This window comes from Dromaius novaehollandiae, chromosome 2 (genome assembly GCF_036370855.1).
Source record: "Dromaius novaehollandiae isolate bDroNov1 chromosome 2, bDroNov1.hap1, whole genome shotgun sequence".
NCBI classification, from domain to species: Eukaryota; Metazoa; Chordata; class Aves; order Casuariiformes; family Dromaiidae; genus Dromaius; species Dromaius novaehollandiae.
Window position 1 is genome coordinate 14,384,496 of NC_088099.1, and position 72,089 is coordinate 14,456,584.

The window sequence follows — 72,089 nt, forward strand, 5'->3', positions numbered from 1 at the left end:
CAGAGAACAGACCTCACTTTGTTACCCTCTAAATAGGAAAGATTACACTGATGTATGCTGGTCTTTTGTTGGACTGTTCATAAATGAAATTAAAAAAAACCCAACCCCCAATATGTGTAACCTGTGTTTCATGATCATTTGTTTAAATCTCTTCCTCTGGACCATCACACTAACAATCCTGATATATTACTAAAATTAAATATTAGATTTATTTTCATGCATTTTTATTCTCTTTGAAATGCGTATTCCTTTTAATAATGTATTATGTGCTTAGGCCCTATTTGTGCAGTGATATTCGTGAAAATGACACCTTTGGAGCATATACAGGTGCAAATGCATTTCACTGCCACCTTTAAAATAAATATAACTCAGACTTCTTCTGAAGAAACCCTTTAATTATGCATTACTTTTTATCTCATTATTTGTTTAAACATTCACAGTTTTTGCAGAGCTGACATTGAACCAGTGGTTTGTGTTTCTGTGTTCTGAAGGCACTGGTAATTCCAAAACACAGGGAGATTTATGAACTGCAGCAGACAAGTTTTCTGAGTAACCTTCGAAGATCACACCAATTTATTAGCATGCCATTTTGACTTTTTAAAAATTAAGGAGAAAATAATAACTTTTCTCATCCATCTACTAAGACAGAAATTGCATTTTCATCTTCTCTTGTAATATTTTTATGTCATATTCTTTTTATTGATCATAGACTAGAATTGCATGGGAGCTTTCTTAGCAGGATTTATGAAATATTCAAATTGGATATCATAATCTGTTAAAAAATCTGTTCCCTGGCTTTTTTTTTTTTTTTTTTTTTTGATTTAGTGTTTTTTATGTATGCTTGCTACTGTTCCTGGGCCCAATCCTCTGATGAGTCAATCAGCCAGTGTGGTGCAGTAAAGAGAAAATAACAACATTTTTTATACACTGATGAACCTATTCCATTTTCCACCATCTGAGAATTTTGTCTCATCTGCATATCTATTCCACCTGCTAGCTAAGGCCAAGCATCTTCTCCATCAGTTTCTTTAACACGGAGCTCTGAAGCTTTGTCCCCATTATTTATGAGCTATGTTGCACAGAGATAGTCTTATGGATGCCAAAACAATTGATTATCTCAATAATACTCAAAGATGATTTTGGGGATTCTGTGGCTATACCATGCCCTGGCCATGGCTCTGGCCATGAACATGCCTAAGTGACATTTAAATTAGTTGGGTCAAGCATGTGCTTGATTACCTTTTTTAATGAAGGACCAGGTAACATATGTATAGAATCAAGTCCAGGTTCTGTCAGATTCTTTATTTTAGTATTGTCCTTAATAGGACAATAACAAGGTGAATCCTGGTCCTTTGAGGCAGTGAGTTTTTCCACTTAGCTAAGATTCGGCAAAAAAACTATGAGAGCCCTAGCTGCTGGATTTTGCTAGGATTCTGGTGTCCAAATTACTCTGGATCTTTGGAATTTCCTATCCTTATTTACTTCTGATTGCTGTTGTTATTGTCAAGCGCATGCTTACACTAAGCATCTGTTCTCCTCGTTAACTGTGTGTGGACTTTGCCTTTGACCCTGCAGTAAAACCCAAGTACTAGACTGTGGCTTGCTTAAGAACGAGTTTATCATCTAATGAATTTATTATAAGATTGAGCAGAACAGGAAAAGCTTGTCAAATACGTGAAATAACTGCTAAAAAAATGCAAGAAATTAGTACACACTACATTGCCTTTTATAGCAAAATTTGCAGCAGAGTGCAAACTCTTTTGAGGATTGGTTATAAGAATACTTTCAAAGGCAAGAACAGTTAGTTATCCAGTTCTCATGAAAAGTTAATGGGGCTTAGGTATATAAGTCTAATTTGCACCGTCAGGAACTTCTTCAACAGTAGCACAATCTGCAGTTTTCCATGTGTCTGTCAGTTATGATTCTCAGTTACTGCATTGCACTTTGTTTTCCCACCAGAGTAGCTTCTAAAGTAATTTTATTTGTGAACTTCTAATTTTTGATTCAAAAGCTCCTTTTTATTATTTGTCCACTATATCCATCTCCTCAAGGCAAGAGGAAATAAATAAATAAATAAATAAAGTGAATTCTCATACCCCACCATAATGATTCTTTCTTTTTTTTTTTTTTTTTTTTAAGAAAAAATATAGTCAAAGCCATTTTAATTTGCATGCAGCGCCAAGAGGACAAAAGCAAGATTATCTGAGCAGATGCTGCACAAGTAGAACACTCTCATACAGATCAGCACAAACTGTTGTCCCTGCTAATCTGGCTGGTCAGCCTTGCACACCTTTGGGATGTTTGGAAGGATGCTTTTATGTTTATTTCTTCCGATACAGTAGTTTATGCTGGGTATCTGTCATGCTATCTCTTTCGACTGTCTTGTGACACCGGTAATAGAGATCAGTGTATTCATTTTATTGCTTTTGACAGTCTTTATTCTTTTAAATTACTTTATTGGTCTTCTAACTCATCCCTAGCATGTCTGTTTTCCTGTTTTCTGTCAGCATGCCATGTCAAAATATCTATCAGATCTATCACTACTAAGACAGAAAAGCATAGGAAATGTAAAAATCCACACCTGCTGCTTATGCAACTTGACTTTACAACATCACACAAAACAATCTACTTAATAGAAATTCTCTCAGGTTGAAATTCAGTGCCTGAATGGAGGAGCTGCGTGCACCATTGTTCAATACTTCTCCTCCCAGATATGATCAGTGATCTCCACTTACTTTTGGAATACTCTTAATACATTTTTGACAATTGTAAGCGGTATCACTGGTTATCATATTTTCTCTTACTGTAAGCCATTTTGTACAACTAAATAAATATTAATCAGAACAAAATACTGAATGTTACTCTTCCATATCTTGTATAAATAGCTATATGCTCTGTCATTCTCACTATACTAATGATTTTTAAGTGCAGAATAATTTCAGTGGAAAGCATAAACAGAGATCCAAGAAAGAATATCTAGATGCTGTGGATTTATCCTCTTAGTGTTTGTATTGTCTGTCATTTCATAGTCAAAATGCTTGGAGCACTAACAAGGAAAGCAGATAATTTTTTTCAAATGTCAACTTCAAATGTCAGTGTTTGAGCCCAGGCATACTTAAACCCCAAGCATCCCACATATTAGTTAATTATCCTAACTGAACATGACAATAGTAGTGATACTTCTCTGAGATGCAAGGGAGACCCAGGAGGAATGCAGGGCACTGAGGATTTGAATAAGGATTTCAAGAAACCTTGTTGAGCAATGCCAGGGTGTATATTGGTTTATAGTATCTGGGAGGTGACTAACCTAGTTTCCCTAGGCTCCCTTTCCAATTAACAGAGAGAAATAGGTACTTTTAGGGCATGATCCACCTGACCTATTTTATTTGCCTACTTAGAATGAAATAAATAGCACCCTAGACTTTAATGACTGTTGACGTCACATTGACAAGATCTCTACTGGCTGTAAAGGCACAGGGTGAAGAGCCCAGAAGTAAATGTAAATGAACTGACATTCAGTCAAATGTTTGAATTCAGGTGTGTTCTAGGTTGCTACACTAAACAGAAGGCAGGAAGACTTAGATCAGCAGACAGATACATTCTTCTCACTAATTTTAGCCAACTGAAAGTTGGCTTCAGAATGTGATTCATCCCAACAGCTCAGACACCTACTTTATGGTGTTGTGTGTGGCATTTTGGAGGTGAGTATTCTTTTCCACTCACTACAGAGGAAGCGACGTGATTAATTTAAACTTAGACAGCTAACCTTTAGGTGGCTAAAATAAAAAGAGAGGAATATCCCTCAGATATTAACTTTGTGGTTCTGAATTGGTTTTGAAAATACTGTTATGAAGATTTGATCTATGTTGCTCAGTTAAAGATGTTTGCTTTGCAGAGGTGACGTACCACTTCAGGGGCAGACTGAATATTCTTTGATGGCAGTGTGTTGGTGATTTTAAGCTTAAAATGCTAGAATGGAAGGTTAGGATGTTTACATCTTTGATTTATAGATGTCAGTCAAGTATCGAGATCAGTGGAAACATGTCATGATATAGTACAAGTGGAATTAAGTGACAAAGTAACTTGTATGTGACATTAGAATTGCAGCAATGTGTTTTAGCATGGAAGATCTGCCCTTCTTTTTTCTTTGGCTGCTTCCACACAATTTTTTCCAGATATCACTATGAGTTTCCAGCCTCTGTTCTTGGCCAGCAGTAATGCTAGGCTGGCATACTCATGTGTAGGCCCCCAAATTTGGAATGAGCTTTTCACCTTCGCCACCATTCTGCATGAGGGACAACTGCTCAACAACGGACATTTCAAAACCACTGGCTGCTCTGTTACTTATTGGCAACAGCTGCTTGGTAATGATGAGAGGAAAACATTCCGGTGCGTTTAGATGCTTCTGTTAAGTAATTGCATCCTCTATATGGTAATTTCCAGGCTAAAAAGTTGTCATAAGAAACCATTTCCATATGAAATTAATAAAGAGCGTCTTCCTTTTGTAGATTTCTTTAGACATGCATGTCTTATATTAGGAAATTCCAGTTTAATCTGAGCACACATGCTCAAAATTAACTGCAGACTCAGTTGAGGAAATCTGTGCAATAATTGTTAGGATTTTCAAATCATGGTGTTTTGATCCCTTGCAAGTTCATAAGCTAGAAATTACTACAATTTAATTAGGAAATTCTTGTAGTGTTACAAATACTGTATTCTGTCAAGTAAATAACAATGACTCAAATTATATTTTCTTCCTATTCAAAGCGAGGAAAGCTAGACCCAATGTGAACATATATTTTCAGACCAGAGAGTAACTAAATGGAAAGAAAATGGATTGCTTGTATCAGCTTGTGCTACTTCTCACAAGAAACTGAATATTCAGAAGAGATTTAATTTGATTTAGATTTCTTAGCTGATTTTAATATTATTTCTTAGCTATATGAAAACGTCGCATTTCTTGGAGTAATCTTCATGGTCATATTCAATTTCGTAGAAGGACAGGAAAATACTTTTACTGGTAAATATAAAATAAAAACATATATTTTACTAAATTCTCTAAATAATATTCATCTCATACCAAACATAAAACTTTCCTAAATCAGAGTCAGATAGCTCATATTCACTTTCAGGTATCTGAAGAAATAGGACTAGGACATTTTTTTGTACAATATTTTGATGGAAATAAGAACATATATGTGCCACATTTTCCCATAAATCTGTTGGCTTTTTACAGACAAACTCCAAATACACAATGCTTTGGGTAAGCCACACCCCTTTTCTAGTAGTAAACCTAAGTTTTCCATTCAGAACTTTTGCTGCAGTATCTTAGTGTGCATGTGTGTGCTAAGAAAGTCATAGTGCATGTGCCTCATGCTCCCATTCTTCTTTGGGGACAGGACCACATCTCCTGGTGTAGCTGGTCCCTTGCTGCAGTACGTGCTGGAAGTGTAGTCCTGTCCTGGAGAAGGTTCATGCTGAAGGAGGTAAGAGTGAGCTGGGCAATGAAATCTTCAGTCATGTTGTACTACATCATATCAGAATTCATGTTTCGGTTGTTTAGGGTGTCAGTATTATTTGCTTTAATTTTATTTTGCTTTGTTTCTTCAAAAAGATTTGTTTTATTTTTAGAATTTTTAATTAAAAAAGAAATATTGAGCTGATACTAATGAAAACTGACAGAACTTGGGCCCTTGATCCATACCTATTGAGGCAATGACAGTCTTTTGAATGACTTAAGAAGGGCTTTAAGTCAGATTACACATGTTATTTCAGATGAGATTCTACTAGATTATATCTTTCCTCTTTTAAAGCATGTCATTACTTCTCAAACTCTATTAATAAATGAGAAGCTAGGCACCTCACAAAAGAATTCTGGTCTGCCGTCCATATCAATATCTATTTTAAGTTGCCTTAATTATTCTGTCTTTAAACTTTGCAGACAATTGTAATCTTTTTGTTGTTATAGTTTATTATGAAAAATTCTATACCTAAATATAAAGTATACTACTAAGAAAAAATCCCTTTTTGCTTGCTTTAGCAAACACATTCAGAAAGCAATTATAGTTTGATCCTTTGTCTAAAACTCCTCTTGAGCATGGTACCTACATGGAAACGTAGGTATCTGGGTATAGATCCCCAGAGGGACTTAAGCAAAAAGTGCCTTTCTAAATGACTAATGCCATGCAATCCCACTTGAATTTAAATTAGTATGAATAAACAAATAATCTTTGGCTGGTAAAATCAGAAGAGAGGGAAAGAACAGTAGCCAGAAGAGGCAGAAAGTATGTGACTATATAATGTATTAGGTAAGATATTAGGAAGATGAAATGTTCAAGTTGTTGTAACAGTGAATATTTAATCTGGTTTATCATGTGGAAGAAACACAACAGGAAACATTTCAGGAGTCTCAAATAATTTGTATTCTGTGGATTATACTACTAGCCTAGGACATTTGAAACTTGGATTCAGATTCCTGTTCCAAGGCAGGTGGAATGAGGATTTGAAGTGCAGGACAATTTTAAATACCTCCTAAATGATTTCTTTGCCTCTTATTAACAATTAGAGCACACTGAAGTAGAAAATAGGGAGGTGTTTGTTTTTGTTTTCTTCTGTGAGAAATATCACCCAACTTAAGTTTCCAACAGAAGGAAAAGCTCATAACTGATAGTCCTAATTAAAGAAAGTTGCCACCATTGATCAGGAGCTTCCCTTCACCTCTGAGGGGGAAAAGCCTGGGAATGCCCAGGTGGCTATCAAATGGCATGCTGGAAAGCCCTCTGTGACCTGTAAGAGGCTCCTGTTGCTGGAGAGAGCCCTTGAATTCAATTTTGCTTCAAGGTGCTGAGGGACTAGTTGTTCAAACACCTCCTCTGAATTTAGCAGTCTTCATTTCAGCAATGCTGAGCATTCACTTCTCATAATGCTCCTATAGATACTGTAAGTGCTCAGCACTCCTGAAAAGTGAACTACTTCCATTTAAGTGTCTTGATTTAGACCCTGTACTTTCAAAACGTTGGTTTATGTCACTATGGGATATTTTAATTAATAGGGCAATACTAAAAAAGAGCATAAAAGCTATGCATTTTTGTATTAGTTTAGTTAATCTCTAATCTCATATATTGCCAGTTTTAAAACTGGGTCCTGGGAAAAAAGAATTTTACCTTTGTAAGAAATAATCCTCTTCATGAATTATTGACTAATGTTACCATATAAAAGCAAGATTCTAAAGGCTTTTGTGGGGATATTACTCATAAATTAGGAACATTTCCAACTATTGGGATAAACTAAAGAATGCGACTATAAATCTTTAGGGTCAGGTACAAGGAGTGTTTTATTTTGTACATGATTCAGATGATCTCTTAGTGTGCTTCTTTGTTCTTCAGCTCTTTAAAGCCCAAGCTATCAGTAATTCAAAGTATGTGTCTAATGTGTACTTACACCCTCTATATTTGGAAGGTGTAACAGAGCACATTTTCTTAGCTGCTTAAACTGTTGATACTCTAAAGCAAACAATAAAAGTTCACATTCTTGCTGTTGTGTAGAACAACTGTTAGGTGTAAAATAACCCCCAGACATTTTTGCTTTAGCAGTACAATTAATAGTTCATTTTCCATCCCCCTACCAAAATAAGTTCTTTACTCTGCAGAAATATAGGCAGAGAAGTTGCCTATAGTTCTCCCCTGACATAATGTGCATTCTGTTGATAATGAAGAAAATTAAGTCAAGAGTACAGAAGAAAGACCACTTGTAAAGATACTAATGCTTCCTTCTTCAAAGAAAAGTGGTGGGAGCTATAGGCCTGGGAGTCTCTTTTTCGCTCCCGATAGGGCAAGTGACACACGTTGAACTTCATGATAAGCTGCTGCAGTGCACATTCCCAGTCCCTTGAAAGGGGAAATCAAGAGCTCATTGTAAAATGGTTCCTGCCTGCACCACTGGCAACTTTGTTGTTAGCATCAACAGACGCAGGGTGAGGTGTAAGTCAAAATCCACTGAAACAGTCTAAATATTCTATTTTATTTCCAAGACCTCCTACAAAGTCGGGTTTCTTGAATTTAACTAGTTTCATATTACGGCAATAATAAGAAGAAGAAGAGTAAGAGAGGTGAAAATCTGCATTTTTGCAAGTAAAACTGATTCAGACTCAATATTTGTTTACACACGTGCACTAAAGTACAGACAGAATTTGATCTACTGAATATTTCATTGAAGTGTTGACAGCTAAGCGCCTGAGATACAATTGCTGAGATTATATATGAAACAGTTATGCCAACAGAGAGTAAATAAATAACAGAGTACTCAATCTTTTTCTCTATTTTCAGTCTCTCTCCCTCTCTCCTTCCCTTCTCTCTCTCTCTCTCTCTCCCTTCTAACTACACACTATAAAAGCTGGCTCACACGTGTTTTTGCAAAGAAAATGCAAGAGTTGAGGTTCTGATTACTCTGTGAGATTGTAAAGGTCATTATTCATACAGAACCACCTGTGTAGCTGAGAAAAAGGTCCTGAATCATAAACTCAAATAAAGTCAAGCCATGTGAACACTAACTCCAATAGTCTTTACCAGACTTAATGGGTATTTCCTAGCTTTAGAAAGACTCACATAGAGACAACAATCCATAGGGTGAAACAAAATCCAGAGTGAAAGTCAATGACTGCACCAACTTGCAAGTAGTGTTATTAAACAGTTTGCAAACAACTGATAAGTCCAATAAACATTATTTGGAAAATTCTAATGATCAAAAGACATTCTTTTCCTGTAAATAACTCTGTTATACTATGCTACCACAAAAATATTACTCTATTGCAGTACATCAGCCTGCAGATAGTATAACAAAATAGGGAATTAGGCCAAGTTCATATATTTTACAAATTAGGACTACTATGATTAATTAAATACAGAAAGGGCTATATTTGCAACTAAATATTTTGACAATGAATAATTTATCCAGGTTTACTTTTAGCATATTGGTAAAGCAAGCTTCATTTCACATACTGCACAATAAATTCTCTCTAAAGGAATTCATGAGACCAAAATATTGCAAACATAAAAATCAATTGCTCATTTCCATATAAAATTTGAAGGCTTATATACAATAGATTTGGGATGTACTCCTAAAATACATGATTGTCTAGGAAGGATATAGGTTCTATTATTCCCAGGAAGAAAAAATTGCTAATTTTCCTAGAAGCAAGTTCTTCATGTTAATTTATTCCTTCACATAATCCTCATCCCCATGAAAATGGTTCTTTGTGAAAACAGAGAAAAATATTCAGTAAATTAAACTTGGACCAGTGATTTAAAGAAGCAGATATCCTGTAAAAGGGTCAAAAGATAAGTTATCTTAATTTATGAGCTTTACAGTCATGAGTCATGTCCTGCTATGGTTATTATATTTATGAGGGCTAAATGACTGCTAAAATAAATAACAGAACTATGACAATTCAAAATGCATGGTGAGAATGCTACATAAAACCTTCAAAACATACTGAAACCACAACAAAATATTTAATTTTGCTTAGTTCACAGCAATTTTCAATAGCAACACTGATTTGTAAAAATATGCGATATTGATTTCAGTAGAAACGTTAATTATGACCAGCAGAGTCTAGAGTTTAGATTTATACTTCCCTGGAGTTCAAATAATTGGTGGTAATGTGTTCTCTCTCGAAACAAATAGAACTGAGATGCTGATGAGAAGAGAGGCAGAAGGACTGACTTGTCACAGACTATTCATGGATGAGACATTATCACAAAAAGAGGCAAGAGAATGGAACCCTTTGTGAATCTGGTTGGCTATGTGACACTGAATATCAATCAGTGATGAAAAAATTGTACCAAATTTCAAAGCAAAACTCTTTATTGTATATTAGCTATAGAAACAATAGTAGAAAATTATTTTCCATCCAAAGTTAGCAAAGCTCTTTTCACTCTAATGGCCTAATGTGAATTGACAGTGAAATATATCCCCAGAGAACCAAAGCACTATGCTGTAAGTGAAGTAAAGACAGCACAAATCCATTATTACTGACATAAATGCCAGTTTATAGATTTCAATAAGAAACAGGAATTTTTTTTAGACTTCTGTAAGGGTTTTAACTAGTGTAGACTTAGATCTGGATAATGGCCTCTTCTCTCTTTTTATTTTGCCTCTAATAAAAACACTGATAACATAATTGCCATGTCACATGTTTCATCACCTGAAAAGAAAGAAAATAGAGGACTCTGGTTTGAATTTACTGGTGATGTACATTACTCAAGCTGTGTACATGCTTGAGCCTCTGACAGAAACAATACTTGTTCATCCTTTCCAACCACATAGTGGCAGAATCTTTAAACCATGCCAGGACTGCTACTTTGGTTTATCTCCGCCCTTGAAAATCTGCTGATCAGATGTACAACTCTGACTTTGTTGTATATTTGTGTCATTCCCTTTGTGTCTGTTGCACCATATATTTGTAGATTGAAATGTTCATGTTTCCACGCATTGGTAAACAAATGAGTTTTTACATGACTGCACAGTAAACTACATATGTGACTGCTGTGATGACGTACCCGTTCCACAGTTCAACACATGAGTGAGACATGTGGGATGATCCGTTGGGGCTAGTAGGGGTTTTAGCACCATGACCAGTCTTCCTCTCCTAGAATCCCTGTACTAGGGAATTGTGAAGGTGGATGACCCTAACCTGCCTTTTGGCATGCAAGCTGGAAAAGAGCTTTTGACCCCTGAAGAGCTAGGTAGTTGCTTTTTGCTGAAAGACACTCACCAAAATTCTTTTCACGCTCCTTGACAGTTTTCACTGTTCCTTTCCTCACGTATGACCTACCCAAGAGAATTTGTTTTCGTGCTTAAGTCTCACACCCAGGGAAAATTAAAATCAGAATGATTCAGTGTTGTGATAGTGCTAGACAAGCACGGACTTCATTGAGGCAGAGGTATACACTACATTACTTAAAGTAATTTATATATCTGTTTCAATGAGCCATTTACAACCCCTCCCTTATAAATGCAATATCTTAACAATATAGAAAGCTCCTAGGCTTGTTGCAAAGGAGGAGATTCACTACCATTTTCTCAAAAGAGAGGAAGCTGAACAGGCCCTTGGACTCAGCTCAGCTCAATATGTAAATTGGCATATTTGCAGTGAGATCACTGTAGTCATACTGATTTACATCATCTGGCCTTGCTAATACACTTGTGCTTTTATTTATACCCACTGAGGTACTCAGCATGAGAATTTCAGTAATTTAAAACTTTATTATTCAATTATGTATGCCTCTAAGTTGTTATTTTTTTCTAGCTAGCAAAAGTGCCATTTTATTTAGCACAGGATACCTTTTTCAAAAGGGAGCCATTTCTGATGGATGTAAAACAAAGAAGTACACACAGATGAGTGTTTTCTTCCAGCTTCACATTTCTTAAAATCAACTGAAAAGATTTTTCCTTCTTTTTAACCTTGCATAAAGAATGTATTTGAGGTCAACAAAGTAAGGAAACTTTAAGCCGCAAAGGGCACATTTTCATAAAATTATGAACAAATGAAAATGGAAGGCTAGGTAAAATTGTTATAGGCATAAGGTTTGTATAACTACCAATGGCATAAAAGCCATTATACTTTCACTAAATATGATTTCAAACATTAGCTACTGGCCCGCTGGGTCAAATATTTATTTTCTAGGAGTCCCATCTGTTTCAAGCTACCAGCCAAAAGAACTGAATAATAAAATGTACAGTATACACAGTCACAAGGTACAGAACAATATTTTTCAGGATGTTTGCACTTCTGTTAACAAGAGCAGACAAATAGACCCACCACTGGCCAATGTGTTTTTTACTGGTGGAATTTTTATCCAATAATCTGCTATCTGCTTGCTGTGTTAAAGAACTCTATAAAAGCTGTGTTTACATGCTGTCTGCCATTGCCAACTTCTAAATGGCCATATCCTTGTGGATTTCAACAATCTCTGTCTTGTGACTAAGGTGCTGCAGTAAATAATACATGAAAACATTGAGGGGAAAAAAAATCGAGCCAGTATAGCCTGTAAAACAAAGATACATTGCTATCTCTTCCATAATAAAATAGCGTTTTTTCAGATCATGCACCACACAGCAGAATTGCCTCAGTAAAAGGAGTTTACAGTGAATCCAATAACCTCTTGTATAAGGAACATTCCTCTGTTTACTCTGACTTTTTTTTTTTTTTTTTTTGGTCTCAGATGATAGTATAGAAATTATCATTTCTGGCAATCTGTATGTGGTGTACTCTAGCTGTTTCAGAGGAGAATCGTTCTGCAATTATGCATGTAAAACTTAATCCAGTGACTGCATGAGATTAAGTTATGGCTATAGAGTATATGGGGTACAATTTGGTGGCTGCAGACATGCAGTTAGTATCCTGATAATGTTAACAGTTTGGAAGATGGGAGCAAGAGAAAAAGCAGAACTCTGAAAGAAATTTCATTGCATTTGCATGTGCACACATGTGATGTCCATTTCCACTGTGTTAAAATTTCAAGGTATCACAGAGTAGAAAAAGCCTCATGAAATAGAATCTTTAAATAGGTACTTTAGAACTTTAAATAGACTTTAGAACTTCTCTACGAAGCACATTTCTTTCTAGTTTCTGTGACCTCAATGCACCGCAAGCATGGAATAAACTATAGTTATATTTCTCAGTGATGTAAAAAGGGAGTATTGTATTTCGGTAGAGCATTATTTAAAAGTACGTTTCTCCCTTCTTTATATTTTCCTGCTTTATTGAGATCATTTGAAGACCTCTGCTTTAGTCATTTTGAGTCATAATCACAAACTGTACTGTCTTCTGTACTTTGGCAGTGAGAATGTATCTGGGTTTCCGTAGTGATCTACCAAACAGATTTTTTTTCCTCCTCCCATACCCAGTACACACTTCCGAAGGAATTCCTGCGGTGTGGGAGGGCAGCTACGCGCCATTCACACACTCGCAGGCACAGATGTGGCCTCTTGGGTCCACGCCTGTCTCGCTTCCCAACCGCCGAGCAGTCGTAGCCTCAAGGCCACTCTCCAGCCTTCTAGTAAGTAGTCAGAGCACCACAGCACGGGCTTTGTTTATTTTTTCTTTCAGTGCAGCTGAGAATTTTTCAAAGGAAGGAGGAAAGGAAGGGGAAGGGGAAGGGAAAAAAGGGAAAGGGGAAGGAGAAGAGAATAAAGAAAAGGAAAGAAGTAAAGGAAGACAAACAGGCCTTAGCAAAAGAACCAAATTGTCCCACTGGAGTTTTCTAAAAGCACCAAGCAGAAAAGCCCTGTTCTGTTCATAACTGGTATTGTCTGAAAATTTTCAGTTACAAGGCTATGAAGTAACATGGAATTTTTGAGCCTTTGGAACAAAACCTTACTTGAAGCTACTGATTTGATCAAGAAATGCTGCAGAATGAATTGTAATCTGATCCCTCCTCAGGCAGTTAGTGGCGTACATGAATGACAGAAGAGAATATACTTAAATCATCTTATTTCTTTGAGAAATGTTACCATGGCAAGCATTTAATCATAACAGCTGTAGCTTCTGCTTCTGCCAACATGATATTCATATAACCATACAGATCAGCACAAGCCATTTCCATAACCGAACCAGAAAGAAAACCACCCAGAGCACAGTTGAAGGATGTAGGGGCTGCATTATTTTGAACCAAATTTTACCCCATAGTATACTTCTTACGAGCTTGTTAATGGAACTTTCTCGTATATTGTAACATAACACAGGAAATCCAGTGGTTTCATGAAGGGAAAATGCAACTATATAGCTGAACATATGGGGGTTAGGGAACTGATAGCCCTGGTACTACACTCGTACTACAAAAGAGAAGATGAAGTCATTGTTTCTTCATGAAAAGCAATATGCCAGACACAAGTAAAAAGTGAACCCGATTCTCCCAATGCATCTTAACGTATTCTCTCTGTCTACAGAAGACAAAGAGAGGTTCAGTACAGAACAAGGGTATTTCCATTTTCAGCTTGACAGTATTCGTATAATGAAGAGCTGGCAAGAGGGAGAAGTGAGAGGATTTCTCTGCATTCGATTGTGATCATACTCTCTCTACTAATAAATCCTCCTTGGTTCATAAAGATTCTTCTAAAGAGCAATTTGATTCGTCTTTGAAAAGCACTGGAGTGCATCAAATGTCATTAGTTCTTTAAAAGTGTCCATGGACTATCACAGGCCTGAAGCTGTATGCAAAGACTCTAGTCTCCTGGAACCCACTTTGCCTTTGCAAGCTTCAAACTACGATATTCCCATGTCCTTTTACAGCAGCACACAGGGAATTAAGGCCTTTAACCTATTCTTTATAGGAGTAGCAAGGCACAGGGGTTAGGCTCTAGGATCATTATACCTCATCATTAGAATTTAATGGTTTCTTCTAGAGAAGGCAAATCTTGAAGCAGTGGCTTTAAACTACATAACTAAGCAGAATTAGCCATAATAAATCAGTTGTATCATATTACCATTGGACTCTTTTTGTGTGTGCTTATTTAACTAAATCTGCCTGTTTCATTCATACCTACTTGCTAAAGTCTTCATGAAATATCTGATCCTCTCTAACCTTAGCTAGCACATTTTCATCTCCCCTCATTCTATTTACCTACTTTTCTTCCTTCACTCCTACTCCCATCTCACTCCTTCAGGCTCTCCAGTAATCCTCTCAAGTATCTCCTACATTTTCACCTTCCTTCTTACATTACTTGAGCAGTGTCAGCTATTCTGTACTGAATAATTCAAGCTCTGCAACTCCCTCTTTAAATTTATCTACCTATCCATTTCTCTATGTATCTACTCCATATCACTCAATATTCTTTCTATATCCCATCCTTCTAGTACTTCCTTTCTCCTAGTTGCTCCATTAGGAAGTGATTGCCCTGATCTTACAAAGGAGTTATTTATTCAGGACTGCCCTTTTTCAGCATGCCCTTTTAGAAATGGTACAACTTTTAAAGACGTGCAAGAGGAAATCTGGCAACTAGATTCAGTGCCAATCTGCACTGCTTGGGAAATGGCATGCCCATCTTGAATGGGACGACCCTAAATCACAGTCTGATAGAGACGATTCAGGCAGTATGTATGTATGTTTGATATCGGACACTTTTGTAGAAAAGCCTGCCAATCATATTGATTTGTTTCAAATTAAGTGCAATGGGATTCTTTTTTTCCACACAGACAGCTTAGAGTCAGGAAATCAAACAAACCTTTTTTCAATAATCATCTTGGCTGAAAGTAAATTGTGGTCTTAATAATCGGAAAGGGACAATCATGTTTTAAAAAGCCATCCCTCAGGTAAGGAAGGTTTGCCAAAATTAAACTCTCATAACAGCAACAGTAAGAGAAGCAACTTAACAGGCATGTTCTTGATTTTACAAATAATACTCTAAAATTAGGGGACAATTCCACTGACTCACTAGGTTCCTATAACCTTTCTGATCATCTTACATTATAAATATTGTTTTAAATGAGAGCAGAGACAACATTAATGCTGTGCATACTTGGCAAAAGATTGTCAGTGACTTAAGTCAGGAAGCTACATATATACGCCTGCAATAGAGAACTTTGGGGACTCAGCCTTGCACCCCCTGCAAAGGTGAACACAAAGGCATTTCAACTTTAAAATACGTTACCGTCAGGATTATTACTGAGAAGCGTTATGGATGGCTATGTTTCTCCTCTCCCTCTTCTGTAGTATCCAATTCAGATTTTGACTGCTGTATGACTGATGGTGGTTTTTGATACCCAGAGCAGATAGCAGTACATCATTTATAGGAGGCTCTAAGGACTGACAGAATTCTCACCTGTAGTGATTTTAGAGCACTTTGAAGAATCTTGTCACATCAAACTTGCTAGCACTTAGAACAGCAACACTTCTCACAGCCTCTGTTATTAAGGTGACAGAAGAGGGAAAGAAAATCCCCACAAAGAAAGTGTGTTCCAGTAAGCAATACTAATAAACTCTCCTGTCTATCTCACCTCTCAAGGAAAGAATTTAACTCACAGAACTTTGCATATTTTCTTGACAAATAAAAATGGCCCGTGTCCAGCTTTTACTTAATATCAAATCCAAGAGAGGAGCTAATAGCCCGAGAAGCTGATCACACAAATAATCATTTTCTGAAGACACAAAGTGAAGGGATCAAAAGATACTTCAAAACTTGCTGCCAAGAACAATTCTTTTCACCTAGCTTCACACATTTAAATGCAGTTGACTACACTGTAAGTTGGTTTTATAGTCAATTCACTTGTAAGGCATGATTAACCTAATACGTTGTAGGCATTTACTTTAAGATAGATGAATTATGTCTTAAATGGGACTTATTATCCTGACCTGATGTTCAATAGCTGCAAAGAGAGCCTAGGGTGACTACATTGTAGATGTCTACATTTAGTCAGATAAATCCTACCTCTGCTTACTGCAGAAGTCATCATGTATCCAGGTTACACATATCTCTAAGGTATGTTAGTGAGAAGATGTGTTCTTCTGTCATTTGCTGTACACGGACCCATTGCCTATGGCTCCTCAGTTCATAGTGAAAGTTAAAAGCAGGAGCAGCCTCCAGCATTTGCGTGTGGCATCTGGCATTTCCTGCTTTTCACAGTTGAATTTTGGCTTTCAACTCAGAGAAACAAGTAATGTATGAGAGTTTACGTGGCCCCACCTCCACCACCAGTGTACTGAAACTGTGAATAAATAAAAGTTCCAGAGGGACAAAGATACTTCCAAATGTTCCTTTCATATATGACATGAACTTCTTTGGCTATTATTTCAGTCTCTGCTGTCACCAAGGAGCTTGTCATTATTTTAATTCAAAAAGACACTGAGACAACTTCAATTTAATTGTGCATATTGCTTGCAAGTGCCTGTTCTTTTTTAATAATATGTGTTTTGATGGGCTTTTTTGTGTATTGCACAGAGGTATAAATGACCTATTTGTGCGTGCGTGCATGTGTGCGTGTGTGTGTGTGGCTTTCTCTGACAGTGAAGGACTGTTTTCTATTGCATTCTCGAGAATTTTGCCAGATACAGTTTCAACAATATGGTTTTCTTGGTTCATTCCAAGGATACACTAGACATAGTGTTGTTTCATTTGTTCTCATTTAACCTTTTTGAAGTCTTGTTTAGATGGGTACAATTAAAGGCTCTTCTGCGACCTTGGAAACGTTATTGCTCTGGATCTGAGTTCTTCTTTGATTAGCAGATAGGGTTGCCTCTGGAACAAGATTAAGTACTTCTCCAGTTTAGTATTTAGTATGGTTTAGTATTCGGGATTCAGGATCTAGTTCAAGTAATTCCTTCCTCCACTTGAACCTTCAGGTACCACTGTATTAGAAATTATGATTTCTGTCCCAGGGTACCATATGCAAAGCCCACACTCTTCTAGAGGAAAACTCATGAGCCTTATTGGATAATAAGAAGCATGTAATATTCTGCGAGATGACTGCCGTTTTTCTTCCTGTCACTCTAGTTCACATGAGCTGTCCTATGGCGTCACGACTCTCTGTTGTCTATGAACATGGATTAGTGACTATTGTACTAATTTTTATTAGTATTATATGAGGAAGAGATATACAGAATAAGGAATTTTTTGAATGGCTCCCCAGGAAGTGGTAAGGGAGACAAACAATGTCTCTAATTTGAAAATGCAGTAGGAGTACACAATATTTTTGTCTGTGATATCTGAGGCCTATACTTAATAATTTAAAGGTTCTCTTCTAGGCTTATGCCTTATGCCTCCATTTGTCTCTCCTGAAGGGTGAAAAAAAAATCTGATACAGTAGGTGTCATAATACTAAAGGATCATGGGCGTTCCAGACTGAGACCATCACAATTTGTTATTTAGTCTGCCTTCATGTCAATACATCTAGATTATACAATTTGTCTCTCTCCAACAAATACCTATACTATGTATTTTCTAATAATTCAAAAACTTCTCTTGGGATGCTGCTCCCCAAGTTATACACATTTTCTTTTCCTGAAATTGTTTTTGATCTGATTCTCTCAGAAAAGTGATTTTCTCTCTACTGATTTCATTTAGCATCTCAGCTGATACAGGAAAAGAAAACAGATTTCCTCTGGCTCCAGACTTTTGTGATATACATAAAGACCACTAGTCTTGAATCCTCCTGATGATGATCTGAAATACAGTACTTTACAAAGAGGAGATAATTGTGCCACAAGCTAATGATATCTGCTAGCAACGTGCTAAGGAACTTTGCCCGGTATTACATTCTCAGGAGGAAGATAGTCGCCTGGCTTTCCTAATGCTCTATAAATAGACTATTATGATCATTGTGGGTTTTTTGGTTTTGATCTTTTTTTTTCATTTTATAGTAGTATCCTGAGTTTGAAATGGAGTTCAGTGACCCTTGTGCTTGGCACTTCATAAGCAGAGATAGTGACAACAGATGGGCAAACTAGAAGGTGTGTAGCTCTTTCAGAAAACCTATGGCAGATCTGAACACAGGCAGTCTCTATGCCATGCTTGTGCTAGATGGCTGTGCACCTTGCTTTACACAAACTAGGTTGAACACAGAAACCATTTAATGCTGCAGCATGGTGCCAGGTGGGTTCATTTAGTGTTTCATATTGCCTGTAGCTAGGCTATACCTGTTTGCTCTTTTGCTGGGCTCTTCTACATAATACTGCAGAAATGCTCCAAGTTCTTCCAAATCCTGTCCCAGTGCCCAGTGCCTTACCAAAGCTTCTTGGCTCCTGTTAAAGCACAACCTGCCTGATGTGTGGAGGAAAAGCCTTCCTGCCACTCCTCAGCCACACCAAGTACAACAGAGAGGAGGATTTTCCCATGAGATCATCTTGTTCTGCAGTCAAGAGCCTAACTTTTCATCTTCATAGGCTTCTTGATAAAATAATCCTATCAAATATTTTCCTTAGAAATAAAGGCTACTTTAAATTCTGTATACAAATAAATTTTAAATCTTTTACTGTCTCCTTTAACTTTCTTAAAGTTCTTGTCTCTTTTTTTCATATACATCGCTGATAGCTTCTCTGTACTCATCTTCTAATATTTTTGCATATGTTTCAATAGAAAAGCTTTTGTTTTTAATGTATAACCTCATCCATTTTTGTACTACCACTTTTAAAATAATAAGGTCAGGTCTATCCAAATGACTCATATTTCTAGCCTAGCTACTGATTCTTTTGTTTACAAAATCTAAAATATCAAAAAATAAAAACAAAAGTTTTGGTAGTAAGTATATGTGAGTCTATTTTTAGTATCTGTAATTTTAAACCTGAAAATTTGACTTACCAAAGAGCCTTAGAGACTACTCAGAAATTTGGTATTACCAGATCTTCTGCTTTTACTACAAGCTTAGCAGCACTTTCAGTAAAATCTAAACATTCATGTTGACTTCCATAGAGCCCAACACTTTTTTTGTACTGCTGATGTTTTTGTAAAGCCACAGATTCTGGCATTAGGAAGTTATAAACGAAAATCAGCTTTTATATTTTAAGAACAATTTTTTTTACAAATCAAATGGTTACAAAGAAATACAAGACACGAAAATAGCCAAAAAAACCCAAATGAAAATATCTCAAGACCAAAACAACAAACCCATTCCTCAATAAAGAAATACAGTGCATTGAGGGGGAGAGGGGGGAGAAGGTTGCATTAATTTTAGTCAATCTCATTTTTGAAATCTGATAGAAAATTTTGGAATGCTTATGGTTCTCAAATCCATATTCTGAAACATGTCTTTCATCTTCGATTTTATTTCATTTTCACTCTTATTTTGAAGTATACATTTCACTTTATTAATGTGCATAAGGTATTTACTGTATCTCTCCAGCCTTTCCTTTCCTAAGCAATTCTGTTTTTTATTGCCTTCTTACTTTTTTATTGATTTCCCTGTTCCTCTTTTCATATTTTTTTTCAGTTTATAGATGACTCTTTGTTCAAGTGACATTGGTTTATAGAGTAAAAAAGATGAGAGGTGATAACAGGGCTTTTCAGTGGTCATCTCATCTAAGCTGGTTTGTTATCCGCACAAATAGATCACTAGCAACATATTGACTGAAGTGTTTAAGCTTCAGGAGTTTCATCTTGCAATACTGACATTAATCCAAGTTTGCAACTGATGTAGCAGGTGGAGAATCAGAGTTTGGATTGTTACCATATTCCACAAATCTACAGTGCATTTAAATTTCTGCTCTGTTTCATATATTTATAATTTACTTTATTATTTTTCTGCAATAATTTCAGTAAATTTTAGTTTTTAGCTCTTTAGTGATCTCTCCAGCAAGTAAATAAAGCTTTTATACCATATATATTTTTTAAGAGATGCAAGAACCCCATTCACACTAATCTGTATTCATCTGCTTGTTGATATTTCCATAAATAATTGCTAGTGTGCCATCTGATTTTTGACTATGTTGTCCAAATACTGAAATATCTATAATAGCTTTTCCATGAGAACCTACTTGATAAGCATGTTCAATTTGAACATTGTGTGTGTACTCATGGGAATAAGATCTGAGATAAGCTTTGAAGTACCTGATCATGCATGTCTTTAGGTTCTGGTTCTTAGACTCTGAGCTAAACTTAAGGTGGGTCTCTTAAAAACATACCATTTTTTTTAGGTAACATTTCAATAAATGAAGAACATTACTGGAGCATCTGCAGAAATTCAGGGTGCTCATACTGTAGCATAAAGTATATCTCCAGAAGTCTTTATATATTAAGATAATCTATCTTGGGACCACTATAGCACTTCTAGGGTCAAATTTCCCCCACAAGACCTTATCTTTATGCCTGCTTCAGCCCCTGTATCTTTTTTTTTCCCTACAAAACTCTAGCATCTGAATAATCACACAGTGGAATTTACTTAAGAAAAACTCCTTTGGCATTTGCAAAAAAGCTTTTTCCTTTTTTAATACTACCTACCAACAAGATATACACAATGTTTATAATATGCACAGAATTCAATTCTTAAAAGAATGAGAAAATTTGTGGAGCCAAAATATACACAGCTAATTAGAACTGCCAATTTGTTTTGGATACATGGGAGCAAAGCTCTGTTTGTAGCTAAGGAGCATTAAAGTCTGATGTACTTTATAAACCTTCATAAGGTTTTCCAAGCTGCTGCCTTCAAGAGGACCCTCATGCAGTCATGCATCTTCTTGTCCGTGTTTGGTAATAGCTGTATTCTTGTCTCTTTCCCATCTTATAGTTTTCTGAAAAGACATTATTGACCTGGAGAACAATCATTCTAACAACATGCATATTTCTTAACTCTGCCATATCTTTTCTCGCTTTGACAATAACGTGTTGGCATGTGGTATCATCTCTTCATCTTCCTTGTAAACAACAAGGAAAATGATTAATTTTGGTCGCTACTAAATGTTCTCTTTAATAAATAATCTTTGCTGTCTCTTAGAAGCCCTGGTTTCTCATTCTGTGACTTCTTGTTCTTTATATACATTAATTATGTCCTATTATTTATCTTAACCTCTTATGTAATCATCCTGTTCTCCTATTTTTGCTTTTCTTATCATGTATTAACTTCTCTTGCCTTGTTTCAGTGTCCTCTTAATCCTCCTCCAACAAATGTGATGTTTTATAGCTCATGTTCATTGCCTCCTTAATTTCTTGCCTTTTTGTGTGTGTGTGTGAATCATGTTTTTATTATGAAATGTATTTGTCTTATATGTGTGTACTCCAATTCTTCAACTGGGGTATACAGATACTATTTTCTCTGGTATGTACAACCTTGAGAAATAAGGGAATAGGGATCTTAAAAGTTGATGTGTTGTAATACATATCATTAATTTTACTTTCCAGATTAAAAAAGCATATTCCTCTAAATGGTGAACTACCTATACACACATATAAATATATAAAAATATACTTTACACGTTTTTTTGGCATATAGTAGGAGAAGGTGAACAGAGTCCGGTACCTGATGACTTAGATGCACCAAACCCAATATTTCGGGAGCTTCCTGAAGACTCAGAGAGAAAAGCTTGCCGAGGTATTTAAGTCTATGGACAGGAAAGCCAGTACTGATTTTTTAGATACTACTCATGCCACTGCGATTCTTCTCCTGTCCTCTGGGAGTAAGACAACAGCTGTGGTCACAGATGGGATGTGCTTGTCAGTAGTAGGACTCTCAAACTCACAAACCTAGAATCAATCGCTTCTGCTAGGGCAGTCTGGGACAGTTGGTTATGTTGATGTTTATTCTTGAAACTATTGTAGAAATATGCAAAGGGCAGAAAATGTCTTCTCTTGACCTGAAGACAGGCAGTTTTCAATAGTGTATGTGCATTCTTCTAATGGACTTTGGGATCGTTGCTATGAGGCCTACAATGTGCCTCTGAATCAAGTGTATCAATCTGTTAGAGGCCACAGGTTTCCGTTAACATACTGGTATTCAGTCTAAAGCTTATTTGTGTAGAACATTGAGAATGATATATTTCAATGGTTCTGGACAATCAGAAGACTGTTTAACAAAATGACAAATGTTTAATGCTTATTTAGATCCAAGTTTGTAGGAAAATCAGTTTTCAGTTAGGAAGGCATTTAAGCACCTGCTTTAAATTAGGTAAATATGCTCTTGAATGGGACCTTGTTCCAAATCAAGTCTTTCAACTCTGGTTCTGATCTACTTATTCCAATGATATTAGTCCTAATCCTGAATATGAATCAACATGATATAAATTAACCAACAGGATTAAAGGCTGAAAACATGCAACAGTGTTTGAAAGGTTTGGATTATCATTCTTTTCTGAAGCCATCACATGTGAGCATCTCCTCATGAATTTATTCTTCTGCTTCCTCAAGCTTCCTTCCTTTGCTTTGTCATGTCCATTCTCACCTAAGAGCATAACAACTTCCACAGCAAAAGCAAAGCTAAATCAAAACATACACAGAAGTGAACAAATAATATATCACTTCAATACATCCTTATTCTCAAAAACAGTTGTAAATATACAGTAAGATTGTCCTGGAGAGGAAGAGAGTGAAAGACTGTCTTGTACTAGCCATTTATTTAGCCATATCTAAAATTTTTGTTGGTCAAGGGATTAAATATATTACTAATTAATTGTTTTGAAATATCTGGATTTATGTGCATTTCTTCATTTCTGTTTCCAATTTTATTAGAAATGTGCAAGGATACAGATCCCTTCTGCTTTGGGAATTTTGTTGAATGTAAGGGAAAAGGTCAGCAAGACATCATGAAAAAATCTGCTGATCTGGATGGCTCTTGCAGCTGGTCACATCTTTTATAAAGAAGCACAGGAGAGATTTCTATTTTTAGAGGCTCAAAATAACTTTTTTCCTGTCCTTCAGCAGTTTACTTTTCCTATGCCTCTATTTTTCTTTCAGGTGAAAATGGCCCAGACTCTACTACAGTTGTTATATATTGACCTAAAAAGACATTCTTGCCTACTTTTTATTTGATTCATGAATCACACATGATGTAGTTCAGCTGATTGTGATTTTACTTTTTTTTTTCCTGAATATGCTTGATGTAAAAGTTTCAAATTATGAGTCGTTGAGAGTTCACATAGTAAATGTTAAATATTGTAGGAATAAGAACAGCATTGGCTCCAGAAGTTGTTCATACAAGTCTGTTTTAGTAATTTGTGATTGTATACCTGGCTTCCTATCCCCTGATACAGTAGTACATTATTCCTGCGTCTCTCATTCATAAAAGCACCCTCAGCTCAATATTTCTGTTGCTTGTCCACCAAATCAAAGTACTGAGAGAACTCTACCTTGAACAGAAGGTAGAAGATGCATTTTTTTTAACTAAAGAAAATGGAGATAAAATATAATCACATATCTCCATCATTACAGACAGAAGATGGTATGTGTAGTGTCTGCTGTTTATCCTGAATTTTGAAATTTTCCCTGCTTTGATGTGGTTTGATACATTTTAGCCCATGTCCTTTTTTTTTTAGAAAGGGTATTAGTAGATAAGTTGAACTTCCATTGTTTTGTTGTTCTGCTCCTTCTTCACTCCCCTTCCTGTTGTTTGTTTTTTCTACACATGACACCATTTCTTCAGAGGAAGATAACTGGAGGATATGTTTGCCTTTTAATCTGCCGTTGCCATATAATTAGAGGGTGTGTAGAGGCTAGGCAAGGAAAAACCAAAAAGATATTGTACCTGTAGGAAAGTCTTACTCAGATTCCTAAAGGCACTGAGAGATTACGGCCAAGATTTTGCTAACATTTTCCATCACTTTTTATTGACCTCAGTTTTGAACGAGAAAACACCACCTGGATGTACCGTGTGTTATGTATCCCAAAATAAACAATGCCAGTTATCACACACTCAGGGGATTCCCTTACCTTTGTAATAGGAAGCAAAGGAATAGCAAGCGCAGAAGAATGTATGTGGTGCTGTAAATCTTCCGTTCTGAAAGGCTATGACGTTACAGCCATGGTAACTGATTATCCAGTCTTCTGCTGCTGGTGTTATGATAAGCCCCTAGGCAGAGCTGCATTCGTTCTGTCTGATTCTTATTTACGTTGACATTTTCTAACCCAATAGATAAAGTCATTTCTGACTAGATGCTATCTTTACACCAAAGTCCTCAGTAGGAAGTGCTGTACATCTACACAGCCCCAGGAGAAGAAGGGCAGTTTCTTCAGGAGTTGGCTGATACAGCACTGAACTTCAGTTTGGGAAGGCTTCTAGCCAAAGGTCTAGCACAGGCCTTAAGCAATAGAAGTGCAATTGTGGTGGAATTCAGGAGCCCACATTCAGAAGACCTAGCCAAAGAAAGCCCAACCCATTCCTGACTTCTTTAGCATCTGAAATGGAGTAATAAACAAATATATTAGTAAATATTCCTGGAAATAAAGTTCTACATTACATTTGAGCTGGTCATCTAGATATCCTCCTCGTGTTTTATTTCCATGGATAGAGATATGTTCCTCGTGTTTTATTTCTCTTACATAAAGCCTTGAAGGGCCTAGGTTGTTAGGAATGCTCTGAATGCACCTAACTGCATGATGATGGCTACCTTTGGCGTAATAGCCTCTTGCTTAGAGAGCTCATATGACAAATTAGAAATCTGATTCAAATGGGAAATCTGAGCTTTTTTCTTAGGTTACGAAGGATGGAAAATGTATCTGTGTCTTCTGAGAACATACTATAAAACGTGGTTTAAGACAAATTTCAGTCCTTTTTTTGAGGCTTGTGTAGCTTCAACTTGCATAGCAAGGCTGAGAGTACAACAATACCAGTTTCCAGAAACTGTCAGCACACCACTATAGTTCCTGAATTCAGAAACAGTTCCTGGAGCTGATCAGACACTACCCTGGGACTTGTGAATCTAATCACGTCACAGCGGAGCCTCAATCCAGGTGGACTTGGGAGGCAGGCCAACAGAAACCACAGGCAATCCAATAAAAAGAAGTACAAAGTTCTGCACCCTGAATAACCCTACAGAATAGCAGAGCCTGGGAAGAGACCACTGAGGAACAATCCTGTGGAAAAGGTTTCCATCATGTTCTTTATGCAGAAGGCTCTCCTAAGCACCAGAATGGCCACCTTACCTGTCTCACCCCAGTCAGCTCCAGAGTGTGCAGTGTGATGGTATATTGCATGTGCACGTCATGGCTGTTGCTTCTCAGCAAGGATGGGCAGGACACAGCACAGCACATCACTGTCCTGTTGTTTGTATATTCTGCTTTGTACTTTGCAGGCTTGCCTTCATGCACTGTTTAAGCATTTTATTCTAAGTGAAATAACTCCAGTAGAGGACAGTGATGGAAATTTCCCCCAAATCACACTCCCATCATCTGGCTGTTACAATCTTCTTCTAAGACCTTGAGAGACTTTGATTTAAACATCTCTAAATGCACAGAAATGTGTATACTCAGTATACTCTTGTATACATGGGTGGGTGTCTCTTGGTTTCTCGTTCTAGATATATTTCATTTTGCATGGGATATATACTTATTCAGGGAACAAGTACAAATGACCCTCTCAGCCCAATCATTTTCGTGTCTGGGATGAAAAGCTGTGGTTCTTGTTTCTGCTCTCCCAAGAGTCATTCCAAGAAAAGTAGACCATCCTTTGAAGGACATACCAAGATACCCCCCCCCCCCCCAAATAGTCTACAGAACAGCAAAAAAAACCCCACTTTTGGGGGAGAAAAGGGAGAATTAAGCCTTCAATAAGAAAAACAACTGAATTTTAGCTGTCCTGCACCTGAATGTATTCCTTCGCTTCTGGACTGGTGCATAAAAGAATGACACCACCCACTGCCTCTTGCATGTTTGCAAGTGTAACTTTAAAAAATACAGAAACTTTTCCTGAAATTCTGTCAATCTGTTTAAAGTTTTTTCAGTCAACTCTAATTACATTTCACTAAAGAAAAAAAGAAAAAAGAAAGAAAAAAAGGAATGTCCCAGTTTGCTACTTTGGCAACTTCATTTGACACAGGAAACAGGTTTAGCCCTCATGCTCAGCGACTCTGGGAACAAGAATGCACAAGGAAGGCAATTTCTGTGCTGCCCTCCCTGTGCATGCTGTATACTGAAGACCGCCAAACTCATTCAACACATAATATAAACATGTGGCAAACTCAGATTCATAAGCAGCAGTATTTAGCACTCCTGCTAATATTTTAAATAGGCAGGGAAAAGGTTAAAAGAACCCCGGGACAAGCATTCCTTCTTCACCCATAATAGTGGCATCACTGGCTCAGAGATGATATACTCTTGCAGATACTAAAGGTTCCTTGCGTTTTTTCTTTCTATTCATGTTTTTACAGTACAGAGGTTATTTTCACCTCCAAAGATGTTGGTCCAACACTTTTCTCACACATTATATTAATCTACGTATTGCTGTAGAAGAAATGCTTACTTCCATTAATAACACTTTTTACCAATACACTAGGGCTTTTAGTAGGGTATTACAAAACACATATTTAATATTTGTTCTCTTAGCTAACTTACTGAATGAAAGGCAACACTTCTATTTTTTCCCCCCTTGCTGGGTGTTGCATATTACACTGACTTTGAACAAAGGTGTAATAGTAAATATTACAGTTTCATCGAACATTTCAACTATGAAAATAAACTGCATAAAATGGAGTTCACATAACAGATAGCGGGGTCAAAGCCCGTTGGAGTAGGCATTCTGCATCTATTAAAATACACTACCCATAGACAGTCATTATTTATTGGAATATGTTATGAGTCATGGCAATTCATAACACTACAGTCTCTGGAAAATTCCATTTTCCACTCTGAGTCTACATTAGACTTACAGTATATACATTCTGATTAACTGTGACATAAAAGTATCCCACCAGTTACAGGAGAATTGTTTCTTATCCCTCCTGAATGTGAGAGATACTTATTATTTCCAGGAAAATAAATAAGGTCATGTGGAATGAAGCATTTACAATTCTTTGCAGGGTAGTTAAAATGAATAAGGCTGTATAGGAAAGCTTGTTTGACTGTCTATTTAGTTTCATTTTAAAGATTTTAGTCTTATCATTCATGATTTATGCACAACATGTACTGCCACTTGCTGGTCTATTCTATAAATACCTTCATAATTTGAATTAAGATAATGCGTTATCTGTGCTTGGTAGATGTATTACAGTTCCGTACTCACTTAAAGTTCCACCAAACCATAACGTCTTTTTGCATTTCAGATTTAGCTAAAAATATTCTTCCATTAAAATAGCAATCATCATTAAAATTAGCTCCCTGATTCTGCTGATTAATTTTTCAATAACAAGCAAGTTTTCTGAAAAGTTACAATTAAACATATTTTTAGACAAAAACTGACAATTTTTTAAGAATATAGAGAAGCAATTACCTGGCATAAAAATCTACAGTACAAAATTAGAGGGAGGAGGAAGTAATTTGAAATAAAGAATATATATTAATATATACACATACATAAGAATATTGCCAGAGGCAACACAGTGGTTTGCCAAAAAAGTTTTAAATGAGTAGATTTGAGATCTCTCCACTACTTCCCATATAAATTTTCATGCTGCTATAAATATAGCAGATTGTTTATTTCCGAATGCGGTTTCTGGTTAATCAGGTTTCAGACCTTTCCACCTTCTTTTGCTTCTGTATTCCCACTAAGGTAAATGAGAGTACTATGTTTATGAGATGCAAAATGAAGAGTTGTAATGTACATTCTGTAACATCCATGTAATGCACAGATGGACAGTTTTAGCCATATGCGTAACTTGAGTCTTGTTTTGGCTGTTGCGAAAGGGGAAGGGAATAACTTGTTCTCCATGTCCATGAGATATAGCACTAAAAAATAATGGGCTCAAGTTGCAGTGAGAGGTGTAGGTTGTAGCTATTAGGAAGCAGTGAATCCCTGGCAGAGAATGCTGAGGGAATGCTTCGAGAATGTGTGGAAGTGCCATCACTGGAGGCATCTTCGGGAAGAGCCCAGATGGGAATGACTATCAGGAATGACACAGGTATTTACAGGTCAATAAGGGGTGGTAGCTTTGTGCCTTCATTCAGTCAATCTAAGTGTCCCATAAACTTTCTAAGTTCATCTAAGGACTATGTAACATTTTTAAAAATCAAGCCATACAACATCTTGTATATGTTTTTTTCCATATTAATTTTACTTACAACCAAAAAAATAACTATGCTGAGAATGGAATCTTCATTTTTTACTTTTACTTTTCCTATTTTCTGTATTTGATTACTTGGGTGTATCAGGAGGGCTCTGATTTTTTTTTAATTGTTTTGTGGACCATTTCTCATGTCCTGGAGTTCATCTATTGGTAGCCACCAGACCAGAGAATGTCCTGAAGGTCTCTGGTTTCCATATCCTATTTAAACTCTGTTTAAAACTCAACAGTAAAAATACAAACTCTAATTTTAAGCCTGAAAAGAAGCCAATGACTGTAACTGCCAAGTATTGTCAGAGTTTAGGAAATATTAACATAGGCACAACCTTTTAAACTTTTAGGACCATTTTTAACTGTGGGCTGATACTCAAAGAAAACTGTAATGGCATATATTTTTAAATTTAGGTATGCCATCATCCTTAGAACTGTAGAAGCAGGGGAAAAAGCCTGCATAGGCCATCAGCAGGTTTTTTTGAATACAAAAGAACATGAAGTCTCTTTAAGGGAAAATGAAACCCATTGCTTTCTCTTAAATAATCTATATACTAGCCAAGAATTTCTTCTGGTTATCACTTTTTTAACACTTCTTTTATGACTTTATTGCTTATGAACATTGAACATATTACAGCAAACTGTTCTTTCCATCACCAGAACAAATAAAAAAAGAGCAAGGAAACTGCAGACATCACTGAAAAGATATAATGGGGCCTGAGGACATGTATTTGTTGACAATACAGAGCTTATGTGTCAAGCAATTAAATATTGTTCAGCTGACAGTAACTGCAGATGCAGTCATAAAATATTGGTGATGGACTTAAATTGCAAATAATAGCAGGCTACAGGCTGTCATAGATGACCACTGGATAGTAATCACCGTTGAAATACCATCCTTGAGCCCTTTAAATAAAGAGCAGCGGTAGATTTTTAAAAGGCTGGGAGAAGGGGAAGGAGGAACTTGTAACAGACTGTTCTGGTGTGTCAGGCAAGACAGAAATAATTAACTCCAAACTACCTGTCTGCTCTGAACAAGGATTGTGTTGTTCAGCACACACAACTCCCTCTTTGCCCTTCTGAATGTTGCAGAAATATAGGGGTACGACTCTAAGAACCAGCCCCAAAGCCTTCTGAAGGCAACTGACTCATAATCAGCTCAGCGATTCGGCTCAGATCCTTCATGTATTAAAGGCTAGACTGGACTTTCAGATAAAGCCGAAGGTAAGGGCCTGTCAGATAACTGCCTCAGCTCGCAACACCCTGAATAACAAACTTTTGCTCCCCTTTTGTTCCATACTTTGCAACAAAGGCAAGCATATATATTTCATTTGCTAACCAGGATACAAAGAGGGGTCTGCTCATTCCTCACTCTTCACTATTCCCCTGTCCATGTTCACCTGATCCACATATTTATCCACACATCTTCATATTTAGTGGATAAAGGAGATCAATATGGCTGAGACTTTTTTTAGCTCATCAGTCAAGAAGATGGAAGGGCCTCATGGGCTACGTTGCTGTTTCAATTTATGGAGGGGAGAAGAAACTCTGCGCTTCCCTCTCTGCTGTTCACAATAGACTGCCATGTTGTTTCTATGCAAGGCAGCTGAAGGTGACTTTATCCTCACTTGCATGGCCATGTACAGTGATGTGTTATTTTTAATATATTTCAATTAGCCTCTGAATTGAGATATCTGTGAAACAATTCCCGATAAAGTGTCGCTTCTCACTCCAGCCACTTAATACATACTCCCAGCCATTTGAATCAGAAAAAGATAACAGTGAGGCCCAGATTCAGGTTCCATCAGACTTCAGTCATCTAAAAGTAAAGTCACCGGTTTAGACTACTGCCTCTATTCCCTTTACAACTGAAGGAAAAAAATATATATTTTTTTTTCTGTCATATAGTATCTCCCTTAATACTAGCTAAATTACTTTCTAGAGCTGTCTGCTTCTCTCCAAAGACCACATGGGCTCCCAGATCACAAGCCTGGAGGAGGAGCACATCTTTTAGCCCTTGCAAGTTAGGTGAAACAAATTCCACCAACAGACTGCTGGAACTATAAATCAGAGCACTAGTGGCCAGTCCCAGACTGACACTGCTTTCAGAAAGCAGCTGTAAGAAGTGACAGCTGTCTGGTGAGATATAAGATTTATATGCAAGCAGCTAAAAAGGGAGATGGAATGATTTGGGAGTTGGAAGAAAAAGTAGGAAAATAAGAATCATCCATTTTATACAGAATACTAAATCGTTTCTGGTTCAAAGCAACATTTGTGTGATCCTCTCTCCAAGAGGGTAAATTTCAAATGGATTGTCTAAAGGTGCTATTCAGAGATGTGGCAAAAATATTCTCATACTTATCTAATACTACTGTCCCTCTCTTTTACGTCCTTAAAAAAAAAAAAGGAAAACTTCATAAAGAGATAGTTTATTGCAAGATTTTGATTGCTTCCAAATTCAGCATGTATCAGAATAGTGCAAAAATTTTACTTTGTTAAGATTTCAGTGTTATCTGCTTTATATCCTACACAAAACAAAAGAAAAACAGGGTGGGGGAAGAAGTTCCTAACTGATTTAGGATGTCAATTTGTGTGGAACATCTTGGTTTATTGTAGGTTTTGTGGCTGGCCATGTTTGTTCAACATTAAAAATTCCTTTTTATAAGAAGGTATTCTTCTAAAATATCTCAAAAGTGAACTGTCACGTTAGCCATTTCTATCATCAGTGACTGTTATCCATTTCCTTCATGAAGCCAGTTTGGCAGTATTAATCTTTGTAAAACAAAGGAAAAGCAGACCAAACTCAGACAAATGCTCAAGCGCTAATAATGGCTAAAAGCAATGTAAAGGCAACATTATCGACAACCAAAAAGGACTAATGACGGGTTTTGTGATTGAGATGTAAATGACTGGGTTTTTTTCTTCCTTCTGTTGTTCAGTATTTTGTGAACAGAATTAATTAGGAATATTTTGAGAAACCTGGGTGAGAGGATGGTTAGTTCTTTTGCCTTCCATGTTTGTCATACTTTAACATTCATGCTTTAGTTTGCAGGAAGAGTGGTGGTTGACCTGTGTAAGGATTAATAGAGTAATGCTATTAATTATAAAAATGTTTATTACATTTTAAAAGAACTGGTAGTAAGACATTGATGGCGACGGGTATATTTCCAGTAGTTTCAGCAGGTACTGATTAAGTCCTGCAGAGTTTATGCAAGGAGGAAGAGATAAAAAAAACCCAGCAAGCTGTAAATAGCAGCTGGTCAAGTCTATGCAACATTTCTACACTGATATTCTACATCCAAATTGAGGTCACATTAAATACATTGAGTTAAGTGAAATCTCTATATCATATTTTGTAACTCATATAAAAAGCCATTTATATTTTTCTTTTATATGCAAAATGAATCCTCTCTAGGAACTGATCCACCAAATATTTCTGTCCTTTTCTCTTCTAATGAACCACAGAAGGAGGAAGCTTGGTTCAGAAAGGCTGTAACAGGGGAGATGGAATATCACCTCCTGGACATCCCGTCCCGTGAGAACTGCCTGTCTGCACTGAGTTCATACACGCAGCTGAAAGGGCAGCTGAAAGGGGAAACCTGAGACACCTCATCATATCCGGCAATGCAGCAAAGCTTCCAAGGTGTTGCTTCTGGGGGAGTCAAGCGACGGTGTTTGCAGTATAGATGATCAGTCATGAGGAGATTTAACACAACTTCCAGACCAGACAGACCTAGCCTTAATTAGGAGATAATCAGAAACAGTGGTAAGCAAAACCGAAAGTGCAGGCTAACTAGAAACAAGATTCCTGCTTTCTGAAATGGTCTGAGTTGTCAGAATTTGTTTTATTTTCACTCTAGCATGAAGCAAACACTTTAAAAACAGACAAACAAACAAAGAAGAAAGCGCATCAGTCCAGAACAGCCAACAGCCAAGTTTGAAGATATCCCTGTGAATTTAAGAGACTTAGGCTCTGCCTGATTGCCATTTCACCTACAGCCCAAGTATGCTATCAATATTTAAAGAGTTTGGGACCATAATTTGGGACTCTTTTTCTACTAAAAAATACATGCAGAATCAAAAAAAATCTCCTTTCCACTGAGCATTACTGAATTATCCTCTGTTTTGTGTAAAATATTTTGATGCACTTATGACTTTTCAGAATTCACAGTTATGTAAGTGGTCAAGTGTATTGGAATCCATGTGTCATTGATTGCAAAGTTTGGATGAGACCATTGACTCCTAGGCATACAAATAACTCATACTCACATGAACAATTCTTTTGAAAGAAACACAAATGAAATAAACAACCAAAGTAAAAAAAAATGAGAATTAACTCCTTCTGCTGTCAGAAGTGTTCTAGGAAAGTTTACTCTCTTATCAATGTCTTTATGGCTCTAAAATTTGTCTATATGTCTGAGAGAAATTTTAGTTCTATTTCTATATAATCCCTTGGTAAATGACTGCCCACAGTGATTGCACCTGGCCAACACCTGAACTTTTTAAAAAACATTACTTTTAGGCAGCATTTTTCAGCTCTCAACATGAAAACATTTCCTCTCATTTCTCCTTAACAATCTTACAACTCAAAAGACATCTTTATCACAAAACTCATTTCCACCAAAAAAGGAACAAGTTCTTCATTCCAGTCTGTTCTTATCATTGAAGTTTGGTGATAGTGGTAGTGTTTTGAGACTTACTGCCAGTGGACTTTCATAAATTAGTGGCTGATAATACCTCTCCTCCTTTATTATTTAGCTGCACCAAATGCTGTGCTCTGCAGCACAATAGGCATGCATTACAGTGAAAATCTCTTATAAAATATTCCATCAAATTTTGTCTTCTGAGAAAGATTTTCAACTTGGCTCCATTCATTTTAAAGTTTTTAGAGGTGAAATTACACAAAAAGTACATGCTGGCTAGTCAACATGCAAGAAATAGTCTTCTTGAAATTAATATATGAAGAAAAACCATGCAGTGAGAGGCAATGTTTAAATAAGGTCACATTACTGAAGCAATGAAAAGATTTGCTGTTTATCTCTAGGAATTTTGAAATGAACGTCCACTCCTTACATTATTTCTTCTAATAGTCTTCTTTCTCTGTATAGAAATATTTCCAGATAATGTTCATAATTGACCAGTCTTCTTAATAGCAATATAAAATGCTTAATAGATGCTCTTATTGCAGGGGTACAAGTCTAGCATGGAAGAATCTCTTTTCGTAGCCCAAGATACATATGCTGCCAAATATATTTTGCAGTGGGAACAGAAAAGCTTACCAAATATCAGGTTACTACTCTAAGAAAATAAGAGGATGGGCTGGGAGAAACTCTGGGAGTTGAGAGAAACTCTGCTAATGATAGTCTAATTGCCTTTAGAGCATTCAGAAATAGTGCAAGTGTACCCAGAAGTGCCTCTGGGTGAATTTTCACTTGAGAACAAGTAAGGAATATCACCAGCTGAACAAGCTGCAGGTAAGCAAAATACTGACTTTCTGAGGACACAAAGGTAGGTGCATATGAGAGCACCAGTGTAGCAGAAGAAAAGGTTTTCTCTTAACTTGATGCACATTCTGAATCTCTTCTAAATTCACCCCTTTCCTTGGATTGGCCTTTTATTCTGTTTTAAAAATAAAAAAGCAACTGTAAAGCACAGCATCAACTTTCTTTTTTGTTGTTGCCTCTGCCTTTACTTCCATTTGCCTCTGAGACAATCAAATTCTCTTAAACCTTTGGATCCATCTGTCTGATAGGAGGGTGAGTCAGCATGAAAGCTCTATATCTTTATGAAAGACCCTTAGAAACAGGCATGAACAAATGGATCATATTTTCAGATTTTATTAGATTTCATTATTACAGCAAAGGAAAATGTCTGTGTTTCTTTCAAACCATTATGCTGATAATTTGTGTTTTTATATATCTATCAGCACTTTTGCAATGAATTCTGCCACTCCACATATAACTTGAAGTTTATGGCATTTTCCTTGAAAACCTATACGGATGTAGCTTGGAGGTACTGATATTTAGGTTGGGTCTGTTTTGCATTTAAAAAGTCTTACTGAACCCTGGAAAACATACAAGTTCTTCCTCTGCTTGTGATGGAGCTTGAAACTGTTGGCAAGCGCAGTTCCTCCAGTACTCCTTGAACAAAGTATCACAACCTCAAAAACTGACAGGGAGAATGGACATAACTTTCACAGTCACTCATAGCGATGCACTCTAAAAGATTTTAAGTTAACCCAAAGACAACCTTACTGGGTGAAGACACTGGGAGAGTTGTGGTGCCAAAAATATCTGCCTTCTTTTTGGCAGGTGAATACCACCTGTGATTTAACAGCAGCAGGTGCCTCAGCTGTATCCACTTCATTTCACAGTGGGGACAAATTAAATTAACATTAGCTGAGAACAACCAGCCCTGACATATGCAATTCTATGTAAAGCATGTAGTTGATTATTTTGCACCTTTAGAATTTGGCTGGAGTAACTTCCTAGCTCTTTATCTCTGTATTTCTACTATTTATATTTAGCTATGATCTGTCCTAGTTTTTAAAGGAAGTTGATTTTGGCTTTTGGGTGTAAAGATGGATGCCAGACCATGAATTTTCTGTTAACTGATATGCCACTGTGGTTGATACATATAGGCATCTCCACATTAAGTTGAGTTTCTTAAAGATGCACGCATGTTGCCGTCCAGTCACTTAGCTGAATTCATCTATTCTACTTCAATTCCAAACACTCGTGATAGGAAGCAACTTATCTGTGAGTGGACTAGTTTACAATCGTTTTGTTTCCTGCACCTTTCTAAATAATCTTGCACTTGCCCCGCCAGAAATGGAGAGCTGGATTAGAAGGACCACAGATCTGATCCAGCGCATGGAAATTGCCAGGTTTATTTATATCTGTAGTCAAATGTTTAGGCTTTAAATAATTTACCTCGGCACAGATACAGCTACTTCCAGAAACTGTGATGTGTTTCTGGCAGGCACTGGCTCCCTGCACAAGGACTGCTGCAGCCCCCCATCCCTCTCTGCTCAGCATGTGCACTGCTCACCAAACACGCATTTCTTTTAAGCATTGAGTGGAAAAGGACAGAAATCACTGAGAAGAAACAGTGCTGAAATCGATTTGTCAAACCAGAAGACAGCTCTAAGAAGGAGCCATGTATCTAAATCATTTTTTTCATTTGATCTACATTAGATGACTGATGTACTTTATAAGCTCTAGCCAGATACTGTAAAACTCATTTGGTTACGTTCTTAGTTGGAAATGTCTGATTTAATGCCATTTAGGGTGATTTTCAATCTTCTGTTCACCAGGGCAGTGGTTATCTGCCAGTACCTTTCCAAAGCGACAGTACTCACAGATTGTGGGCACAATGTTAGAGAGAAAACAGACCAGTCCCAATTGCTGGGTCTCCATGTAATCTCAGGAGCAAACCAGAACCCCTTTATTATCAATACAGTTAAAATAAAAGGCAAAATTACAATAGGCACGGAAGAGGATGCAGGATTTTGGATGAGTAGAACATCAGCATGCTAACAGCCATACACCAGAGAGAGTTACTTGTGGATGTCAAATCGTGAACAAATGAAACAATTCCTAGAAAAACCTTAGCCCTTTCCCCCTACAAACTTACAAACAATGAATGCGCGCAACATCTGTACTTTCAAATACTTACCTTTCAAGATGCAGCATGCATCTTTTTCACACTTTCAAATGTACAACCTGCTCCTTCGTACACTGCTGTCACGGTGTGATTTGCTCTAGGTTTATGCCTCAAGCTTTGTCTCTCTGGTCATGCGTGCAAAGCCTCACTACGGGTTTTAAAGCTAATATTACTTCTTTTCCCTCTCTCCCCTTCCCTGCCCTCTATGAACACCATCATTTAGTTGTAATGCCAAGCTTTGATTTTCCCTCCTTTAAACAGTTTTCTAGTCAGGATTACTTTGTTTTTCTTGGCGGCAAAATGATGAAAATTGCAATCAATATATATGTGTATGTGCATATAGGTATAGGTGTATAAATATAAATATATATATACATCTGCACAAACGTGTGTATATACACACACATATATAAACATATATATATATATAAACATATATAAACACTTATGTCCAAAGGTCAATTGGAAAAGAACAACTGTGCTTTAAAGCTTGGGGACTGGCACTTTTCTAATGAATAAATCCTGGGATGCATCATGCTGTGATGGCAAAAGAAAAAAACCCAAAGTTCTGCTAATGCCACAGTAATAGACTGCTCAGAGGTGAAAAAGCATGGTTTTGTTTTATAAAATGAAATTATTCTTGCCTACCAAGTGTTTCCTAGATTTCGAGTTATATGACTAAACATAAAAAACAAAAAGCCAAAACCAAGTTCTAGTCGTATTTGACTCACGCACTCAGAACTTCGTTTCAATCCAGTCCAATGTACTCACAGTTTTGCCTGATAAATCCTGTATAATCTATGTGACTGGTAAGCTAACAGAGAAACTCTCCAAAATGGAAATAGATGACCGCCAGTCAAATACAGATAGTTAATGTTAATGTCATAGAGAATGAAGCAGAGATCAGCAAAGTGAGAAACAGAGATCAACAAAGTGAGCCAGTTGGATCCTGTGCTACTGCTAACTTAATGACAAAGGCCTCGCTGTCTCTCAAATATTTTGTTTTATTTTATTTTATTTTTTTCCCATCAGAACAATACCGTTCTATGTGTTGCTTTTACTGCCCTCTAAGATGGTTTACACAATTACTTCATACAGATTAGAACTGTGTGATTCCCTATCTTGCTGATTTATTTGGACAGATCCTTCAACATTTATATCATCAGTATGAATTTTCACTTTGTGGTTTAGGAAGGCTTCTCTTCTCTTCTACCAGTGTTTCTTTTTCAAATATGTGACAGAAAGCCAGAAAAGTCTGTTCTAAGGAGAAGAGGATAAAATATGTGTGAAGGTTTTTTTTAAATTTTGACCATCAGCACTCTCTTGCTTCTGGACTCAGGCTTATGCCAACTCAAGAAAGCATTGGCAGTGAAGAAGGGTGTTTAATCCTGTGCTTAACATTAGGTGCATCTTTAATTCTTCTGGACATTCAAAATTAGAAATGAGTTTAAGTATATTCCTGATTAGGACATTGAAATTCTCTTTGCTTTTGGAATTCTGCAGTCATTCTTTGTCTCTGCCCAAGGTATCATTCCTATTCATTTACTTACTACTCTTTAAATATTAGCATTTCTTAGACTTACCCAGAGGGGCACAGGTATATGAGAAATTGAAAAAGCCATGCATTTTTTGTTTCAATTTCAATGAATAGCATACATGACAGCATATTCTTCAAGTTATTTTTGTATTTGTTGATTTATTAATTCTATCAGTTGGACAGAGGTGAAAAAGAATTTTAATGTAGTGAAAAATATGAAAAATAATCAAGCTTGGTATGGAGTTCCAAAAAAAAAAACCCTAAAAATACTTTATGAATTATACCATTCATCTGAAAATTCCTAATACTAATAGAAGGAAAATCTTTTGCAAGATCACAATAATTACAGGCAGAGTTCAGTTTTAAGTACTGAAAGGTTAGAAATTATACTGGAGTAGCATATAAACTTCTTGGCAAACTTTTGTTCAAATTACTTAACCAGCAGACTGATTTTTAAATACAGATGTGTTCCTTTGAAAACACTTCCTGTGGCTGAAATCTGTGTCTCAGATAAATAGATACCTAGAGTGGGATTCATCTGATGCCGCAGGTATAACTCATCATACTGAACACCTTTCTTTTTGATCAGATGGTCTCTAGCCTAACAGTTACTTTGTTGACTCTGTAGGGAGCCTGATGCAAACTAGCCCAGACTTCTACAGTGTAGATGTCTAAAAAAACTAGCTCATCATTTTTTTTTAATTTATGATTTTTATTTAATGGTACATTTCTATGCTGTTTTCTTAGATTATATTTCAATTGTAGGGATCTATTTATGGAGCTTTAACCTTCCAGAAGTCAGGAATCTTGCCTGAGCTAATCCTAGGGGCTGCTGCTTTAGTCAGTAGGACTAAGAGAGGTAGACATGGCCTCTGGAGTCACTCCTCCCTCCGTATCAGACACTGAGGAACCCTTGTGACCAGCAGAGAATAGACACCAAACTTCCATCCTAAGTGGCTAGTAATATAGTTAGGTAAATAATTATCTAACAGCTATTATGAATGTCACAGGGAATAAACCCTTAATTTTTGGTAATTTGTTAATCTTTAGTTCTTTATTTACCATCTTCAGAGTGGATCTGACTTTCTGTTACATATTTTTTTAAAGGGCATTGCAGCAAACATGATATTGTCATATTCTCCTGTCTGGCAGCTGCTTTACTGTAAGTTATAAATGTTTCACTAGTATACTTGGATTTCTAGTGAATCCGAAAGTGTGCACACTGCGTAACTAATGGCAGCAGTTTCGCTCTCTCAATCTCTGCTGGATGCCAGCCCAGGAGCAAACAGCATCAAGTGCCAAGTTTCAGGGACATGTTCCTGAGTTCAAAAATCTCTCATACACCTGTCCATTGCTATTACAACTCACAATATGCATTTCTTCTTCCAGCTGTCCTCCACCATGCTGGCATGTATGGCTTTCAAAGTAGCCTGCAATTAGTTCTTTGGTTACTTTAATAGAAGGCACAATGGCAAGAAATTGATTTTAGCTTTTCGTGTGTCTATGGTTAACTCTGTTCTCTGAGACTCTAGGAGATTTGCAATTGTGATTACTTGCTCTCCTTACTAAGGGAAATAAGGGATAATTCTGAATTCTTTAGAGAGAACGGCACCGGGTGTTCCACTCCGGTTAGTGAGGTGCTGCTCAGTTGGAACAAAGAAGGTAGATCATATTCCTGTATACGTTTTCTGTGGTCATGGAGGCTACTCTCTTCATATTTAATCCAAGCCAAACATACGTCATTCAGTAAGGGAAGAAAGGGACGAGGAAAGTTTTAATTTTGTCTGCCTTTAGAGAGGTAAGCTCCTCCAGAATTAATCCAGAGCATCTAATTTAGGAGCTTATATATCTCTATTGACTATATAAAGTATCTATGTTCCTAATTGTGGCACTTGGGTGCTTAAAAATAGTTAGCTATCTCCCTGTCACCAAAGTATACAACTGACTTCCTTCTTCAGTACAAACAGAGCTCTAGCAGAAGGTCTGGCTAGTTAACCCTTCTTTTACTTTAGTTAACCCTTCTTTTACTTAACTGCTGCTCCATTCTCATGGTTTTCTTTGAAACATTAATACTCCACCAAAATTCAGTGGGACGTACATGAAGCAAGAGGCACAGTGAATTTTGGTTCATATAAAAGCATCACTGGAAATCAGTGAAACTTCTAGTCTGGCTTGGAATTTTTATTGGAATGCTGGAGCAAAATTCAGGGTTTGTGAGTTAAAATTGGCCCTAGTTCATTTTTATTTTCTTCAGTTATCTACCAGTATGATACTCTGTGTGCACATCTGTATATCTTATTTAAAAAGTTTATTTTAACAGAGTTTAGAAAGTCAATCTTGTTGCCCACCATAGATAGGGGACTTTAAGAGTAAGTGTGATTTGAAAGAGAAAGGGGGATAAAAGATTTGATATTATCCTTTCAATTTAAAACCTTTGAAATTTTTCCTGTACGTGGAAAGCATGGAGGTGAATTCTGCAAAGCGTGCATTAGGCTGTGTACCAGATAACGGGATTAACCCAGGATTTCAGCTCTGTCTTTCTACCAGGCACAAAAGCCTGAAATCCTATGCAAGATGGCAAAGAAAGGACATCCTACATCTGCCCCGCAGGAACGATGGCAGCAGGCTGACATGCTAGAGCTTCCTCCCTAAGAAACATTTCCTCGCCACTCTACAGATTACTGGATTCATAGGTTTTCACAGGGAGAGAAGACCTAATAATCACTTCATCGGTGAGGTGAGTACACTGTTTACGCAGTAGAGACATCAGAGGTTCAGCCAGGACTTCTCACCTCGCTCCAGGCAAGGAGAGCCTCCAGTGGGGCTGGTGCGCGGAGCTGCCCTGCCTTGTCCTGCCCTGCCACGGGAGCCCGGCACCGCGGAGGCAGAGGAGGAGAGCAGGCTGAGGAAAGGCCCCGCTGCATCCTTCGCATCAGCCTGCTTTCCAGGTACACTGCCCCAGTAGCTAACATCTGCATTTTAGAAAGGCAGGTAGTTCCCCTTAGGAGGAACACAGCCACACTGAAAACAACTCTGAAAAGTATTTTGTCCATAGTTTATATAGGTATAGATGGTTTCTGCTTCTTAAATTTCCAGACCTCTTAAATGCTGATATTTGAGAAAAGGTCACTCTTCTGCCTTCCAAAACCTGACTTTCTGCTCCCTGTCACCCAACATCATGATCTTTATTACATTAAGATATTGCAATCAAGTGTCCAGCCATGAATGTATGAGGAGTCTCAGATCCCAGAAACACTTTGTTCCTAATTGCTTCATGAGTAACATGTACTTGCTCTATCTTTTTTTTTTTTTTCATTTTGGTAATAACTGCAATGTAAGGCCATATGCAGTTGTCTATGGTATAAATATTTCTATACATATTTTAACTGTACTATGTAATATAATATTTTTATAGCATTGATTAAACGTGGATGGGCCATCCCCAGGCAGAGGACTAACAATGAATCTCTTTATCACTTAAACCCCATGCAGAAAGCTTAAGTGTGAAAACCCTGTTGGACTCATTGTGTAAGAAAGATTTTTAGTATAAGAGAATAGCTGCCTTAATACATTGTGAAATAGTCATATATTTCTTAATGCATATTTATGTGCCCTCTCAGGCTGAAATATTTTATGGGAAAGGAGAGGAAGACTAGTGCTATCTGAGTAGTGCTATCAAAAGGTATTATCCCTGAAAAGCTCTGTGTTTCAAGTGTGCTAGGGGTTGCTTAGGGAGAGATATATTTGATTCTCTTGTGTAGAATAGAATATAATGCTTCAAGCTGTGAGCCACTAAAATTGCAGTTTCTGTGTAATAAAAAGTATCTGTGGTTTTAGGCTCAGTTTGGTTAGCAGATTGGAGTAAAAAAAAGAAAAAAATGGAGGAAATGAGACCATTTCATTTGATTTTAAGGGACAATCTAGCTAACATTAATTAAAAAGAAGAAAGGGAGGAAAGGAAGCTTCAGTAAAAAACAAACATGTTAGTTTTCATCAAAGAATACATTCAAGTTTTTTATTTTCTTTTACGTAGAGTTTTTGAGCTTTGGTGAGACAGCAGTGAAAACAATTTCACTGTTATAGTTTGGATCAAACCAAAACAACATTTTGTCCTGATTTCCATCTTGGCCATCTGTCAAAACTGCTCTCCACGTATAGTGCACAGGGATTGCTTTACATCTCTGTAACACCTATGGGTCCAGGATACCTTGCAAAGGTCTGTCACCCTGAAGGTCCCAGCGCAGCGAGGGTTTCCCTCAGCTCACCGGGCAGTCAGTGCAGCTCCAGATCATGAGTTCTGTGGAGCAGCAAGCCTGGCTGGCTTGGGCATAGCACTGTTCCAGGGTTTTCACATTTTCAGCTCTTGCTAAGGTTTGTCACCCTCTCCCCACCTCTCTAGCACCCTTCAGTGGGGGTTGCACCAGGGGTGGCACCACCGCTGCCCAGCTGCACTGCCCCCCTCTCCCGTCATCTCTGCATCCATCCTTGAGGCTCTTGCCTGATCCTGAACTGCTGCTGTACTCAGCTGTGCGGACATCCAGCTACAGACATACCCAAAAATTCGCCTATTCGGAGGCGGTCCAGTTTCTGCTCCGTGTTCCTCCATGTCATGGGGATGTGAACGAATGTGTCGCCCCAGTACAGCCTCTGAGAAGAAGGAGGTCTTCTTTAATTCAGGGAGTATTGAATCAGGAAATAGCTATTTTCCTGCTTTTTAGGTAAAGCTATCACAATATTCATAATTTTCTATAGCAATGACTAGTGTTGTGAGTCCTGTTCAAAATACCCAGTTTTTAGGCATTATTCCTTTCCCATCATCCTGATTATGGGTTGCCAACTTCTCCACACATTTAACCTATACTTAATATTTATGATGAAGAAATTCAGAGCTTCAGAGAAAAACACTATAAGAACAATAAGTGTGGTGGAACCCAGTGTTAAGCGTCTGATATAATCCTGCAAAGCACCTCAGTCCATGAGATTTCTATCATTTCAATTCTGCTCCTGTTTTGAAGTGAGATTGATAACTGCATCAAATCCCATGGCACTTCCATGAATTTTGCAAATATGTACCAGGATAAGGTGACCAAATTCATTCCCATTGGTGACGTAGGACAAGATGAAAACTGAGATATTTAGGTGTGTAAAGACTGAGCATTAATCCACCACGGCTCTTAGCTACACCCACCAATACTTGCTATTTGATACAATAAAGATTCAAAGATCCAATAAACTGCATTACAAATAGAGACTCTGGAAGAAAAGGCTATCTGGATTCAAATGGATAAACTGTTCCATTACAAATTACAAGACACATCTGCTGCAATAATTTCTGTCAATCAAATCATCCCAAAGAAAACAGTCAATATCAAACAAGATTCTGTAGTAAATGGGCCATATTCATCTGTGGTTTGTTCCACTGAGGTTAATGGAGTTGAAAGGGGAATGGGCTTAGCCTTGTATAAATAAAACGTAATAGAGAAACAGTATGCCATCTGGAAAATAAATGGAGGAAATAGAGGAAAATGCTAATCTAACACATCCAGGGTTCCAATTTCTCCTTTGGTATCTGCACTATCTAATGAGCAGCTGCATGAAGTTATCGTTGGTTTTCAGGAAAACAGAATCCCATTTCAGGGCAGGCCACAGGTCTGAGCACTAGCACAGTTCTGAAAGACTCTCCTCCAGCTCATTAATTTCCCTTGATCTTACTGTCCATTCCTCACTTAATAGATTCCCCTTTCCTTCTGTAAAAGGAATGGTGTCCCAGGGAAACATTTATCTTTAATGCGCCCTGTGGCTTAGTTTTTTCAGGCATTTCCTGGTCTCCCAAGGAAAATATTTCCCATAGACTTTTTACTCATACTACAATAACATATTCCCTTATGAGCTCTGAATCATTATCCTTTAAATATACATTTTCTGATCCTTTTGTTCTGCTTTCCCATAGAGTGATGAAGAGACTATAACTCCAAAGTTTGCCTTCTTTTATTTTTAGTAACTCTTTCTATAGACTCACCTAAAATTTTGTGTTTTTCTTTGCATCTTATTCTCTGTGTCCCTACCCAACACAATTACCTCTCTTGTATCCTGTCATTGTTCTTTTAAATAATAACGGAATGAATATTTGTATAAATATGTAACTATGTATTTATATAACTATATGTATATACAAAATTCACAGTTTTTGTCTGTTAGATATCATGCAGGTGGTGTCTGTCTTATTATTCCCCGTTTCTGTTTATCTATGTATAATTATATATGTATATGTATACATATATATATGCATACATGCCCAAACAAAATGAGGAAAAGAATGTCGTAAGCCCATAAAATGGTTACAGTGTATTCAAAGCTTATGATCTGGAGATTATGCAGGGGAGAAATACACATAAACTGGCATATTGGACTTTAACCTTACAGTGAAATCTTACTAAATTTAATAAAGCATGGAAATATATGACTTTGCCCAAATGTCCGATTAAATGAATGAGCAAATTCCACCCCTGGAGGAATTCTACAAAAGGGTCCAGCCTCTGAATATGAAATTCCAGAGAGGACTTTCGATTTCAAGGGTATTCAGTCCTACTGGAATGTGCCTAAAACCTGAGAGAAAAGGGAGGTGTTAGAGGTATTCTACATTTCTGATACTGTGAATGGTGAATCTGGTGATTCACTAGGCGCCTTTTCTCCTCTGAATCAGCCTTGACTCTGTGCTTAGGGAATGTTGAGATAAAGATAGTAGTATTTTCAGGTTAATTTTAATTGCGGTTTCTGACCACATCTATCTAAAATCATGAGACAGTTTTATTTTGGAAATGCAGTGATCTTAACATCAGTGAAGCTATGACAGAGATTATATTTAATACAACTAAATCATTCTCTCCTCCTTCATGGATGGATATGACATGACATGACATCCATTTCCTGTCCTATGCTGTTCTATAGTGTTTTTTCACTGCTCAAGAATCCAGCAGGACTTCAGAATGGAAAAGCTTTGCAAGATTCAAGAGATTAGAGTATAATTGCTAAACTTATTTTACCACTTTAGAGATTTCAGGAAAGTTCACTTCTGAACCTGAAGTGTTTATTATTCTCAATGAGTCAGACAAGGAATCCTGAAAAATGATCTCTCCCACCCCACCCCCCAACCCATTTGTGACAATTTGGGTCTGAACTTTGGGAATCCAACCGTTTTCTGCAGAGAAGCTCAGTATATTCAAGTATTACAACCCCAATGTGTTGTAATACCCTTGAGAGGCATCCAGTTTGAAACTAAATGAATTTCATAATTCAGGTCTCTGGGACTAAGAGGCAGTTGGGTTGGTCTGGATCACATCTGGGTTCAGTGAGCAAACAAGCTTTCTTTTGTCCAGAATCAATCACATTACATTATGGACATGAACATTACAGAATAACAACTAGCAGATTCCCCTTCAACCAACAGTTATAAATCTGGGAAGAAAACCAGCTTTTCTTTTAGACCATTTCTCTGGTGTGAAGTTTTGTCTACTCGTATAAAGTGCAAAAGGATACAAGGCAACACACATACTTTTCTGCCTAGTTTGCCTTTTTGACTTCATTGTGGGCTTCTTTATTTCTCCTGTATAAGGTTGGTACCTTAGGAACCACCACTTTGAGGAAGAAAGGGAAGAAGCAACAGTTTTGTGTAACTGTAAGTATCTGAGACTTTCTGTTCCCAGTTTTGTTCTGTTTCCAAGGTAGCTTAGGTTGTAATTTGGCTTTGCCACACAGCCCACACCCATTCAAGTTGATCCTCTGCAGAACAGCTGCACGGTGCCTATTTTGCACTTGTCATATGATGTGGCATTGCACCAGGCACTGACTAAACAGACATTTGAAGCTGGACGTGGTACACTTCTTTCCTTCCATGCACGGATAGTATGCCTGGATAAGGACCATACAGCCCGCAATGATTAAAGACCTGTACATTTCCCAGCTATTTATAGATGACTAAAAATAGAACAAAAAGAAATGGGGAAAAAAGAAAAAAAGAAAACAACTTGAAGCTTTGTACAAACAAATACTGCGTTTCCATACTGTCAGACTAAATTATAATTAGAGAGGATCCAATTAACACTTGTTATCCTTGCTAAGTTCATTTCTGATTAGTCATACTAATATTATCACAGAAAGCCACAGACTTATTTAAACAGAAATTAAGAAGTAGAGTTAACATTCTTTTCTGCTGAAATCAAAGACGTTTTTACTTTGGCCTGACAGATGCATACAGCACTGTGCCCAGAAACACCACTTTAACAAAAGCTACAAAACTTACTTTTGCTTGCTTACATAATTATTGCCTAAGTATTTCTAAACTACATTGTTTGATACATTAAAATAAAATCCTTACAGGCTTCACAGCGCTGGAGGGACGGCAGCTGCTCGGAGGCCTGAGGGGAGAGAACAGTCCCCCGGAAGCCAAAGAGTAACTGAGAGGCCGATATGGAGAGACTACGGGAAACCTTGGGAGATGGTTATGGACCTCTTGCAGTGGCTGCCCAGCAAGTTTACCTCTTCCTTGCTGCTGTGCACCTTTTTGCCATACAAATAACAGCACTTGATAGGGAGCAGCTGAGGCTCCCGATACGGCTGCCGGGGGCTCGGGCAGAGGGCGGTGCTGCCCTCTCTCCAGCCGTGCTGGACCGCGCACCTCCTCATGCCGGGCAGCTCATCTGGCGCTCGAAGAGCTTCAGCCTTGGACATTCACGCGCTGACCTCGAGGCCACATCTTTCCCTGGCCTGTTTCTCCTGATGTCAGCGATTAATTGCATAAGCTAGTAATTCCTCTGTATCATTTTAGTTTAGAAAATGCCAGCTGGCGATGTCTGTTAACCAAACATCTTTAGAATGGGTTTTAGGGAACTTCTCCCGTGTGTAATTTGTCCATTTTACACTGCCTTTCCGCAGAACGCCACAGGCTCCCCGTTCTGGCTCCGTTCAGCAGACAGAGTTATCACTGTCGTAGAAACTGCCGGTGAAGAGGCAGCGTAACAAAATCTGTTGCGTGTTCGTGCTGCGTCGCCTCCAGTAATACTGGAATGAGGTTCATTTGTGATTCTTCTTTCAGAGACTTTTCTGAGTTATGCTGGTATTTGTGAAAACACTCTCAGTAATTCATCATTTCCTTATCAACAGTTACAGGAAAGAAAACCTCATCATCCTTGGAGCATGCTGGACTACAGGTACGGAATAATGTGTGAGCCCATTTCAGGCTTTTTTTTAATTCAAGGCAAGATCTCCTTGTCCTCTGAAAAACAAAAGTATCCAAGCATCCCACTACATGGGCAGTGCAAACACATGGCCTTTCAGCACTGATGTGGCACCTTCAAAGTACTGTTTCTGTGCAATATGGTCAATAAAGAGCATCCAGTGTGGATGTAATTTCTCTTCTGTATTTTAGATGGGGAAAAGCTTATGTGATCTGGTTGTGCAAAGGAAATTAAAATGGTTAAAAAGAGACTGCTGCTTCCCAGAAAGGACTGGAAAGATCACATTGTTTAATAAAGCTATTTTTGCAGTCAGTGTTACTTTTGTGCTTCCCGAGAAGAATTAATCCAGACAGATCCATATAACCTGGAGTCTGAGTCACAGACATAATTTTTAGGCAGAGTGAGATTTGATCGTCCTCCCCCACACCTCGTGCTTTATAGTAAAAGCTAAACTGAGCCAACAAACATTGCTTTTCACGTAGCCCAAACTGAAACTAACATGCTACGGAGGAGAAGGTTACAGTTTATTTTGAGCCTGCTGTGTCATTCAGACTTGGCCTGAGACGTACCCGTATAATCAGCAGCCTTGGCAGTAAGTCCCAGCGGCAGCTTTTTAGGTTAGAGAGGCCTTGCTTAAGTATAAAAATGCAATCAGCATTTCAGAGCCAAAGAGCCAGCACTAAATAATCCCTACCTTTTTTTCTCAGCCATTTTTTTTTCATTTGGTTAATTAACTTTATTTTCCTTTGATTTGTTTGCAGACAACAGAAAACTATTAAGAAAAAAAAAAGTTCTCCTCTCAGTAGGGATATTCACGTTAAAAGAGAAAGCAAATTGCTCATTATTTTCTGCAAAGAACTTCAAAAAGCAAGGGCTGAAGGAAAGCACTGAGCTAATGGTATTGTTTCAAAGCTGACACTAACATCTTTCAACTTTCTTATAATTTTAAGAGCATTGGAAAGCTCTAATTATTAGCTATGAGCCGAACACCAACATTTTTTAAAGGTATAAGCAAAAAAAGCCAACTCTATGGGCTACCTTCCCAGCCCAGTGCTGTTACACATCCAGGCTGTCCTATTGCCATCAGGTGGGACAAGTGGCCCCATGTCCCATAACCTGGCTAGGAGTTAGACACCTGGATGATGGCTGGTCATCCTCGACTGCCTTTAAAATCCATGGAGATAGTAGGCTACTCTAGATGGTGGTTTACCCACACCGTCTCAGAGGCCAGTCTTACTAGGGTAAGATGAATTGGCTTTTGGTTTCTGCTTTGAATATAAAGGGGAACTAAGATGTCCGGCTTAGACATTTCAGACACTGATGTTAGGGCAAATAAACCTCACCTTGGTTATTCACCTCTGTGTTCTCTCATGTCTCTAATAGTTTCCACCATAAAGTTTGTTTTTTTAGGTCTGTCTATAGAGAAGCTTGATTTTAGCTCTGGTGATAACACTCAGCAGTACCTTCCGTCAGACAACAAATAGTGCTACTTTATACATAAGCTTCATGCTATAGTAAATGTCAGAGTTGGACTTCAATACCTCAGACCATCTGTAGCTGGTATTGAGACATCCTTCATTAGTTTCTGGTTATGATCAACTATTAAAGCGGATTGCTTTTTAAGTAAAGACATTGTGTACTATGTCTTAATTTAATTGTCTAATCACTGCCACATTTTTCAGAGTTCTTGCACTGTCTTCTGCTGACAGATGTTGTTTAAATTAAATATATATATATATATATATCTTTACTTATTAGTGCATTATTTATCCAGGGAAAAAAAATCTGGCATCTCATTTTATAGGGAATCAGTCAGTTGCTTCAGATGTCAACTTTGGAGTTCATTATTTCCAAAGGCCTAGCAAGTTTTTATTCTTTCGTGTTTTCAGAACCTGTTCATCAAGGTCAAGCAGTACTTGTTTTCTTTCACATGTTGACTGAGGCTGATTTACTAATTTAACTCTCTGTCTTTTGCAATTGTTCATGAAGAGCTTATGTAATGCAGACTATGATAGGCTGTATTTTGGGTTATCTCAGTTTCAGTTAAATTTGGTGGAGGTACTTAATAAAAAAAATGGGCAGTGACAGAAATGTAGTCTCTACAGAAAGAAAACAATTTTCAGTGCTTACTCAATGAAATGCCGCTGGAGTGAAAAGCTGTGGGAAATCTGAAGTGTTTCCAAAAGAGTGACACATAGCTTTAAATTATATATGATCATACATGAATTCTAAATTCTCAAAACTCAATTTTGAGCAAAAATCTAATCAAAGAATGTGTACGTCAGATTGTCTAATGTTCAGAGTGGAAATCTCTCTTGAAAGGACGGTGCCTGACTAATCAGACCTGTTCAGAGGTGCTGGCTCGGGTAAAGAAGAAAAATCTAAAATGAGCAGCTTAATATACCGTAGACTTTTAAATTAGCCTCTAAATTGCCTGAGATTCCTTGAAAACACAAAACAGTGAACTCTGGAATCTTCCTCAAAAGTATTTTAAGGTGAATAAAAGATGTCTCTCAGAGTATAGCAGTCTTTGCGAGGGGCTTGGAAAACTGCTTTATGAATATAAATGTGAAGAAAGATTCAGGATAACATTCAAGTAATAAAAATTACTTCGGAAGCACAGTTTTAGGTTTATGAAAGATTTTTCATCCATTTTAATGCATGCAGTTTATTTAGCTTCAGCAGTTTGCCTTCTGACTTTAACACACTTGAACATTGCTCTCACATGCAACCAAATAACTTCTACTAACTTCAGGAGAATATTCTGAAGCTGTCATTTTTTTCTAAACTTAAGACTAAAATCAGATTATGGTTTTCCCTCACTTTGTGTGAAGCGGGAATTTAAAGAAGACAGAACTGTCTTAGCACATGCTACGCTAATATTAATGAGAGATTAGTTTAACATTTTCCTATGAGCTTTGTCTTTTTTTTTTCCTTTTTTACTAAACATACACTGAATACCTAGTGCATGTGTCCAGCTTTTGGTGTATAACACCATGCATGCATTAGAGTGCAAAAGCATTTTTTGCAATTTTTTTCTCACTAATTATTTTATTGACTATAAATTATGTTTGCCTCAACAGTATAAACAAATGTCATTCTACCACTCAGTTACCTGATTCCCATTTAAAGTATCTATTCAGTTTACATAAATATGCATATGAATATGTAAATATAATATGTACATGTAAATGTAACCTTTTTCTTCCTATAAACCGTATATTAATGGCAACTCACTTTAGTGTCATCAGCAGCTAGATATTTTGTGGGTAAACTAGATATTTTCAGGAGTGCCTCTTGGATTTACTAGCAAAAACTTTATTCTAGGTGGATAGTTCCTAAATGACTGAAGGTAACTACATGATGCAGTAATTCACATGTCTGCGGTTTCATTTACAGTGTAAGTACTTTGGATTTTTGAAACAGTACAGTCCTGATAGTGCAGTTCTGAACATAAGTTAATTTGCCTTACGGAGAAGATTTGTAGCAAAAAAATGGAAGTGTAGAATGATAAAACTGGTGGGACCCAGAGAGCTGATCTCGTCCATCCCTCTGGCCTTCGTGATAGATGCTTTTCTAACTTTTTCTTAAGAACTTACAGTAATGAAAGTTCCACAAGTGCCACAGGCATTTCAGATTAGTGCATTGCTACTGGTGCTTTGCTTACATTGGAAGCTATTCCTGATATCTAAAATGGGTCTTACTTGAAGTAATGTAATTCCTTGTAATTGTCACTCTTTGTGCCTTAGACACTGAGAATAAATTCTTCCATTCTTCTTTTGTAGCAGAATTTTATGTAATTGTATTTGATGTCTAAAACCTATCTCCATCAGCCTTCTCTCATTTAGACTCCAGAATTCCAGTTCTTCCCAGTCTTTTGTCTCCCTCAGTCATGTTTTCTATACCTCATTGTTCTCCTTTGGGTTGTCTCCACTGGATCTGCATCTTCCTCCAAGGGCAGTACCCAAACCAGCGCTCTGTATTCAGCTGAGGCCTCACCAGCGCTGAACACAGCACAAGAATTACTTCATCTTTCCTACAGGCGGTAGGAAACCTGAGCTGGGTGCTGACATGGCTGTTCCACTTCCAGTTCCAGGATTATCTCATTTGCAACTAGCTTGGATATCTCTGACTGATACCATGTTGCAGGATAGGCAAAATCCCTTCAGTGTTTTGTAAATCTTTCCATTGATCTAAATGAAAAAGGGATTTGAGATATGAATCATCCAGATGTTGTCACCAGTATTCATAACTGAACTAATAATCCCTGGTTAAAAACCAAACCAAACCAAACCAAACCAAAAAAAAAAAAAAAAAAAAAAGGGAAGGTTTATACACATCAGTAACACAGTAACACAAAGCAAATATTAATGTTGAAAAAAAGAAGGAATATCGTTAAATATGTCAGAAGTGAGGTTATTAGTGCAATCCCAGTCTGGCGTGTCTGTGTATGTCTGTCAGTAGCAGACTTGAATTAAATCTTATTCTTTTCTTTTTCAAATCTAAAGCAGGAATGAGGTATTATTAAATATTTTTCTTCTATTCTTCTGGTGCAATGTGGCTCTAGATCTTATTTAGTGCATCCTAGGTAAACTCTGAAGGAAATATAAGGTCATGATAACTCTTTTTGTGGTCTTTTTTAAGAGGAGTTGACATACTTTACACAAGAGGCAATTTTCACTTCACACTACCCCTGAGAGTTTGATGGAGCTATTATTTCTGTATTACAAATGGAGAGCTGAGGCACAGATAAACATCAATGTTATCAAGTGTATACACTTATTAAAAGCTACACTTTCTAGAATACTTTTCAAATATAGATGACTTCATTTGCATCTGTAAGACAAACATCCTCTGTCTCAGGTTGGGCAATCAGAAAATGAATAATGTGTAGTAGTGGCCAGTGGTGAAAAATTTGGTTTAAGTGAATTGCTTGGCTCCATCAGAAGTGCCATTGATGCAAACAGAGAACGAGATTCTCATAGTATTCATCTGTGTTAGTGATGAAACCATCTTTTCTGACACATCTCTTGCTACATTTACTACATAACTTTGGACTTCTGTATCTAATAAGCAAGAAACCAATTTGCAACAGGCTCATTCACTGCATGATCCTAATTCATTTCCCAAAAACTATTTGTCATCACACTGAAGGAAGCAGTTTCTTATGAAAAAAAAAGGCTATGTAATAAAGTCAATAAAGATTATCCTAATGTATCAGTACAATGAAAGGGCAATCTAGCTTGGGACCCCCTGTTTCTTCAACATCAGCATGTTTTCAATACCATATGTGTGCTGGCCAGATTTATTTCACCTAATTTTAGACGCCTAAAAGGCATCTAAATCTAAACTAGCCACATTAGACTCTAGGATCCTTTCACAGTCAGTGGGGAGAAATCTAGCTAACCTGTCTCTGCAGCCTATTTAAGGAGGAGGTGAGTAGCTGTCAGAGTGCTCGTTTCTCTCCATGTACTATAAAGGTAGAGTGAGTGGCTTGTTCAAACTTAGATATATGATACTTAGACATTTTGAATAAGATAAAATGAACCTCACATGCCATTTCGTTCTTGAAAAGTAGAACTGCTGTGATGTGAAACCACTTTGACCTTCAGTGTGTACATGAACATGCCGGGATTCAGATTTTCACACAGATCTGAACAGAAGTGACTCAAATTAAAACTTGTCCTCATCTGTTTGCACCAGCATCTAGATTAGGCTCATAAATGTGCCTGCCAGTGGGATCACAGTTCACAGATGAGAGCAGGCGAACATTAAAATCCAGTGCTTCTGAATGGCAGTGTTGTCTAGTGGTTAAGGAAACCTTTGCTTTGGTGCCCACAGCTAAGTCTCGTTCCACCCACCCCGATATCCCGAGCCCCACACCTACCTCCTAGCGCCTGCCCTTCCGTCATGGTTTCTGCTCACCAGCCTCCCATAGCTTTGCCTGGTCCCATCAACTCTCAGTTCATCCCTGCCTTTCCCTGCTTTTTACTGTCCAGGTGACTTTGCTCAGCCTTCCTCTTATCCAGTGCAACTTCCATGATTTATCTCTTTGGCAAAGCTATCAAGAACCCTGTAAATCATCTCAAACATCATACAGTTTTCCTTCCATCTGAAAGTAGGGAAGAGCTCAAACACTGTTATTCTGTACAACACAGACAGAATCTTTATGGCATTTGGTGATTAAAGTGGCTCTTTGGAGCATGAACTTCCTGAGATATCTGAGGTTCACATGGGTGATTCTTTTGGATTGTTTTTAATCAGGACGGCTAAAATTTGCCACTGGTCTTTGCAACTTTCCCTGCAAGAAAAGTCTACCATCCTACTTTCAGTTCCCAGATTATGGGGGCCTTATGGCAGCATGTCTTTTTTAAAAGCTTTTCTTTACATGGGCACAGCAATGTTTTCCCCTAATATCAATCTGTGAAACAGCTGAATACTTTTCTTTTTAATGTCATCCAAAAAAAAAAAAAAAAAAAAAAAAGTGTCCTTTAGCAGAAAACTGACTTGGCCAATCTCATCTTTTATTTCATAAAGTTATAATCACCAGAAATCAGGGCCAGGTTACCTTATCTGTTTTGCTGTACTGGCTGCAGTTAAATAAATGATCATTAGAAGTGAAATAATTTGCTTCATTTATCTATTCATAAGTTGCACTGTGACAGGAATAGATACAGCTGATCCTGATGGACGGTAGGGAGTTGTAAGACATTTCCTGGGGTTATGACATGTGATGTGGGAACACACATGTCCCGTGCCTAATGAGGGCTGGGGGAGCTGCGGAAACAGCGTCCTCTCTTCCCTATTTGCTCATTAATTATCCTGTATCTCTGCAGAGGAGAAAAACAAAGGAAATGTTAACCCCATCTCACTCTAATATTTAATGTTTTATAAAGCACTTTCAAGGGAACACTAACAGGGTTCTTCAGTAAGAAATTTTGTTATTCTTTTGCAAATGTTGCTAAATCACGTGATAGAGATCTGATTATGACCTGAAGCTGCCTTGGGAAACTTGATGCAAGAAACGTATTTTGTAGAAAGGATTCAAGAGCGACAAAAAAATGGCATAAATAAATAGACATAAGTTTGCACAGACTGCTAGAGTATAGATACAGATGATTAAAAAGATTTAGTTGTTAATTTAGTGCATTTTATGGCAACATTTTGCAATAAAGAGACACTTACCTCACAAAGGAAACAACTAAAGGTGCTGTAAGTCTCTTTTACTAATGTCAGTTTTACTAATTGACACACTGGCACCTGCAGAAATTCTATAAATTTGAGAGCTCTACACATGGTCCACACTACTGGCTCATGCTCAGAATTGAAGCAATAATATATATTGGACCCTGTGATTTTTATAGGACAGTGAAGACTGAAGGACAGAAGACAACAAAATCTATTTGTCTTTTGAAGGCCAGCTCCTAAGTTCTTTCAGAATTTTGGTATAGACCTATATAAAGGATCATTTCAGTAAAATCTGACCATTCTTGGGTTCTTTATTTCAGTACATGTTCTTAACAGCTATCACTTAAGTCGCAGTGACCCATAATGTTGTAAACACAGAGAATCCTACTGACACCTAATTTTCATGTGTAATGGTGATTGGACCCACCTGAGCTTATAGCAATACAATGGTGTTGAACTGTGAACTCCAATGGTTGATACTGCTTCAAATTTTATATAACACATAAATCTCATTAGAATTAATAGAAACAAATCACTTCAGCTCATAAAAACAGTGAAAATGGGAGGAGAAACAGGCTAAGTATCCTAAGTTTTGGCAAAAGAAATGAAAATATATTGAGAGAAGCTAATTCTAGAAACACTCAACAGCTCCAAATAAACCTGCAAAGCCTCAAAGTGATACACCTCAGGAAAAAGATCCCTCCTTTATACTTAGTTTTCAACTGGAAAAACAAAATATATTTTTTTCATATTTTTCATATTTTACATATATAATATCTACATCCCCCCATACATACATATATGTGTGTGTGCATGTATGTATGTGTGTGTATATGTGTGTGTATATAAATATATATATATATATATATATGTATGTCTCCTGCAAAGTTTTGCTAAGAATGCTTTGCTGGCTACTATAGTAATGAAAGAACTAGACACATTTTCAGCAAATGAAAAAAAATGCTGTTTCATAATAGAGAATCTGTGATAATTGAAGTCATTACCTATACTGAGAAATTTACCTTATCTGTTATTTTTCACTAAAATTCTTTTTAATGTTTGCAAGGAATGGCTATGATTTATTTATTTTTTCTCTGAATTACTGTGCAAGAGAGAAAGTGTTTGAACAAGTGGGTGTACTTATTCACTGCATTTTTCAAATTGTCAAACACTGCCTGCAGCAGAGGATGTCAGCTCCTTTTCAAAGAGTGTGTAAGTCTCAGTGAATATATACATTGCTTCTAGGGCTTGTCCTTTACAGGGGAACAAAGATCTGTACATCTTTATAGAAGGTTACATGCTTCTCCAACTTAGAAATGCCCCATTAGATTATGTACGATCCACTAATGCTCAAGCAACAAGCTCATGCATCACTTTCGTAATGAACTCTTTAGGATGATACTAAGAATTCCAGATGAATTTTGATGCTGAATTGCATCAAAAGCATGGATCTATATTGCATTTGCTAAAAGAGTATTTTCCTTAGTTGTAGTAAATACTCTGAAACAGACCGTTCCCTACTGTGTGGAAGACTTATGCTAATTTTAAAGTACTGTATGTCCAGAAATACACACACAGAATGTGATGGTGGACCACCACTTTCTTCCAGATAATGTTGATAAAGGCTTTGGGTATAAAGAGAAAACCTGTAGATTCCTTTTTTATTCATCTTGAAGATTACACAGTGATCGATGTCTAATGCAGTGTTTTGAGAAACAGACAGTCTTGCTGGGGGCTATGAGAGTAATCAATATTGAATAGTTTCTAAGGAAAGTTAATATCCAAAGTTGAGCATCTTGTTAAAAAAATTCTTTGGAAAGCCCTGTGATTTTCAGGGCTAATTCACCATAAATATTTGAAGGCTGCAACCTCCAACCGAGAAGCTTAGATGTATTGAGGTTTGCTCAAGCTGTAGCAGCTTGAACTTACTTGGTCACATAATCAGTAGGCCTGAGATAGGAAACAGCAGGTTTCCTGAAAGCCATTGTAACGTCTCAAAGCCTTCCATTATTAATTTCAAAATGCATTTGAAAGTATCTTCAAGATTTATTTCTCTGCTTGTTCTTTGACATTTCATGGCAATGTTGATTTGAGGGAGAAAGAGAAAACTAGCACATTCAGAACACATACTACCAAAAAAATTGCTCCTTTAGCCAAAATCATCTTTGAGTTTAAATCAAGGTATATTAACTAAGAATTGTTTTATTTAACTAGTTTTATTTAACTGGTTTTACTCTTAATATATATTTAGAGTAAAAAGCCCCTAAATTAGGGGCATGTAAGCCATTCAAGTGGTATCCTCTTTTCTATGATGTTAGCAGAGATCTTTGCATGAATTACAGCTTCAGTCTGCACAGACGGTATTTGCTACCCAGTATGTGCATAAACAGTTTTTAGCTGTTTCCATAGCTTCTTAAATGCAACTGATTTTAACAAAACCCCTCCCTCTCTTTTTTTTTTTTTTTTTTTTTTTTCTTTTTCCTTTCCTTACACTCTAAATCGTAGTCTGGGAGCTTAAAGCTCAGTTACTAAATCCAGGAATTTCCATACAATTACTTTTTTTTTTTTTTTTTTTTTTTTTAAGTCCCGTATTGAGAGTTGCTAAAAAGAAGGACAGTCCAGATTTATCTGATTGCAATAAGGATTTTGAAGATTTTAGGATTCATTCCAAACAAGTACTTTTGCAAAAATGATGTGGTTAACAAACCCACTGCCAAATTTTACTGTGTATGTTTTCTATATTTCTTATGGAGAGTCAAAATTTAGAAAGGGCAGATTCCATCAGTTTTATTCATGCTGTTATTATTCATGAGATAAAACACTGACTGGTTAAAAAAAGAAAGAAGAAATGAATCAAAGACATTTTTCACAACCAGTGAGGTTTTTCAAACATTGTGGTAATAGAGGTTTAAGTATGGATCCAAAAATTCCCGTTGAGTTGTTGTGCCTGAATTATTAGTTGGTGCCCTTCTAGTTTTGAAATCTTTTATATTTTTAATGAAAAAGCTTGAGTACATTACAATATACATTTATGGTAAATATAGCCTGTAGACTTGCACATTTTTTAGAAAATCTCTTGGCCTTGACTTGAAAATGAATGGTTATGAAAGGAGATAATTTGAGCAAAATGCCAAGTCTTTCCATTTCTTTCCTACTTGGGAGTGAATGGTGAACTTATTTTGGAGTGAATTAGTAGCATGATGCCATTACACGGGAATGCAGTCTGTTAATCATCCTTCACAAGTCTCCAAGCATTCTCTGTAAAACTATTGTTGAGAATGAAAAATTATTACTCATCTACCTTGAAGGCTTCACAGCTATAATAAATGTAAAGTGTCAGCTACTTCACTTCTAAGGGAATTATTTTGTGCTTCTTGCAATTTCCTCAAAATGAATAAAGTTATAAAGAAATCTGGGTATAAATGAATTGCATGTTTTAGTGCAGATTGTCCTACTAAATTCTACCACTTCATAAATAATGAATTAAAGAGCTGGAATAGTAAAGACTTAAACAGCCAACAGTATTTTTGCCTCTGTACTAAGAGTTTCCTTAGTTCTACAGAAGTGAATCAGTGACTGACGACCAACAAACCCGTATTGCCTGTTGAGAAATAATATATATATTGAACACATTTTATACAAGTTCCCTTTTCAAGAGTTAGTCAAAGTAACTGATACAGAATGAACTGATTTATCACAAGTAGGAAGATGCCAGATTCATGGATTAGTTCTTAAGGTAGAAGTTTTTTAACTGACAGCAAAGACAAGGATTTCTATAGCTCAGTGCCTCTTTCTTGCCTAATTTTTGCTGTAATGCTTTCTGTAACATTCAATTATCTGTGAGGATGTTGGCTCAGCTCTGTCTCCAATATAAGGAGGTTGCTCCTATTAGACTCGAGGCGAGCTAAGGCCTTGCGTCTGGTTGTAGAACCTGGATGACTGAGCAAAATCCATCCTAAAAATAAGCCAAAATGTCTCCCATAGACTTTAGCTTGTCTCACTGACATTTTTCTACTATGTAATTTCTTACCAGTCTAATGTGTACTGCCACCAGCTTTACCACATTATTACCAATTAACATGACACTTCACAGCATGTCTGCATCTTCAATTCACTGAGTTTCTGAATGAGTAATAGTAGTAGATTATGGTTGGTCAAATACTAAAGAAAGAGTTTTCAGAAATATTTATCTGACTTCTGAGCAGGGATTTCTTTCAACTATTCCTGGTTAGAAATTTTCTTTCTTGCCCTTCAGAAGAACATTGGTTATTAAAATGGAAAAAAAAAAAAGCTAAAAAATAAGCATTTTATGTCAAACGCATTTTCAGTTTAAAATAGTTGTGCACCAGCAACTCCATGATGATATTCTCCTGGCACATAATTGTCAACCAGACTGCATCTCCTGCAATGTATCACAGTGTTTTCCCCTTACTGAGCCACTATTGTTTATATATTTTGCTGTGGTGAACAATTCAGACAAGGGAATGGAGACATGACACAATTACTCTTCCCTAAAGCACTGCAATGGCACTTCTGCAATGTTTCATTTTGTAATCAAAAATCACCTAGTTTTCTAGTACTTGCTCTTTTCAGAAAAAAAAAGTGGATATTTCCACAGGAATAAAAGTTTCTGAAATCCCTATTCCACTCAAAAGCCACTCTCCACAGAGATTTTGTCAGGCACATAGAAATGTACTATTTCATTCTTATTTCATTCGATGTTTGCAAATATAATGGATATACATATTCATTTTCATTAATGTTTATAAAATGAATGTTTGACATAGAAGTATCTCTATTAAAGTATTTATTAATTATGATGTTAAACACGCTATTTTCTTTTGTTGAGAAATAGAAGTAAGGGTAGCAGAAATAGTATCACAAAACATCCATATGCTCCCGTTGCATAAACCATATGTAACCAAAGCTATCACAGAAGTGAATTATTCATGAACTAGCCATAAGCTTAAATGGCTCTTCTAAACTACTTGCAGGGGACTTACCAATAACAAAAGCATGAGCACAATTCAGGATTTGTCCTAAATGACTGCAAACTGTCATGAAGATTATTTTTTTCAGTACAGCATTCAATGGCAACACGTAATTATTTATTCTGCAGCAGACAGATAGAAGAAATAATTTTGCCAATGTGCAGAAAAGACAGGAGTGTTAGGACCACAGTATTGTAATTCTGCATGGATGCCTGTTGCCTGTAAAATACCTATTCTACAGGAGGATTTCACACGTATTTCATGCTCATAGTGCAGACACCTGGCAAATGGATATGAAAAAGGGAACTTCATGCCCATCGTGATTATATGTTCTAGTTTGAAGCCGGACGCACATTGGAAGTCATGAGTGGAAGGAAAGAGAAGCAGCTGTCATTCCATCCAAAGGCAATAAAAGCACTGGATGAAAAAGTCAGAGAGGCTGTGGCAGAAGAAGGAATAATCCTACACGTTCCTACAAGCAGACTACTAGGATAATATTGAGATGACAGACACAAGCTATTGGGAATATGTTCTAATCAGAAGACCTACTCATTAAACTTCATTAAACCTTTTGTGCTTTCTTTATCGATAATACAAATTAGGTTTGCCTTTCAAGTAGGACTGCCCTTAGTACACTACTTTGCCTACTTTTCTTCTTTAATTTTTAACCAAATTCTCCCAATTGGTAGAAGTGTCCATAGTCAAAATTGTAGAATTGAAGAAAATTACACTTCAGTTATTTAATTGCTATGTCTGGGTTCAAATACTGTATAGAATTTGTACAGATTATGTTGGCAGGAGAATAATCAATTAAAATATTGCAGAGTTATTCTTAGTTCCTGGCAAATTTAATGATGTATTGTCAAGATAAGGTATAATAGAAAGTGTCCATTACATTAAAGCTTGTATTCTGCCTGCACAGAAGAAGGTGCTAATAAAGAACTTATAGGAAAGGGCTTTCTTTGTATTATACGTAACCACAAAATGCCTTCTCATGAATTTTATACAATCTCAGTTTACTGTACAAGATGACAACAATCTTTGGATCGCTAAACTTTTCCTGTGAGAACTCTAACCACAAGATACCAAAACCTTCTCCCACTTGCCAGCCAAAGAAATCTGACTTGTCTTTTGCACATTGGCTGAGACCACAATAAACCAGCTTGTCATCCTCAGCCCTTCAGAATAGGCTATTGTTTCATCATTCAGGCAATCAGCCTGTCAAATGAATAGGGAATTGAACCATAATCTTCCTTTTTCTGGGAGAACACTCTAACTGCTCGGATTTTGTACAAAAGTGGCTTCAACGCTACCACAGCATTTTTCTATGTACGTGGAATCCACCTACCAAACACAGGGTTCTGGGTTCTTCTCTTGGGGCCATCTGCCTGAATTCCTTGTGAAACCCCACCTGACACAAAGCCCTGTCATTTGGTACTAATGAGGAGCAGTTTGAACTTTGCTTTTCAAAAATAAAAATTGGATGAATGAGATGCGTGAGGAACACATCATTCATTGAGGGAAGAGAAAGTCTGAGAAGCAGAACTGTTTATTTGGGTAGTAGCTGCTTAGGAGTGCAATGTGGAAGAAGACAGAGACAAAATGAGTTGAAGAATGTCTCCATTCTTTACAAAAACTGTCAGCAGCTACGGCTAGACCACAGATGATAGAACAGGATCACCTGTCTTAGTAAGTTATTTTCTTTACGTTTCAGATCTCTCAGTTTTCAGGTTGCCTTAAACTAGAATATAGCTTTATAAAGCACAGCCACAGAGATAACTTTCTGCTAGTATTGGTAACTGGAGTGCAGTTTCTAAGGACTGCTCAGCCCTGAACATTTGCATGAAGGGACAGTGGGTTGGGAATAGTGGAGCGTGGGAAGCAAGAAGATCCAAAATTCCCTAGAGTGTTACTTTTGCACTGTTTTTGTTTGTTTTTCAGAGCAAACTGACTTTCCTTGCAATACGTCAGCTTGTTTCAGGTCCAGAATTCACAGTATTCTGCAAACTCTCCAGCTTGGAAAACCTCAGAAACATTGGTCCTGATCCTTTTCTCATGACACTAGCTTTGCTGATGAAGTCACGGCCTCTGTCTGAGTAACACTGCTCATTTCACACGAATGAGCTAGAGGAGATTCAAGCCATTGTTTTAGATAAAAACCTTGATTTTTGCCTGGCACCAGAACATTTACATTTTCTTAAGGATGAATGCATGCTGAGAAAGAAAAGTTAGTAATTTGTCACCAACACAAGCACACTTATAAAATGAAGCACGACATACATTTCACATGCATCAAGGTTTGCACATCTGAAAATCTTTATTTTTGGATGCTTCCTCCATTCATACTAAAAATTATTTGGTCCTTTAAGGGGTAGTTTACAGTTTTGCAAACTTTGAATAGCCTCTCCACCCCTAAGGCATTTAGCACACTGAGGTTGAATCAGGACAAGAATATGCTTAACTGGGCTTTGGTCCAATACTGTTTTTTCTATAGCTCTTGTTCAGTTCTTTGGAAAATGCCACTTTGAATTCTGTGAATTTTAAGGTGTAGAATCTTGAAGGCACAGCACTTAGAGCCTGGTCCAAAGCTCACTGAAATCACTGGAAAGAAGTTTTCACTCAGGTCCTTTTATGTACCTAATTCTGACACAAGTATAATCCTATTGATTTTGAAGGAGCTGTTGAAATGTTTAAAATTAGGCTTGTGCTTACTCAGTTGAGGCCTATGAAGGCAGAACACATATACTGGAAGGAATTTTTCCATTAACATCAAACATTTTTGCATCCCCCCTTTATAAAAAGGAAAGGAAGAAAAGAATTGAGTAACTCTTAGTCTGACTTTCCTCCTGTGGTTTGTTTTGTTTTTCAGACACATTCTAGAAATGTATTCCAGATGTTTTCAAATCCTTGTATCTTATTTTCCATACTATATATAACTTTTTCTATCATATCTGTTCTCTCTCCCTGTTTCTTTCACTGGTTTCTGTCTCCCTATCTTTTTCTCTTCATTGTCTTAATATTTTTTTTTTAATTCCAAGCTCCAGACGAGTTCATTTGTATTCTTTCAGAGGTCCCGCTTGAAAACATGCATTATCTGCTAGAAGACATATTGTTACACACACTAATATCTCTTCCTTTGTGAAGTTTTCAATTGAATAATTTTAGTTGTGTTAGCTAGATTTTAACAATTGTAAAGGATATCAACTTCCCACTCTCAAAACAATAAATAGGCTTTTGAATATTAAATTGGCATTGCATTTAGGCACATACACTCTCTGATAAAATACAAACTATAGTCTTACATAGTACTCACAATGTAAAATATGCGTAAAAATGTTTATCCTTTATCTGGCTAATTATAAGCCAGTTGCTTAATAATTCTCTCAGTAAAGGTTGCTTCAGTATTATTTGGCAATTTTGTTAGAAAATGTTGCTGTCATGAAAAAGAAAGTGGCTGTCAAGCTCTCAGAAGGAGAAAGTCATTTTAATGAAATCCAGGATATTTTTCCAATTGTTCAGATGAACTTGGTCAACATTCCATTCTCCGCATGAACCGAACATGTGAAGTTTCACCCTGCTCCTCGGGAGCTGCTGCTTGGCAGTGATGTTTATTCACTCCTTCCTGAGGTTACAGTTCTGCTCCACAGAGCTGATGGGAATCTGCCACTCGCCAGTGTTATTACTGGAAGGAAAGTGTATGGGAACGGGCCAGAACTCCACTGGGGGTTCCAGATGCTCACTGAGAAGAAACAGATTTTTCACAGCCCCAGAGTACCTACTCAGGACATGTTAAAACTCTCTTTATTTGGGGTGGTGATATTTTTTCTTGGTTGACTAAGTAAAAATAGCTCACAGCAGTACTTACAACAATATCTGAGCTCCCTTTTCATTTAGAAGGCAGACAGCCAAACCTAATACAGTGTAAATCAGAGCAACGTTTACTCACATCAGCCGGGGATCCTGCCTATCACATTCTAACAAATGCAGATGGAAAATGTTCATAATATACATATTTTAAAAGCTTTAAAAAAGTAGAAGTAATCACATCATCAAGCTTTTCCCTGCAACTGAGGGCTGCCAGAACCCTGAAGAACAAAGATCTAAGAACTACGAATGATATGGTGTAGTAACTTGTTTTGGCTCATGAGAGAGTGGTTCTAACTTTTTGAAAGTTATAGGAATTTTTGGCATTGTTTTTAATGTGCTTATCCTGTTAGAGAGGAAGATGATGCAGATATAATCTGAACTTCCACCAAGTTCAAGGTTCTTTGGGGTTTTGGATATAATTATTATTAATCATATTTTATTTCAATGGCACATGAAGGGCTCAGCTGAGATCAGGAATGCACTGTGACGGGTTTTGTACACACATGAAAGGTGAAAAACTGAGATAAAGTTGTTTGCTAAAGGCCTCACAAATGTCTGCTGGAGAATTGTAGATTTCATGATTTTTGTTTAGCTTTTTAATAACAAAACTTCCTTTACCTTCTGATTTAACCCTGGTCTTTCGTGCAATCCAGAAGGGAACACTTGATTAAAAATGAGTATATCCTGAGCAGTTTCAAAATAGAATAGCTTTGCCATGACTCGTCTAGGGCATAGCAAATACACTTCTGTAAGGAGTAGTACCCCACTCTGGAAGCCTGCCACCATTATGAGTTTACTTCTGAAGAAAAGAAACAAGTTGTCTTTGTTCTAGGATTGAAACGTTCAAATATCAGAGCCAGCATTTGTAATGTTTGGAAAGAGAGGGAGGAGAAAGCAGAGAAGGGAAGAAGACATTTATTTTGCAAACTCAGTTCAAACTGAGAGTTCCAGAAAACAACAAAAAAGAGTGCTTAGGTGGTAGACAGGATGTACCATGAATAACAATGTATCCTGTGGATATTTACTACCAAATGATGTTTAACCGAGAGGAAAGTGGGAGTCACTACAGAAAGCAATTCCCATCCAATTTCTTAACATGTAAATCAAGAGCACAGAAAGGCCTTTTATGGGAGTCTTACTGAAACAATAGGTTTCTGTGTGCCAAGTGATGACATCACGCCCCACAAAGCAGAAGGAAGCGGGCTGTAAGTGCAGGCTGCCTTGCCAAGAGCTTTGTTTTGTTTCCACAGAAGGGGGAAAAAAAAAAAGTAGGAAAGTAGTATTTTTTCTCAAGAATATAATATTACACAGAGCCCCCCCCCCCAAAAAAAAAAGAAAAGCGATCCCCCCAAACTTTCAAACAGTTGCCATCTAACTAATGTAATGTACTTTGCAGCTCTTTTCTGTGATTTCAATAGCACTTGTGAAAAATCAAAACTAATTTTACACTCACTGTAGCCAAGAAACTGAAAACAAACACAAATGCATAAATACACACACACAAACACACCCAGAGAGATGAACCTAAGACATCCTCCTTGTGAGTTAAGTTGTTGATTTTTTTTCAAACAGTGCTAACTCCAGCTGTATTTTACAGACAACTAAGTTCTGAGACATAATCCCTCTTCAGATGAACTAATATATAAATAAATACAAAGTTTGGTGCTTATATCTTCTAAGAAACCTGGAATTGTTAGGTTACTGTATAAAGTTCAAGATCTTGAAGCAATCTTGTAATAATAACACATCTCCTAATTAGAATGGGATATAATTAATTTCAAGGCAGGCAATGAATCTCAGAAAACTGTCTTTTCTTTTTCTTTTTTTCCTGAATCTTACACATATCACAAATAAATTAAACCATTGGAACAGATAAAGAGCTGGAAACTTTCAAGATCTCTTATTCACAGAAATGAAAAGAAGTTTTGCTACTGAATCTATAAGAGCAATCCCTTCTCTCCTGCTTTTTTATGTTATGCGCTGTGTTATGTCATGCCGTATTATAATGCATTCAGGAATCCTACAGAAATGATTCTCTCTGTATATATAAATGGGATTTTCTACATGATAAGAATAAGGAGGGTTACTACAGATGTTCTACTGTGCTGACAGTTAATAGTGTCAGTATGGAGGGGGCAGATAGGTTTTTTTCCTAAAGAGCTGTGTATGGTGCCAAATGGGTGTAATAACCCCTTGATTTCTTTCAATTTATGATGTGAATAACCCGGATACTAGAGGACTTGGAAGGCCAACCTATGTCACAGACATTAACGTCAACAAGGCCAATGGTATCCTGTGCTGCATTAGGCAGAACGCTGCCAGCAGGTCGAAGGAGGTGATCCTTTCCCTCTGCTCAGCCCTGGTGAGGCCGCTTCTGGAGTTCTGGGTGCAGTGCTGGGCTCTCTGGTACAAGAAAGACATGGACACACTGGAGTATGTGCAGCAAAGGCCCACAGAGACAGTTAAGAGACTGGTGCATCTCTCGTATGAGAAAGGACTGAGAGAGCTGGGACTGTTCAGCCTGGAGACAGAAGGCTCCAGGGGGATCTTATCAATGTGTAGAAATATTTGAAGGGAGGGTGCCAAGAGGATGGGGCCAGATTCTTTTCAGTGGTGCCCCGCGACAAGACGAGAGACAACAGGCACAAACTGAAACACAGGAAGTTCCGTCTGAACATGAGGAATAACTTTACTGTGAGGGTGACTGAGCGCTGGAGAAGGTTACCCAGAGTTATGGAGTTACGTTATGGAGTCTCCTTCCTTGGAGATATTCAAAAGCCATCTGGACACAATCCTGGGCAGCCTGCTGTAGGTGACCTCGTTGAGCAGTAGGTGACCTCGCTGAGCAGAGAGGATGGACCAGGTAATCTCCAGTGGTGCCCTCCAACCTGACGCATTCTTGATTCTGTGATTCTCTGAAAGCAGGATAAAGACCCGTGCTGTTTTCTGTCATTCAGTTCCCAGCCAGAGTTTGGGATGGAAAAAGAGAAAACGAAACTAAGCACGCTCACAAAAATTTATCAGAACGTCTCAAAAGTGTACATAAGAATTTTTTTTTTCCTGAGTGCATTAACAGAAAATGAAAGTACTGATTTCAAAAAAACCCAAAACCAAAACAAAAACTGTGTTTTAGTCTCTTATTTGTTTATTATTCTACCTGTGTCTTGTTCAACACACTCTGAAGGTCAGGAAACACTCTGAGATATGTGGAGAACTGTGAAACATTTAGAGGTTTTTCTAAGAGCCAGGTTTTGTTCAAAACCTCCTGTTACAGAAAGCTGATACTCAGGGAGAGATCCAAAATCACACTTTATAAGCAAGAGAGCAACTCTAGTGGAATTGTATGCCATTGTTCAGGAGAGAGAGAGAGAGAGATCCAAAAACATCCCTTCTGATCCACTTCATTGTCTGAGAGGCTATCAGTGCTCAAACATCCTTAGGCTTCTGTATTTCTGTTACTGCTTTTACACAGCATTAATGACTTAATAGAGTAAGTATGAGCTATACTCCTGCAATCCTTGACTTTTAAGATGTGCTTAATGCATGCCTAAAATGAAAAGACGTCACTGAATTTATCAAGGAGGACTAGAGAAGAAAGTTGTCCTACCCACTTTTATGCATTATGGCCTACTGGTTAGGTTGCTTGGGACAAGCAGGTGTAATAGATCTGCCTCAGGCAGAGGAGAGCTGGGCTTATATCCCCCACATCCCGGGAGAAATCCCCAACTAGTAGGCTAGCAAAAAGGAAAGATCTCCTGATCTCTCACCACTCTGTCTTTCTGTTGAATCTGGGTCATTGTGAACTCAAGACTGTGGAAGTCATAGTGGAAAGGAGCTGGCATGGCGGAGCACGGTGCTGTAGCTTAGTGGTAAGTCTTGAGCTGTCAGGAGGAAGCTTAGGCTCTATTCCAGGGACAATTCATGTGTTTTATCTTTGGTAGCCAGTGGATAGGAAGCAGGAACAACACAAAAATAGGTATAAGCAACCAATCTGCGCTCCCCAGCTGAGCAATTAACCACTAGTACTATGTTGCCATTAGTCTGCTCTTCTGTCAGGTCCAAAAGTTTATGAATATGAATTACCAGTAATGCTGACAGAGTAGAACAGTCTCTGACCTTATCACATGGTATAAAAAGAATATACTTTTATTTATGAAAACCCATCATTAGCTAAAACAAATCCTATTATAATTGTCAGAAAAAGCCTTCCATACCTTTTCTCAGAAAGTACTTTTTTTTTTTTTTTCAGATAAAAGTGCATGGTTTGCAAACTAAGAATAAATCTAGGAGGAGCTGATACGATACTTGGTAAAGCACTCAATAAAAAGGTGGTGAGGCAGTATACATCAATAGATTCTTTTTAAAGTGTCTGGGCTTGAAACATCAGCTGCATTTGGTAAGGATGGAGATGAGAGATTGGAAGGTGGGAGAAGAATTAAGGATTTTAGAAGTTAATTGAAAGAAAAGCATATATCTAAGACTATTATCAGATATAGAAGGGATATCAGATATATGAAAGGACAGCCTTCATAATTAGATGGGGTTTTGATTGTAGGCCTTATGATGATCATCTCTAGGTCATATAAAAATATGTAAAAGTGACTGAACATTTTAAAAATGGGCTGAATTTTTTAGTAGCTTAAAACAAACAGCACAACGGAGGAAACTGCTACGGTGTACCTATGCGCCAAACTGAGCAGAAGGGCTCAAACTGGCATATAGGAAAGCGGCCACCTGGGCGAGCATAAGCTTAGATTTGATTTTGTTGAGTTAAAAATCAACACAAAAGAGTAAATGGAAAAACTACTGTGAACTTACTCACAATTATTCTTCTGAACTTTGTTGCAAAATTCCACAGAAAGACTGTGAATGTGGAATAAAAGCCTTTTTCATTAGACATGGCACAGCTAAAACTATAATGTCTGATGGGAAAGTACAATTTAGGTATGAGTTTAAGCAGTTTTAAAGGAAGTAGCACTTTGATGTATCACCTGAAATCACCACTATATCTGGTCTAAGGACTTAGTATAAAGTAGTGTTAAAAAATGCCTTGTCAAAAGATTCAAACTCAAACTCAGAGCCATATTTAATGATGTTAAATTAGGGAACAGCATCAATGAATCAAGAATTGAGACCTGTTAGTATTTTGTTCAGCAGAAACCTAGAAAAAAGGATGCCAAAAGTGTTAGAAATTGATGTTACAGCCTCTGGGGACTTTCAGATTTATGAAAAGACAAACAAGGCAATGTAAAATGATCCATTTAATGAGAGGTCCTAGGAGTAACCCATCCAGGGGAAATGATAGCATGCATTTCTCCAGTGGTGAACAGAGATATTTTAAATAACAGTGGTATCCAAAGATGCCTCCAGACATGAGAGTATCACTTCAGACAGATACAGACAGGAGAGATGGGTGACAGCCCACATCTCCGAGAAAAAGGAAATAAACGAGTTGCCTGGTTTTGAGTTGCTTTGTTTTGTCGTGTGCGTGTGGTTTTTTTTTCAGAGAAGCCCTCAGACAGCAACCATAGCAGATTGAGACGGCTGAGCATCAGAGCATGATACAACCAGAACCAATGGATTTGTCATTGTCTGACAACAGCAGTCTTGGAGAAAGACAGGCCTATAAAATAGTACTGGAAGCCTTGACAGTATGCATACATTGCAGATAAACTAGCGAGAAATTTATGTGTTTATGTGTACTTAAAATTATGCATCTTGTTGATTGCTAATTGCTATTATTAGCTAGGGAAAGAAGATGCAGGCAGCTATAACTTTAAGATGTTCTTGGAAAAAAAGCATTTAATATTGGTTGTTATGACATGCAGAGACTTACATTATGCAATGCAGAACAGCTAAAATTTATGCACTGAATGTAACAAACCTCTGTCAGGCTCCTTGGCTGTGAATGATTTCTGAATAACAAAATGTGGGTCAGATAATTTCAGATTTGGATTTGCTGCGCTATCTCACTTTCCCATGTATTTTCTCCTACCATCTCTATTCGGAAAGAAACCAGCGTTTTTGGAAACAGCTTTCATGGATGACTGGATGATTTAAATCAAAGTTTGTATATACATTCCAGAGTCTCTGTATATGCAACACCGTTTTCAACTGAGAACTTTGTAAAGTGTGAACATCAAGGTAAGTAGCACTGCCCATTGCGAAGGAAAAGTACATTTGCATCCTGTACATCCAGTGCATTATCCCTGCTATGATTTTTTTTTTAATGTTTGCAGTCTAGGTTTAAATTTGTCTAGGGATGGAGCTTCCAATCCATTTGTCCCTCTCTATGTATTATCTTTAAATAGTAATATGATTTCTGTATGAAACCTCTGTAGAAATGATAAAAACCAAAATTGCTTTATCTGAATGTTAACTATAATAGATACTGATTTCATAGTTATCCATAAATATAGAGAATATGAGGGCTCATTCCTGAATTCAGTGAGCACCAATAGTGCCAATTCACTGAAATGTCCCAGGGAGGATTAAATTCCACATGTCTATTAGCACTACAGAAGTTTTATGATTCATTGTAATACTTCTATTTATACTAAGATAAGCCGGAATTCATTCTTCTTTTCATTTTGGAGACAAAGTTGAGGATAACTGGTTTATTAATAAATTGTTATATGCTATGAATGGAATGAATAGAAAGATATTATATTCTCTGTCAAGTAAATAAAAAGGAAGATCTTTGAAATTTAGATATAGAAGTTCTGACCCAGGCCAGATCTGTGTCTGGCATAATGTGGTATAAAACTAACACAAGTTATTTCACTGTAAACTTACCCATAGCAGAGTTATGTCCTTGGAAACTTTGTAGGAGGACAGTGGAAACAGACACAGCTGAACTGCCCCAAAGTCATTGTAATTTGATATTTTCCTGGACATTTGTTAGGAAAACTCTAAACAGGATACAGTATTCTGCAAACTTAGAAGCTGTATTTTAAAACCTTCTATGACATAGTTCACTGATTTCACATAGTTGAATTACGATAGTAAATTAAAGTGGACACAAAAGGGCAATTCCTCGTCTGGGGAGAGAAGGGAATATTAACAATTTACATCATCTTGGAGTATATCAGTACTTACACACAGACACAGACACACATAGACACACACACACACACACACACACACACACACACACATACACACACACACACACACACACACACACACACACACACACACACACACAGTGTTTTCAGTAACTTGAAATAATCACTTTGGCAGTTACTCTTTTCCTGCTGAGTGTGAGGTTTCTGAAACTCATTTACTGAAGTCTACATTTTTTGGATTTCTGTAGATAGTAGGGGTAATTCTACCTTACCAAAAACTGCACCAACTGGCTGTCATATGAGTTTTTGAAAAACCATAATAAATCTCTTTCCTGCTTTCATATGAACCTTGGGCTGAATTACGATCTGTGCTTTATTTTTCTACCTGTGACCTCACTAATTCAGCTTGCTCAGAACTTGCTCGGTATCAGCTTTCAATACACATGGGGAGCTGCAAGTTTGCTCAGTTGCAAAGCTTGCTGCTTGCGATTTTTCTCTTCACAGGTACTCTACTACTGTGCTCTCGCAAATCTTGCCCATTTCAGTCCAAGCAGGAGATATGCCACACACTGATGGGTAACGTTAGCAACTTACCATACCAGGTGAGTGGTGAAAAAATATAGGTAAGTTAAGCACAGTACACTACACTGGAGTTAAAATGCAGCATTTGAAATCTATTTATGATTATTGAACCAGTTATAATAGATAGCGTTCAAAACATAGTAGATAGTGTATCTTTATTCATGTCTTAAAGGCAAAGAAATGCCAAAGAAATAAGCAAGGGAGTAAAATGATCAAAGTCACCCCCAAAACCAAAGGCAGATGGGGAATGAGGCTTATATTTTCTGAGTCTCTTCCTCAGTACACTGTTGATCAGACCAATATGTTAAGTGGCAGACTCCGTTTGAGATCTGAACCCCAAGTACATTTCCCAAAACCTTGGCAGCGTCACAGACATGATATACCAAGACTTTGTCTAAGAGACCTTGTATCTTTTGTCTCAGTGCCTAAGGTATTTACCTGAATGCACAGACACATGGAAGCATCACTATCCCGCTTAGACAGTGACATGAGGCTACAGAATGGCCTACTGGGTGGTATCGCTGGTCTTCTTCAACCAAAATAAAGAATAGCCCTATGCTAAACCATATTACCTCTTGATTCTCTTGTTCTCTGCCATAATTGTTCTTATGGATGAGCAAAGGCAGGATATTATGCTTAGCTGAATCAGGACCTTCAGGTGTACAGTTTATGTGCCTGTACTAAATGTATAATATAGGACATCTTCATAGCAGCCATTTCTGCCTTGTAATCCCCCAATCAATTGAATTTGTCTAGCCAGTTCAAGGAGACAAAGACCTGTAGTGCATTTGTTCCTACTTAAATAATATTGAACTGCTATTTCATTAGTCCAGTAGAGAAAAAGTAGGTTTCAGTTTTGACAAGTCTAGCACCTTTCCTGAAGGATAAATGTATATTAATAAATAATTCTCAAAGTACAAAATAAGGGAATTAATCCCATACACTGATGAGTTCTACTACAGGTGGTGATCCAAGTTCCTCAGAGGCTTTCTGAGGCACCTTTTCTGATTTCCTATAATTTTAAAAGAAATAAAAGTCTACACTCTATATTGCTTTTTCTTTAGGTAAACACATTTTTATTCTACCATAAAGAAATCTCCCCCTGCCACTTTTACCTGCTGTGAACAGCAGCCTACCAAAAAAATAAAACCTTAAAGGTCACACTGGAAGCTGGACATATATTACAGTTTCAGATACAACTCTCAGAGACCTCAGAAGTGCTTCATTCAGATTCATAAAAGCTACAGCAGCTTGAGAGGAACTTCAATTTGTTGACATTAAATCATTCTTCGGCGTTTCAAATGATTACCTGAAAGGCAGGTTTTCTCTTGCAATGTTAACAA

At 37.3% G+C, this 72,089-nt stretch overlaps 1 long non-coding RNA gene across 7 annotated transcripts; it reads left to right on the forward strand.

Moving 5' to 3' along the window:
• Positions 1–5,241: 5,241 nt before the first annotated feature.
• LOC135327431 (uncharacterized) lies at positions 5,242–51,636 on the forward strand. 7 transcript variants are annotated; one of them, XR_010387551.1, is made up of 7 exons: positions 5,242–5,486; positions 32,082–32,620; positions 40,621–40,766; positions 45,431–45,493; positions 46,195–46,885; positions 46,978–47,024; positions 47,813–51,636. It is a non-coding gene; the product is annotated as an uncharacterized LOC135327431 (long non-coding RNA). The 7 variants fall into 7 exon arrangements; XR_010387548.1 differs by having other exon boundaries at positions 46,195–47,024; XR_010387549.1 differs by having other exon boundaries at positions 46,978–51,636.
• The last annotated feature ends 20,453 nt before the right edge of the window (positions 51,637–72,089 follow it).